The 72,089-nt window shown below is 50.4% G+C and overlaps 2 protein-coding genes, 1 long non-coding RNA gene and 1 pseudogene across 3 annotated transcripts; 3 read left to right on the top strand and 1 right to left on the bottom strand.

Moving 5' to 3' along the window:
• The first annotated feature begins 4,583 nt into the window (after positions 1-4,583).
• Positions 4,584-6,206, top strand: LOC117195164. The gene is made up of 3 exons (XR_004474966.1): positions 4,584-5,028; positions 5,106-5,829; positions 5,897-6,206. It is a non-coding gene; the product is annotated as an uncharacterized LOC117195164 (long non-coding RNA).
• A 31,454-nt stretch (positions 6,207-37,660) lies between these two features.
• LOC117195154 lies at positions 37,661-39,334 on the top strand. The gene is made up of 2 exons (XM_033399798.1): positions 37,661-38,845; positions 38,916-39,334. The coding sequence occupies exons 1-2, from the start codon at positions 37,763-37,765 to the stop codon at positions 38,943-38,945; spliced, it is 1,113 nt and encodes a 370-aa protein (XP_033255689.1). The 5' UTR covers positions 37,661-37,762; the 3' UTR covers positions 38,946-39,334.
• Positions 39,335-45,484: 6,150 nt separating this feature from the next.
• LOC117195140 lies at positions 45,485-47,719 on the top strand (annotated as a pseudogene).
• Positions 47,720-69,064: 21,345 nt separating this feature from the next.
• On the bottom strand, positions 69,065-71,298 carry LOC117195130 (death-associated protein kinase related-like). Its single transcript, XM_033399782.1, has 2 exons — positions 69,192-71,298; positions 69,065-69,090 (listed from the first exon to the last, which is right to left on the bottom strand). Exons 1-2 carry the CDS (start codon positions 71,218-71,220, stop codon positions 69,065-69,067), a joined length of 2,055 nt encoding a protein of 684 aa, XP_033255673.1. The 5' UTR covers positions 71,221-71,298.
• Positions 71,299-72,089: the final 791 nt, after the last annotated feature.

The raw sequence follows: 72,089 nt of genomic DNA, 5'->3' as shown, positions 1-72,089 counted from the left end.
CACGACATGGGATAAGTGCTCCATAACGATCTGTTACATGGACGAGGGCAGTAGGTAGCAACACGTTCTGGCTAGGCTGAGATTTCTGGATCGAGGGGGGAGGGCTAGAACACCCGCTTGCTAGAAGCACAGTCGCGGCCTCTTGCTGGATCGATTCCTCGGCCGGTGAAGAGGAAGATGAAGCACCAGTTCCCGATGGAATGTGGAGTAGCGTGTGATGTTTGGCCTGGCAATGCCTGCAAAGTCCTGACCTGCACCTCTGCAATTCATGGCCTTTGTTGAGGCAGTTCAAACACAAGCGGCTCTTCTTTGCTTCTTTGTATCGTTCAAACGCAGAGAGATTCAGGAATGCCTGACATCTAGATATGTAATGCTCGGAGGAATTGCAATGGTTACATATGGGGTTAGGATGGTCGTTACTGGAGGTGATAAGGGTGACAGGATTGTCTTCTCCCACCTGTTGACTAGGACTTGTTGCCATGGCTGATCCCAAATTCTCCAGCATCCGACATCTCGCTTCCAAAAATGAGGCCATGCTTGACCACCGAGGCAATCCTGACGTCGGCAAGTTCTCTTCCCATTTCTCCTTTGTTTTGTGGTCCAGTTTCGTGCCTATGATGAAGATCAGCAACCCATCCGAAATCTCCTGCGGGGTCGCCAAGGTCTGAAGTGCACGCAAGTGCGAATTGATTTTGTCGCTGAGCGCGCGCAAGCCGATAGCTGAGCCCTTCTCCACCCCTTGCAGCCCGAAAATAGCCTTGACGTGTGCCTGAAAATGTAACAGTTTATTATCGAATCGCAACATTAGCAAAGTCAACGCCTTGTCGTAATTCTCCTCAGAAAGTTCCAAGGAATGAATCGTATCCAGCGCAGCACCATCTAGACATCCACGAAGATATTGGAATTTTTCGATGATTGGTATACGATGGTCTTTGTGCACCATTGTCGAGAACATCGAGTGGAATTCTGGCCAATCCATGTAGTTCCCCCCGAATCGCGGAAGCTGCAACTCGGGCATTCGAGAACGGCCTATACTATTATAGGCGAACAACGACGAATTCCCCTCGAGAGTATGCCGAGCCGTTGAATTGGCAACATTTACCGTGCGAGCAGCCATCAACTCCCGCGACAGCCTGGACCTAACCTTGACATAAACATTCGAAAAGTCCAGCCGGGCATCATGGGCTAACTGCAGGAAATCCAGCCTTTCAAGGCTCGTTTGAGCGGCATCGAAATCCGCATTCATTCGCTCGATTTGCTCTAAGCGAGCTTGAAGTTCTGCCTCATCTAACTCGGCAAGCTCTTCCTTGGTGAGAAAGCGATCCATGGCCTTTAGTTGGCGCGCGATGGACTCGGCCTTGTGCTTGTAGAAATCTACATCACTCGGCATTGCTGCGTTCGCGACATTGGTAGGCTCAGGTGCTGCCATGTTGAGGTTTTAAAAGAGTCACTCAGCACGACCGAAAAAGACACCCTGTATACGTATAAACGTGGGAACCGAAAGCAAAGGGATTACAGCTAATGCCTTTAGCTGTGCGGCTGTGCGAGCTGTCCGATTCCGCTTTGTACTCCGCTTGTGTGTATTAGTGAGTTCGCTGCACTGCCTACCGCACTGCACTGACCGAATTGTCGCGACAGAGAAATTAATAGCCAGCAATGCGTGTATGTAGGTGTATGTAAGTGTGTTTTAGCACCGAATTGTGCTTAACCGCCGAAAATTTGCTAGGGCTAACGATTGTCGATCGCGAATGATTATTAATTGACACTGCAACTCAGAGATCACGTCGGGGTCGCCAAATTTTATGTGGAGATAATGTTTTTTATCCCCAATCGGCCGACTAATTATTTCGAATTAAATAAAACTCGGCGCAGAAATAAAATTACGATATGTTCTTTAATGCGTGACATCCAAATTGCAAGTGTGGCTTGCCTGCCCTTTACATTGCCGCTCCGATCGCTAAGCGCAGCTTCGCTCGGCCGACGTCGGTAGGCAGACGCAAAGCGGAGATAGCGAAGAGCGAGCTGGCAGAGAGCGTTTAGCAGGGCAAGCAAGCGCAAAGCTTTAACAAACAAATGAGTGACATAGACATAAGTAACAAACAAAATAAGCGGCTGAGGGCCAAGAATTAGGTGCTATTTGGCAAGCAGCTAATCGGCTGGGTTCTGCTCCGAACAAAAAGCTTTGTGGGCGGAGCCAGATCGGCAAACGAATGAACCCAGCCAACGATTTAGGTAGTAGTCGTATATGGGGAGGGAGGGAAACTGAGACCTGGTCGCTCGACTCTCCACATATCGCCTAATCGATGGATTATTTAATTGTAATTGGTAATAAGAAAGCCAAATTCAGCTCTCGGTACATGTGTAATGTGGTATGTGAGGACGGAAGCACTCGACGCCAAAAGTCCATGCAAATGAAGCGAGGCTTGGATTACTCCCGAACCCGATTGGGTAAACATGGAACTGGACTCCGTTTACTGCTGTTGCACACTATCTGAGGGGATCGACTGACGGTCAGGCACGATTATTTCGTTTATTTCTTATTTATTTTCTTTTCTTGAAAGAAACAATAGACACTTGAGAAAACGACCCACCTTCGGCGTTTCCTTTTAGGGCATCAAAAAAGTGATCGTGACCATTGCCGGCCCACATTCGAAAATCGTTTTTCAAAAACTCTCGTTCGTTCTGGCGATGATGTCACAGTTTGAGTGTATATATATAAAGTATATATATTCTTGATCAGCATCAATAGCCGAGTCGATTGAGCCCTGTCTGTCTGTCCGTCCGTCCGTCTGTCCGTCCCCTTCAGATACGAGAAAACCAAAAACGCAGAATCGTAGAAGATGACTATATCTTCTAGAGGGCAAATTCGGAACCAGATCGTATTATTATTATAGCCAGAATCAAGAAAACAATTTCATTCTTTCTCGCTCTGTCTCTCTCTAACACACAGGTTTCATGGTCGGTTTTGCCAATTGCAAAATATGAGTTCAAGAGCTAGAGCAACCAAATTTGGTATCCACACTCCTGTGATATCGGACCTTGACCGTTTTGTGTAAAAATTTCGCCACACCCCCTTCCGCCCCCGCAAAGGACGAAAATCTGTGGCATCCAAAAATCTCAGAGACTATTAAGGCTAGAGTAACCAAATTTGGTATCCGCACTTCTGTTAGATCTCACTATAAAACGTTTATCTCAGAATTTCGCCCCACCCCCTTCCGCCCCCACAAAGGACGAAAATCTGTTGCATCCACAATATTGCACATTCGAGAAAACTAAAAACGCAGAATCATAGATAATGACCATATCTATCAGACTGCTGAATCTGGATCAGATCGGATCATTTTTGTAGCCAAAAGCAAGAAATCAATTTTCAGTGGCCACGCAGCGCCCGACGTCACGCTCAGACTGATTTTCTGTCTCTCTCGCACGCACTCTTTGTCGTGTGGTTCAATATTAGTGGCGTCTGCCGGAGGAGAGCCATACTGATTTAGTATCGGGTATAACTGTAGAGTTGCGGTGTCCGCAGCAACTCACAACGTTCCCCCTCGTCTATGATTCTGCGTTTTTAGTTTAGTTTTTTTTTTTAGTTTTGCCGCATGGTTTGCATAAATTTCCATTTGGATTTCCATTGGCATTGCCATTGACTGCTTCGTTAGCTATCCCCTTAGACCCATCAACTTTTGATTGATTTGATCCGATACGCTACGCTCCTCAGCTTAGCTAAAGATTAATTTATAAAACAAAAGATATAAAAAAAGGGTAATAAAAGAGTAACGAACAAGATTAAGAACCATTAACCATAATATGTGCGTAAACAACACACACATTTTGAGCCGAATCATATCAAATGCAAAAAAAAAAACAAAACGAAAACAGAAAACCAATTAAAGATAATAAAACTATTATAACGAAAAGAAAAAGAAATGAAAATTCAAGAATGCATAAATCTAACATTTGCAATTAAAAAATATTTACTCTGGTACAAAATGGTACATATAGTAAAGATATTCGTTTATACAATATTTACTGTCTATATAACCATTATATACTACTTACTTACTGACAACAAATTATTAAGGGTTTTGTTCAATTTCATTATTCGTATGTTAATAAAAACAATTTCAGACTAACTTAAACTTACAGTCTGCTCTAAATACGGGTTAAATGCTAGTTCTGTGCTAGTTGATTATTACTCGTACAATAAATACTATAGCTTAGAGCCATCCTGCGTCCCTGGTCACCGGTGGATCAAGCCTTCAGAACAACAAAATCAATCAAACAACAACAATCAATTCAAAAATCAATCAAACAACAAACAAAAATTGAACACTACAGCTAAAAATCTTGTACAGGCTTCTACAGCTGAAAATCTTGTACAGGCTGAAATATTCTACATTCTACAGCTGAAAATCTTGTACAGGCTGAAAATATTCTACTTTCTACAGCTGAAAATCTTGTACAGGCTTCTACAGCTGAAAATCTTGTACAGGCTGAAATATTCTACATTCTACAGCTGAAAATACATTAATTATGTACAAGGACGAATCTTAGGAAAATTCCATTCTAAAGATATAAAACAATGAGGTTTCAGGCGTGGATCACTCTTTTCATTGTATCACTGCCAAGTGTGATCTTGGTAGGGGGGTGTTGTAGTGGCGCCTGTCCAACCAAAAATATCGGATAACCGTCCCACGGTTTCCCCTTCCCTTAGACATGCACCTTGCACCTTTTGGGCAGTTACGCGCAAGAAAAAAATGACATAAGTTAACAGCGGCTACTGTCAAGGTGTGGTGAGAAAAGGGGAATGAGAGAACCAAGGGCTCAAGCGGAAGGAGAGTGGCTTGGGCATGTTCTTTCCACTTTTACTCGCGATCCCAGACGGACGTCTGAGGAAAATACTCAAGTAGTGCAGTGAAAGGAAAAATTCTAACCTCGACCGTTAATACCGCGTGTCCATCGTGGCTAAGATCTAGTCAAAAGATCAGCCGACCATTCCTACGTTTATTAAGCGAAGGCCGAACCCATCGGGTGAATGAAAATTGTACCCCAACTGCCGGCCAACAGAAAATTAAAGTTCGTTTTTTTTCTTAAAAACCTAACCATAGGTTTGGCCGTACGTAATACCGTACGAAACGACGGTCGTAGTGCCGTAAGCCGTAACCGCTACAGTCTCGTCACCTTACCACACATATAAATACCCAGCGTCCCGATCGACTACAGTATGTGTTAGCCGTCTTCGCCCTCAAATCTTCTTTTGGCGTGGCGTCTGCATACATGTGAGCATCACTGTATTTACCGCAGCGTGTACCGGCGTGGGTCCACACACATACAAGCCTTGCTCGGCCTACACCAGTGAAAAACGGTCGATGGGCTTTTATCTACGCGTGCAGTGACATACATATGTACATATGTGTGAAATTGACTATTCCCTCTTCAGTGACTTTCGTCATTGCTACGTCGCTTACGCCGCCCGCATACGAACAGTAACGCTAAAGGAGAAGACATTTACCGGTGCCGAAATACTGTTTGCGTTGCTGATGAAGTCATTCGGTGTCTCGATCATGATGGCTATGCCCATGCATTTCTTCATATTAGAATAATACTTTTGAACTCCACTATTGTACTGACCCTAGGATTAACATTAAAAGTTAAATTCGTGTGATTCGGTTTGTTTGGCTTATCATAAAGAAATGTGCAGCTAGAAGGAAAGGAACTAAAACTAATACTCGCGCGTATCGCCTATCTACTCTGACACACTGATATTTACAAGTTTTCAGCCACCCTCATCGACCACATGGAAGCGCTTTCATCGTTGGATTTGATCGTAATGTGAGTGATAACCTGTGAACGTCGAAGCAACATTAAAGATTCCATGCCTCGACCGTAAACTTCCCAGCCGTACTGTAACGCTGACCAATCCAATTGTTCACGTGTTTGTTTTGTTCTGCTCTTTCGCAAGCAATGTAACTTTCTGCAATTCCGAATCTATCGACAACCGAACTTATGATTGGGATTACCCCACAAGCAATTGCTGTGCACTTTAAAGATGCACCCATCCGTCCCTTGTTTTTGCATTTCAACTGAAAACCATTCGAATATATTTCTATTTGTGTAACGTAATTACCATTATTCCTGAATATACTCTTTATAATTAGTTGACCCTAGTCTAATAAGATCTTTCATCATGATATTATTTGAACATATTATCCTTATTACTTTAGTTGCCTTTATACATATATATCTACCCTCTTAGCGGCCATGAGAGCTTGTAGGAAAGTTTAATGAATAAACTGTTTGTAATGAATTCCCGTTAACTGTTGCCGTTATTAAGGATCATGTGGCGCCGAAATGACGTAACCTAGCAGAAGTAGAGCGTCTATTTTAGGGATCGTTACCCATTACTCAGCCTATTTGGACCGGTGCGATCAAGGAAGGGTGGGCATACCGAGTTGCAATGACACCGCAAGCAACTCCCGCTCGAATTAGTTCCGCTGACTCATCTCCCTACACTGTCACTTCTCTGTAAAGCTTTTGTTTATTCGTTTTCTACTTTTAGCGGGACACAAGGGCGTAGTCCCAAAAGCGGTGCTAAATCAAAGTGATCTTTAATTAATTTTTTTTTGAAAATCTTGCCATTTTCAGGGCTTTTGCAGGTTCCGGGGAGAATAGTGAAAGTCCCAGTACTGCCGCCTCGTCTGGGCTTAATTAAATTATTCAAAATTATCGAAACGTGCGGGGCACTGACTGACATCCCCCCCAATTCTCCTACTCCACACACACCCCCCTCAAATCTTTTGTTGTGTGTTGTACGAGTACATGATGTAGGCCAGCCAATTGTTTATGTAGTGCACAGCAAGTACGAGTAGTACATATGTATTTACCCAATATAGAGCATGTATATGCGATGCATGTGCCAGCTAAACATTTCTTGTATACAACTATATTTTATTGCTTTTTATCTGCGGATGCCACTCGGAGGCGGTTCAGCATGAATTCATGCTTGGTCTCAGCTCCAGCCCCATCTCCTCACGCATTCATCTTAATTACGAAGTTTTTATGATGACAATTTCGGGGCTGCGTTTCACTACAAGTCAAGTATATATTTCACTGTAAAAAAACTTCATTTGTAGATCAAGATTGTAGTTTTTTTCTGCCACACCCGAGTACTTTTTTCTTCATACTAGAATTTTTGGTTATTTCCCTTTGTTTTTCCAGTTTTAATGCCAAGTGTAAACAAAGCGTCTCGGGCCAGACCATCGCCTGTTGTTCATTAAGTGCAGCAAAACGCTGAGAATGCATAAAAAAAACGAGGGGGAACGTTGTGAGTTGCTGCGGAGACCGCAACTCTACATTTATACCCGATACTGCAAATTGATTTCTTGCTTTTGGCTACAAAAATGATCCGATCTGATCCAGATTCAGCAGTCTGATAGATATGGTCATTATCTATGATTTTGCGTTTTTAGTTTTCTCGAATCTGCAATATTGTGGATGCAACAGATTTTCGTCCTTTGTGTGGGCGGAAAGGGGTGGGGCGAAATTCTGAGATATACGTTTTATAGTGAGATCTAACAGAAGTGCGGATACTAAATTTGGTTACTCTAGCCTTAATAGTCTCTGAGATTTTTGGATGCCACAGATTTTCGTCCTTTGCGGGGGCGGAAGGGGGTGTGGCGAAATTTTGACACAAAACGGTCAAGGTCCGATATCACAGGAGTGTGGATACCAAAATTGGTTGGTCTAGCTCTTGAACTCATATTTTGCAATTGGCAAAACCGACCATGAAACCTGTGTGTTAGAGAGAGACAGAGCGAGAAAGAATGAAATTGTTTTCTTGATTCTGGCTATAATAATTATACGATCTGGTTCAAAACATATAGTCATCTTCTACGATTCTGCGTTTTTGGTTTTCTCGTATCGTCGAAATTGTGGATGCCACAGATTTTCGCCCTTTGTGGGAGCGAAAGTGGGCGAGGCAAAGTTTTGAAATGTTCTTGTAGCAGTGACATATCACAGAAGTCTGGATCCAAAACATCGTCCATAGCTCTTATAGTCTTTGAGCACTAGGCGCTGAAGGGGACGGACAGACGGACAGACGGACGGCCGGACAGACGGACAGACAGACATGGCTCAATCGACTCGGCTATTGATGCTGATCAAGAATATATATACTTTATAGGGTCGGAAACGATTCCTTCTGGACGTTACACACATCCACTTTTACCACAAATCTAATATACCCCAATACTCATTTTGAGTATCGGGTATAAAAAGTGAGATAAAAAGGAAACAAACCGGAGCTTAGGGTGTGCAAAAATAAATACATTATACAATACAAATAAAAATACAAATACAATACAAAATACAAATAAATACAAAAGCTAATCAAGACAATTCAAAAATACAAAAAAAAACCAAAAAAACCAAAGTTTTTAAACAAAACCAACCAAACCAAAGCACAAAGAAAGTGAAACTATCAGCTAAACCAAAGAAGGAAGACCCCCAGAAGACCCAGTTAAACAAAGAAATTTAAGAAGGAAGACCCGTTCGAAGACCTGTCAGCCAAATCAAGAAGGAAGACCCGTTCGAAGATCTGTCAGCCAAACTAAGAAGGACGACCCCTACCGGATAGTTCGTGAGAAAAAGTTGTATTAATAAATATATAAGTTCAATTAGGTTATATTAGATTATAAAAACAAACATATAAGAAAAATTTAAGGTGGATCAACTAACTTTAGATTTTGAAAAACTAAAAATGATTAACTCACAAACAAGGACCGATCTCACTGCAGATCTGGTCAAACAATTGATAGCACTTCAAATTTCACAAGTACAGGAGCAAATTGTAAATTTAAAACAACAAATAGAAACTAAATCCGATCAGGTATCAGATTATCAGGCAGAAACAATAGACGAGACAATAAAAGATGACACCACATTAAAGGTAATAGAATCCCTACCAATTTTCAATGGTGGATTAAACCAATACGTAGGATGGAGGGAAGCTGCAGAAACTGCAGTGAAGTTATATAAGAAAGGAAGTAAGCAATATTATATTGCCTTAACAGTTTTGAGAAACAAAATAACAGGACCAGCACATGACGCACTGACCAACCACGGGACAGTTTTAAATTTTGATGCCATACTTTCACGACTTGACTTTGTTTACAGTAACAAGAGACCAATTTACATAATAGAACAGGAGTTAAGCGTTCTCCGACAAGGGAACCTTTCAATAATAGATTTCTATAACGAGGTTAACAAGAAAATTACCTTGTTAATAAATAAGACAATAATGACTCACGGAAAGGACAGTGAAATCACGAAAGAATCAAATAAGAAAATTAGAGACAATGCCTTACGCATTTTTGTCACTGGCCTAAACGGCGGCCTTGCAGAAATCCTATTTTCATTGAATCCCCCAAATTTACCGAATGCCTTGGCAAAGGTACAGGAATTGCAATCAAATAACATTCGGGCCCAATTTGCCTACCAATTCAGTGGCCCCAGAAATTCAGGGAATAATAACTACAATACATTAAGATTCAACCAACGACAACCAAGGACTAATAGTTCACCATTCGACCAAAAAAGGGATCTTCAGAGGAATAACATGTCATGGGGACAACCCTATTTCTTGGGTAATAGACAACAAAATCAGGCCCCAGAACTAATGGATGTAGACGAATCGATACAAATCAAGAACCGACAGAACAGCAATCAATTCAGGGGAAATAATAATAATAGAAATTATCGGGAGAATACTAACGGTTATTATAGGAGAAATAATAACAATTATAACCAAGCTCAGCATTTTAGGGCAAACGTAGTACCGAATAATCAGTCTAACGAAAATCAGGCGCAGAAACGAAAGCCAAACGAAATGTCGGAAAAACCGGCTAATAAAGCAATGCGGTTAAAAAACATTGAGGAGGACCATTTTTTAGATCAGCCCCCGAAGTAGGTCTGCCCTACTTAAAAAGAGTAGATAAAAAAATAAACAGAGAATTAAAAGTTTTGATAGATACGGGAGCAACTTCCTGTTATATAAAAAAGGGAATTTACGAAAATAAAAAAGAATTATCAATTTATAAGAAAATTGCTACAGTGATTGGGTTTTCAATAATTAAATATTTCCATAATATAACTATTTTCAACACAAAACAAGTGTTTTATGAAATAGATGGAATGGAGGCAGATTTACTAATAGGATTTAACCTATTAAAGAAAATCGGAGCTGTTATTGATACAGGAAAGGGGACTTTAAGTTATAAAGACAATGAGGAGAAACTAATATATGACGAGGTCCTTTCTTTAAACAAATTAACCTTTATAGAAGGAAAAACCATCCTTCCGTTGAAGGAATATATAATAAAAAAATATTTTGAAGAAGAAAAAGAAATGAAAAGTGATTCAGTAAAGGTAGAAGGAAGTTTATATAGCTTGGGATCAAAAAATCCTGAGCACGCCGACGAAGAATTATCCGTCAATAGTTTGGGATTCAAATATCCTGAACCCGCCGTCGTTGAATTATCCGACATCCAAAGTTTTAATAGTTTGGGATTAAAATATCCTGAGCACGCCGTCGTTGAATTATCCGACACTAAAAGTTCGAATAGTTTGGGATTAAAGAATCCTGAACACGCCGTCGTTGAATTATCCGACAATGAACAATTTAAAAGTTTGGGATGCAAAAATCCTGAACGCGCCGTCGTAGAAATATCCGACATTCAAAATTATGCAAATTCTGAATTGAAAAAAATGAAATTGTATAACACAATAACCTACAAAGAGGACAATTTAGAAAATCTCAGAGAGAAAATGGTATCTATCATCGAAGAAGGCCATGCCAATATAAATTTACAGTTACCGTTTAGAACGGATATAAAAGGAGAGATTAACACTGAACATGATAGACCGGTATATGGCAAGCAGTATCCATACGCTTATTCGGTTAACGATTTCGTTAATAACGAAATAAGTAAAATGATAGATGAAGGTATAATCAGACCTAGTAAAAGCCCATATAATTCACCGGTAATAGTAGTACCAAAGAAGGGAGTAAATGAGGACGGAACTCCTAAACATAGATTAGTAATAGACTTTAAGAAACTTAATGAAAACACCATACCGGATAGATACCCTATGCAAGATCCTTCAGTAATCCTTGCCAATTTAGGTAAGGCAAAGTATTTCTCGGCCATTGATTTAGAGTCAGGTTTCTATCAGATTTTAATGAGGGAATCAGATATTGAAAAAACATCTTTTTCCATAAATAACGGCAAATATGAATTTCTAAGAATGCCTATGGGATTGACGAACGCTCCCAGAATTTTCCAAAGGGCAATGGACGATATACTTAGAGAACAAGTTGGGAAAACTTGTCATGTCTATATGGACGATATAATAATATTTTCAAAAACTATAGAACAACATTATAAAGATCTAATTCATATAATACAGATATTGCAATACGCTCACATGAAAATTTCCCTAGAAAAGTCTAAATTCTTTCAATTGGAAACCAAATTTCTGGGATACATTGTTTCCCAAAATATCATTAAAACAGATCCAGTCAAAATCTCCACAATACAAAACTATCCAATTCCTAAAAATATCAGAGAGCTACGTAGCTTCTTAGGACTAACAGGGTATTACAAAAAATTTGTCCGAAATTATGCTACAATTGCCAAACCATTAACAAAATATCTGAGTGGAGTAAATGGGAAAGTTTCACGAAGGGCATCCAAGAAAACATTAATACAGCTGGATGAACCAGCAATGGGAGCATTTAATAATTTAAAGGACAGTTTAATAGCACATATTGAATTAGTACAACCAGATTATAATCAAAAATTCACATTAACCACAGATGCATCGGACATAGCAATAGGTGCAGTTTTGTCGCCAGATGGGAATCCCATAACATTTATTTCTAAAACTTTAAGTAAAACCGAGCAATTATATGCTACTAATAAAAAGGAATTATTAGCTATTGTATGGGCATTAAAAAATTTGCGAAATTATTTATACGGAGTGAGTGGAATTGAAATACATACAGATCACCAACCTTTGTCCTTTGCAATGTCGCAAAAAAATCCAAATGTTGAAATGAAACGTTGGTATTACTTCATAGAAAGTTTCACACCAAAAATCATTTATAAGCCAGGCTCAACTAACGTAGTAGCGGACGCTTTATCTCGGATTAAAATAAATCATATGACAGATAGTGATGTCGACCAGACAGAATCAGAATCAGACATAAATACTCAGCATTCAGCAGAGAGTAGTTTTGAAAACGTCATTCAAGAGACTAGCAAGCCTCTTAACCAATTTAAACAGCAGCTACTATTAGCGCAAGGGAGATTCACAGTTCATGAGTTAGTAAAAGTTTATGAAAATACCCGACATATTATTGAATTTGATACGGTTGACAATCTGCTAATCATTTTAAAGGAATTTATTCAGCCTTACTTAACCACAGGAATACACTGCACTTTAGAAGATTTATACCTTATCCAAAATAAGCTAAAGGAAAACTTCATAAATAAATTTCTCTTCACGAGAAAGTTCCTCCAAGATGTAGTAAATTCAGAAGATAAAGCTATAATTATAGAAGAAACACATTGCAGAGCCCATAGAGGACTAGACGAAAATTACAAACAAATAACTAAGTTGTATTATTGGCCAAACCTGCACAAAAAATTAAAAGAATATATAAAAAATTGTGAGATCTGTAACAAAAACAAATATCACAGACACCCTGTAAAAATTCCAATTGGGGAAGCTCCCATTCCAGCAAAAGAAGGAGATCAATTACATTTAGACATATACTATGCCCAAAACCTAACATTCATAACTTGTATAGATTCTTATTCCAAGTACTTGGTGGTCAAGGAAATTCAATGTAAATTAAACATTGTAAATAAGGTAATGGAAATTTTGCAACACTTTCCGTTAGCAACATCTTTAATGACTGACAACGAACCAAGCTTTACTTCAGCACAATTTAGATCATTCATACAAAGAAGTAACTTAACTATTTATTATGCTGATCCCAGACATAGCACCTCAAATGGTCAGGTAGAAAGGGTACATTCCACACTAACAGAAATAGCGCGGTGCATCAAGGATGAACTAAATCTAACAGATTATTCAGAAATAATAATAAGGACGGCACTGAAATATAACCTGACGATACATTCAACGACCAATCAAATGCCATATGACATATTGTATAACAAAATAGAACACAAGCATAATCCAATATTACTTAAGGAAGCTCAGACCAAAATGCTTAAGCTACATAACAAAGATAGAAGAGAAAAAGATTATAAAATAGGAGAAGTAGTTTATGAAAAGAAATTCGGGGAAAGAAATAAACTTTAATCCCGATACAAAAAGCAGGTAGTTAAGGAAAATCGACCGAATAAAATTATAATCAACAATAGAAACAGAATTATACATAAAGATAACATCAAATATTAAATATTTTCATGACGACTTTTTGAAAATACAAAATTAAGTAAATGAATTAACTGAAAATAATAATAAACAATTTGTAATAAATTCCAAATTTTTCAAAGAAATTGAATTGCTATCAAATTCATTAAAAAATGTCATCTTCAATGAAGAAACGATACTGAGAAAGCATCGTTTAAAATTAATAACTTTTGACCTACTAAATTTAGTTGATACCATAACCCTCTTAAAAGTAAACATTTGCAATACAAAAATTTTAAATTAAAACGAAATAGAGGACATTTATAAGCATGAAAAACATCCTGTTGAACTGTCTGATCTGCTGGACATTGCAACGGTTAAAATAATTCGAAATGCTGATTTAATAATCATTTACATAAAATATCCTCAAATTAAAGATATTTGCAAGTTTTCCATCTCACAAAATGATGGAATGTTAGGTTAGGTTAGGTTAAGGCGGTAGCCGGGAGGGGGGGGGTAAGAGCCTCCCGCCCCCAAGCTCACTTGGACCTATAAAAGGTCCGTTGTGTTGCCGCATGGGCATGTGCCCCTTCGCGTTGCCCGAACCGTGAGAGCATACTACTGCAGGTTAAGGGCAGTCCCATCCGGTGGCTTGGATGTATTTGGACAAGGTCCCTGGTTTGATTACGGACAGGTCCGAAATGTCCGTGAGGAAAGCGGCCCCGAGAATTCGAAGACGACGATTTCCAAGGGCTGGGCAGTGACAGAAGAAGTGGGGGACCGATTCCTCCTCCTCCTCGTCGCGACAACTCCTGCAGAAGTCGTTATGAGGGATTGACAGTCTAGAGGCGTGAGTGCCGATCTGCCAGTGTCCCGTAATGGCTCTAGTAACTGCAGAGCACTGTGCTCTGCTGAGTTTATACAGCTCTGCTGAGCGCTTCTTCGATCGATATGGCCATATCAATCTTGAGACTTTACAGGAAACGATTTGCTGCCATCTCCTATTGGCATTTTGCTCGAACAATTCGTGCGTTAGGAGCCTGCACGTAGCCAAGGGCATCGCTACTTGCTCCCTCTCCGGTAGGAGAGGAATCGTAGTACCCTGCCTGGCTAGCTCGTCGGCGGCGTCATTCCCCTCGATGTCCCTGTGGCCGGGGACCCATATAAGGAAGAGATCTAACTGCTCTGCGATCTCGTGCAGAGACCTGCGGCAGTCATTTACAGTCGCTGAGTTCGACGATATTGAGCCTAGAGCTTTGATAGCTGCTTGGCTGTCCGAGAAGACGCACACTAAGTGCGTATCTAGAAGTAATTTGGAGACGATCGAAATGGCCTCCTTGATGGCTTCAACCTCCGCTTGGAACACACTACAGTGATCCGGGAGCCTGAAGCAATGACTGATGTTCAGCTCGCTGCAGTAGACTCCGCCTCCCACGCGGCCGTCTAGCTTTGAGCCATCAGTGTAGAAGTGGACCGCATTTGCAGGTCCTGGTTCGCCCATCTCCCAGTCCTCCCTAGATGGGATTGATACCTGGAAGGGCGTCGAGAGGTGATCACTGGGGATACAGTAATCTGTCCTCTCTGGTAATTGCGGGAGTCTCATCAGGATTCCCGAGTGCCCAACCGCGGATGCTTTCCACAGTCTGGCTTCTCTCATTCTGAGGGCGGAAAGTGTTGCCACCTTCTTTCCCATGAGATCCACAGGGAGGAGGTCCAGCACAGTATCCAGGGCTTCCCCTGGAGTAGTGCGTAGCCCGCCAGTTATGCATAGCTCTGCCATGCGTTAAACTCTGCTGAGTTTATTGAGGCATGTCCTTCTGTCCAAGGCTGGCCACCATACCACCACTCCATAGAGCATGATTGGTCGTATGATGGCGGTGTAGAGCCACCGAACTATATAGGGGGTCATTCCCCATTTTAGTCCGATGGCTTTCCTGCAAGTATAGAGGGCCACTGTGGCCTTCTTTACTCTATCCTCTATGCTCAATTTCCAATCGAGCTTTCTATCGAGGATTAGGCCAAGATACTTGGCGTCGTTGCTGAAGACTAGCGTTTCCCCACATAGTCTTGGGGAATCAGTACCGGAACTTTGTACTTCCTAGTGAAAAGCACCAGTTCCGTTTTAGACGGGTTGACGCCTAACCCGCATTTGTCTGCCCATTTCGACATTTTCGTGAGAGTACTTGTCATGCACTCACACAATGTCTGCGGAAATTTTCCGGAGAATGCTATGGCAACATCGTCCGCGTACGCCACCACACGGCAGCCACCCCCCTCTATCTCCCGCAGCAGTGTGTTCACTGCCACGTTCCATAGGAGGGGCGAGAGGACTCCGCCCTGCGGTGTGCCTCTGCTGACAAATCTGGTACACGTTGACGTCCCCAGTGATGCCTCAACCGTCCTGCATTGTAGCATCTGATCGATCAGGCTCACCGTCCTGGAGTCAACGCCCAGATCCGTCAGTGCGCCCGTGATGGCGGTCGGAAGGATGTTGTTAAAGGCGCCTTCTATGTCGAGGAAGGCTACTAGGGTGTACTCCTTAAAACTAAGGGATGCTTCGATGATCGATGTGATCGAGTGTAGGGCCGTTTCGGTGGATCTTCCCTTCCGATAGGCATGCTGGGAGTCTGAGATCAGACTGGACGGAATGCACGCCGTTAGATGCAGCCCCAGGAGCCGCTCCATCGCCTTTAGAAGAAAAGACGATAGACTTATGGGTCTGAAATCTTTTGGGGCAGTGTGCGAGGGCTTGCCTGCCTTGGGTATGAATACGACTTTGGTCTGAAGCCAGGTGTCAGGAATGCACCCGTGGGAGAAGATTCCCTCGTAAATTATTTTGAGCCAGTTAATGGCTTTATGTCCCGCGTGAATCAGTTGGGCAGGGAAAATGCCGTCTGGCCCCGCGGACTTGTAGGGTTTAAAGCTTCTGATCGCCCAGGAAATGTTCTCCTGGCTTAGCAGTCCCAAGATGGCATTTGAGGCGACAGAAGGAGGCGCGAGGTAGTTGGGTCTGTTTTCATCGCAGCCAGGGAAGTGGGTATTTAGGAGAAGATTTAGCGACTCCTCGCTGGACGTAGTCCACGACTGGTCGGTGTTCTTCAAGTAGCCCAGGGTGGGTGTTGTCTTCGAGAGAACTCTGCGCAAGCGTGAGGCTTCTGAGTTACTCTCGATTTCGCTGCAGAACTTACGCCAGGAGGCGCGTTTGGCTTTTCTAAGTTCTTTGTTGTAGGTTGACAGACTGGCCTTGTATTCGGCCCAGTTTTGCTCAACGTTTTCAGCCTTAGCTTTATTGAAGAGTCTCCGGGAGGCTTTCCGGAGTTCACCCAGTTTCGGATTCCACCATTCAGGTTTCTTCCGGCCTCTGTTCTTGCCAGAGGGGCATGCTTTGTCGAGCGCCTTATTGCAGGCGTCGGTAAAGATCTTAAGAAGACGAGTCGTGGCCTCCGTGGAGAACTCCTCCTCAGATGGGGGCTCAGGGAGAACACGACAGAGGTAATCAGAGTACCGAGTCCAGTTTGTCCGCCTGATGTTTCGGAATCGGACTGGCTTCGGTACTGAGAAGGAGAAGACAGTTTCCACGTACCTGTGGTCCGAGAAGAGTGCTCTTCCAGGACCCTCCAGGATACAATGTTACGCTGTATCTCATGAGAGGCAATCGTGAGGTCCAGGACCTCCTTGCGGTTTTTAATGATAAAGGTGGGATCACTACCCCGGTTTAGTAAGACCATCTGAGTGGTCAGTAAGTAACTGAAAAGGTACTCACCCCTTTCGTTTGTGTCAGTGCTTCCCCACTGACATGGATGTGCATTGGCATCGCACCCCACAATTAGGCCGATGTCCTTGGCCGAGCAGTCTGCGATTAGAGCCCGGAGAGGCGCGTGTGGAGGGGGGTCTGGTTGTTCATGCCCCATGTATGCGGAGCAGATCCTCAGTGAGCGCATCAGACAGAGGAATGGCCAGACGAGGGTCAACCAGACGCCACAGCGACGGCGGCAGAGCGGCCCGCAGAGGCGCCCTAGCAGCAGCAGCAGCAGCCAACAACACCAACACCAACACCGCCAATAGCAGCAGCAACAGCAGAGCCCTCGGCGCAGGCGGCAACACCAACGCCCCAGCCAATGCAGAGCGCCGACGCCACAGCGACGGTGGCCACACACGCGCATACTGTAGACGAGCTGCTGTCTGCATGAAATGCGCGGGTGGACACCTGACGACGGAGTGCAGCAAGCCGAGGAACGTCGCTCCCAAGTGCGCCAACTGCCAGGGCCAGCACATCAGTGCCTACAAGGGTTGCCCAACCTACAAGGCAGCCAGGCAGAGGCTCGTGGCCCACAGGGTCGCCAGGGAGGAGGAGCGTCGCAGACAGCAGCCACAGCCAAGCCAACAGCGACACCAGCCAATACAACGTCGCCAGCAGCAGCCACATCCACAGCCACTCCATAATCCGCAGCAGCAACGCCAACACCAACCGGATCGGCAGCATCGGCAGCAGCATCGGTATGGCGACCAACATCCCCAGCCATCGACCAGGGGGCGCCAACACCAGAGGGTCCAGCCGATGCAGCCGATCGCGAATGATGCTCCGACGCCACGCCAACACCAGCAGCAGCAGCGGCCAGACGCCCAGTGCGATGGCAGCTGCGCTCAAAACCTGCAATTATACGTACAGCGTATAACAGAGTTGGAAAGGAGGATCGAACAGATGGCAGAGCAACTCACCAAATTGGCTGCAGCAACAGCAGCAGCAGTTCCAATAGCCGCCAATACAGCAACAGCAGTAGCCATATCGGACGGTGAGCCGGATATTGATATGGACGACGACAGCCAATGGACCGATGAAGAGCCTTATGAGGACCTACGTCCTACGACCTATCCAGTGACGACTTCGAAAGCGACGGATTATACGGCGTCTACTGATTGCGACAAATAGCAGAAGTTTAATGCCAATGCCACCTTAAAATAGACAATAATTAAACACAATTAACAACAATCTGTAAATGACCATTAAACATACTCACCTGCTATTAAACTGACAGAGCTGCCCCTCCAGCAGCTGCCTCGCCACTCCTGCAATTCTCTCGAGGCATAATGGGCGAAATTTGGAGGCCTCATCAGCAGCACTACCGCCAATCCAACAAAAGTCCAGAGGCCAGCCACTAAAACACAAAGAAAAACAGTCAATTCACGCCAACACAAAAAAATTGCCAAAACACAAGAAATTCACTCTCACCTGCCAATCACCAGACAGAGCTGACCAACAAGAAGCTGCCTCGCCATCAACATCATCAATTTTCTGCCAAAGGGGCGGAAAAGGAGGCCTCTTCTGATGACGCTGCCGCCTGACCATGGCCGTGACGTCACGCCACTCCGAACCAACAGCTGCCAATTCCAATGACGACGCAGATGCTGGCGCCTGTTGCCGCTCCACTGGGTTACACCCGTCTCTCATGCCAATTATGTGAGGGCGGGATGGCCTGGTGTTGAGCCGCCGGACGCCAGCAAATCCTGCAAAAGGAAGAAGAAACAGGAGGGAGAAACAGACTGCCAAAACACAAAATACTCACCTGCTGTTTTACGCCAACACAAACCAGACAAGGGTCGCCACAAATAACATCCAAGCGCCGACAGTACCTGCAAATAAACAAGAATTAAAATCAAAGCCAAAACAAACACCTCCTCATCTGGGTGGCCGGACCAGCAGCCATTCAAAACGCAACTACAAACCGACGATGAACGTGGCCGAGGAGGCCAGGCCAATACTACTGACAACGCATCCTGGGTGGCCGGACCAGAGCCACGCCACAGCGACGGCGGCAGAGCGGCCCGCAGAGGCGCCCTAGCAGCAGCAGCAGCAGCCAACAACACCAACACCAACACCGCCAATAGCAGCAGCAGCAGCAGAGCCCTCGGCGCAGGCGCCAATACCAACGCCCCAGCCAATGCAGAGCGCCGACGCCACAGCCACCCAGCGAGTGAGTACCCAGCCATTGCCATGGCCGATATATCCACGGCCACAGCCACTCCCCCCTCGAAGCCCCATCACATCAGCAGCAACAGCAGCGCCAATACCAACTGCAAATCCCGCAACCCCGCCAAATCTCAAAATCCCGCCAAACACAAAGGGAAAGGCCGAAAAGACGCCACTTTTCCTGCCTCTCACGCTCTCGGACATACAAAACTGTTCGGGAGTAACGGGAGAGGGAGAAGACGGAGGAGAGCCGGCAAGCCGACGCGCAAGAGCGGAGCTCCAAAACGGACAACGGGCAGCCACACACACACACACGACCGGATCGAACCTGTTGCGAGTCGAACCTGGTTCGAGTTCGAGCAGCGGGTCGATCCGGGCCAATGCTGAGCCTGCACAAATGCCGTCAATCCCACCAACACCAAAACGACGCCGCGCCCTAATCGACAGTGGGAGTGACGATGAGGGTGAGGGTGAGAGAAAGCAGGCCAGACGACGGGGCCGCCATCACCAGCAGCGGCAGCAGCGGCCGCCAATTGGGAAGCCGAAGAAAAAAAGGCAGACAATGGAGGAACTAGAGGCTATTGTCCAGGATCAGCTGAGGCAGCACGAGTTGAGGGAGCAACAGCAGAAGCAGCAGAAACGGACGGCACATGCAGCCAACACCAACACAGTTGCCGATCCTGCCACTCTGCCGCAATCAACACAGCCAACACATGCCCCTGCCCCTACCCTGCCCCTGCCACTAGTATAAATACAAATAGCCAGACCCACAGCCATCACCAACATCAAAAACAGACAATACAAAGACAATCACCAGCCACTCACACAGACAATACCACAATTAACAATAGAGATAATAATGACGCCAATACAAATACAAATACAAATACACCTGCCAATACAAACACCAACACCACCACCGCCATCACCATCACAAACACCCCTGCCACTACCACCGACGATGACATCCGGCACGGCGAATTCGGGCATCAGCCAGCCAGGAACGTGGCTTGAGGATCCTCATCCGAGGACTCTCCCACTCCACGCCGCCGGATTGGATTCGCAGCAGCATGCTGAACGAGGGGTTCACGGTTCGGTTTGTAAGGGCAATCACCGATCGATTTGATCGCAGCCGCCAATTCAACCTCTTCGAGGCTGAGATCGCCCCCAAACCGGACCGTGGCCAATGCGGGGTGTTGAAGCTGCGACGCCTGAGTGGGAGGCCCATCACGGTTGAGAGACTTGGAGTCTCCCGTGACCCTGCCCAGTGCCATCGAAGCCAGGTGATTGGCCACACCCGCGCATACTGTAGACGAGCTGCTGTCTGCATGAAATGCGCGGGTGGACATCTGACGACGGAGTGCAGCAAGCCGAGGAACGTCGCTCCCAAGTGCGCCAACTGCCAGGGCCAGCACATCAGTGCCTACAAGGGTTGCCCATCCTACAAGGCAGCCAGGCAGAGGCTCGTGGCCCACAGGGTCGCTAGGGAGGAGGACCAACATCCCCAGCCATCGACCAGGGGGCGCCAACACCAGAGGGTCCAGCCGATGCAGCCGATCGCGAATGATGCTCCGACGCCACGCCAACACCAGCAGCAGCAGCGGCCAGACGCCCAGTGCGATGGCAGCTGCGCTCAAAACCTGCAATTATACGTACAGCGTATAACAGAGTTGGAAAGGAGATCGAACAGATGGCAGAGCAACTCACCAAATTGGCTGCAGCAACAGCAGCAGCAGTTCCAATAGCCGCCAATACAGCAGCAGCAGTAGCCATATCGGACGGTGAGCCGGATATGGACATGGACGACGACAGCCAATGGACCGATGAAGAGCCTTATGAGGACCTACGTAGGTTCCTAAATGGACAATCCAGTGACGACTTCGAAAGCGACGGATTATACGGCGTCTACTGATTGCGACAAATAGCAGAAGTTTAATGCCAATGCCACCTTAAAACAGACAATAATTAAACACAATTAACAACAATCTGCAAATGACCATTAAACATACTCACCTGCTATTAAACTGACAGAGGTGCCCCTCCAGCAGCTGCCTCGCCACTCCTGCAATTCTCTCGAGGCATAATGGGCGAAATTTGGAGGCCTCATCAGCAGCACTACCGCCAATCCAACAAAAGTCCAGAGGCCAGCCACTAAAACACAAAGAAAAACAGTCAATTCACGCCAACACGAAAAACTGCCAAAACACAAGAAATTCACTCTCACCTGCCAATCACCAGACAGAGCTGACCAACAAGAAGCTGCCTCGCCATCAACATCATCAATTTTCTGCCAAAGGGGCGGAAAAGGAGGCCTCTTCTGATGACGCTGCCGCCTGACCATGGCCGTGACGTCACGCCACTCCGAACCAACAGCTGCCAATTCCAATGACGACGCAGATGCTGGCGCCTGTTGCCGCTCCACTGGGTTACACCCGTCTCTCATGCCAATTATGTGAGGGCGGGATGGCCTGGTGTTGAGCCGCCGGACGCCAGCAAATCCTGCAAAAGGAAGAAGAAACAGGAGGGAGAAACAGACTGCCAAAACACAAAATACTCACCTGCTGTTTTACGCCAACACAAACCAGACAAGGGTCGCCACAAATAACATCCAAACGCCGACAGTACCTGCAAATAAACACGAATTAAAATCAAAGCCAAAACAAACCCCTCCTCATCTGGGTGGCCGGACCAGCAGCCATTCAAAACGCAACTACAAACCGACGATGAACGTGGCCGAGGAGGCCAGGCCAATACTACTGACAACGCATCCTGGGTGGCCGGACCAGAGCCACTCGCGGCCAGACGAGGGTCGAACAGACGCCACAGCGACGGCGGCAGAGCGGCCCGCAGAGGCGCCCTAGCAGCAGTAGCAGCAGCCAACAACACCAACACCAACACCGCCAATAGCAGCAGCAGCAGCAGAGCCCTCGGCGCAGGCGCCAATACCAACGCCCCAGCCAATGCAGAGCGCCGACGCCACAGCCACCCAGCGAGTGAGTACCCAGCCATTGCCATGGCCGATATATCCACGGCCACAGCCACTCCCCCCTCGAGCCCCATCACATCAGCAGCAACAGCAGCGCCAATAGCAACTGCAAATCCCGCAACCCCGCCAAATCCCAAAATCCCGCCAAACACAAAGGGAAAGGCCGAAAAGACGCCACTTTTCCCGCCTCTCACGCTCTCGGACATACAAAACTGTTCGGGAGTAACGGGAGAGGGAGAAGACGGAGGAGAGCCGGCAAGCCGACGCGCAAGAGCGGAGCGCCAAAACGGCCAACGGGCAGCCACACACACACACACGACCGGATCGAACCTGTTGCGAGTCGAACCTGGTTCGAGCTCGAGCAGCGGGTCGATCCGGGCCAATGCTGAGCCTGCACAAATGCCGTCAATCCCACCAACACCAAAACGACGCCGCGCCCTCATCGACAGTGGGAGCGAAGATGAGGATGAGGGTGAGAGGAAGCAGGCCAGAAGACGGGCCATCACCAGCAGCGGCAGCAGCGGCCGCCAATTAGGAAGCCGAAGAAGAAAAGGCAGACAATGGAGGAGCTGGAGGCTATTGTCCAGGAGCAGCTGAGGCAGCACGAGCTGAGGGAGCAACAGCAGAAGCAGCAGAAACGGACGGCACATGCAGCCAACACCAACACAGTTGCCGATCCTGCCACTATGCCGCAATCTGCACAGCCAACACATGCCCCTGCCCCTGCCCCTGCCCCTGCCCCTGCCACTACTATAATTGCCAATAGCCAGACCCACAGCCATCACCAACATCGACAACAGCCAATACATAGACAATCACCAGCCATTCACACAGACAATACCACAATTAACAATAGAGATAATAATGACGCCAATACAAATACAAATACACCCGCCAATACAAACACCAACACCACCACCGCCATCACCATCACAAACACCCCTGCCACTACCACCGACGATGACATCCGGCACGGCGAATTCGGGCATCAGCCCAGCCAGGAACGTGGCTTGAGGATCCTCATCCGAGGACTCTCCCACTCCACGCCGCCGGATTGGACTCGCAGCAGCATGCTGAATGAGGGGTTCACGGTTCGGTTTGCAGCCGCCAATTCAACCTCTTCGAGGCTGATATCGCCCCAAACCGGACCGTGGCCAATGCGGGGTGTTGAAGCTGCGACGCCTGGGTGGGAGGCCCATCACGGTTGAGAGACTTGGATTCTCCCGTGACCCCGCCCAGTGCCATCGATGCCAGGTGTTTGGCCACACCCGCGCATACTGTAGACGAGCTGCTGTCTGCATGAAATGCGCGGGTGGACATCTGACGACGGAGTGCAGCAAGCCAAGGAACGTTGCTCCCAAGTGCGCCAACTGCCAGGGCGCCCACATCAGCGCCTACAAGGGCTGCAGCGCCTACAAGGCAGCCAGGCAGCGGCTCCTGGCCCACAGGCTCGCCAGGGAGGAGCAGCATCGACGGCAGCAGCAGCAGCCAACACCACACCGACAACAGCCAATCCAACGCCGCCAGCAGCAGCCACATCCACAGCCACTCCATAACCCGCAGCAGCAACGCCAACAACAACCGGGTCGGCAGCATCGGCAACAGCATCGGTATGGCGACCATCATCCCCAGCCATCGACCAGGGGGCGCCAACACCAGAGGGTCCAGCCGATGCAACCGATCGCGAATGATGCCCCGACGCCACGCCAACACCAGCAGCAGCAGCGGCCAGCAGCTCAGTGCGATGGCAGCTGTGCCAAACATCTAAAAGAGAGCGCCATTAAACTCAAAATGCTGGAGGAAAGGTTGGCAGCAATGGCCACGCTGATCGCAAACCTGACAGAGGCTAGAGGCGGGGGCTTGGCAGCCATGCCGCCACTACAGACAACACCACCTACACACCCGCCGCCACCACAACCAGCCGCCAATACAGCAGCAGCAGTAGCCATATCGGACAGTGAGCCGGATATGGACATGGACGACGACAGCCAATGGACCGACGAAGAGCCTTACGATGACCTACGTAGGTTCCTAAATGGACAATCCAGTGGCGACTTTGAAAGCGACGGATTATACGGCGTCTACTGATTGCGCCAAATAGCAGAAGTTTAATGGCAATAAAACCTAAAAATAGACAAAATTAAACACAATTAACAACAATCTGCAAATGACCATTAAACATACTCACCTGCTATTAAACTGACAGAGCTGCCCCTCCAGCAGCTGCCTCGCCACTCCTGCAACTCTCTTGAGGCATAATGGGCGAAATTTGGAGACCTCATCAGCAGCACTACCGTCAATTCCAACAGAAGTCCAGAGGCCAGCCACTAAAATACAAAGAAAAACAGCCAATTCACGCCAACACGAAAAAACGCCCAAAACACACAAAAACACACGTACCTGCCAATCACCAGACAGAGCTGCCCCCCCAGCAGCTGCCTCGCCATTAACATCAATTTTCTGCCAAAGGGGCGGAAAAGGAGGCCTTTTTTTGAACCGATGACGAACGTGGCCGAGGAGGCCAGGCCAACTCTGCTGACAACGCATCCTGGTGGCCGGACCAGCAGCCCCTTGGATGCGGCCAATCAACAACAAAAATCGACAACGCATCCTGGTGGCCGGACCAGCAGCCACTTGGATGCGGCCAATTACATGATTCGTTGGCATCACACACACGATCGCATCTCGGGTGGCCGGACCAGTGCCACTCGATTGGATGCGCCATCTCCACCAGACAGATGCAGCGTGGGCGGCCGGACCAGAGCCGCTTGCCATCAACACCATCATTGCCCACGATGCACGCCAATACACACATCCAGCCAATAAACAACACACAGGGGGACAACAGAGCCGGCCGGTATACAGCGTAATGTTCGCATTGCGTTTGTTATGCCGGCCGGTGCTCCGTTGTTGTTTGTCCTCCTGTTAGAAATAAAATAAATATAATTAATATGTTTATATGTTGTAAATGTATGTCAATTATCGTTTATTTTACCTCGTCTGCATCAATGTATTTGTTGTAGATGTCAATCCTGTTGTTTCTGTAGTTTTTGCATGTCCGTAGATAGTTTGTCCATAGTTTTAGTACTTGCCTGTGATATTAGGAATAAGTTTTTGTAAAATAATGTAGTTTTCTGTAGATAATTGTATATTTTTCGTAGTTTTCTAATTAGTTTTACCTTCTTACTCTTCTTCCCAATCTATCTGCCATTCCCATAATTCCCCTTGACACGTGGTATTACCAAAAATACCACGCAAATACCAGACTATGACCGATAACACACCAGAAAGCCATTTCAAATTTAAAATGCATTTATCAATGCCCAGTGTGTTATCGGTCGCAAATTCGGCAATTTATGCCCAGCCAATTCCTCCCCACCCCCTACCCACTTCAAATGCCACTAAATGCCAAATGCGGTTGAGCAGGAGCAAAATTAACACTGCCAACCTCCGCCACTCTGCCAAACGCCCCAATAAAACCATTTCAACCGCCCATATGATGCTATGCGGTCGACTCCTCGGAGCGTCACGCGCCCGGATCGAAAGATCCGGAAGTTTACAGTATCCGGGCGGTTATACGGGAGCAGGCATTTATCCCCCCCCCACCCCATCCTATCCCATCCCCAACAACAGAGCAGCCACTACACACAGCACAAACATAAGACACTGGCCGCTCACCAACGACAACGACAACACACACAGCCACTAAAACAAACGGCTATTCCAATCTTTCATCTCACTCAATATTGGGGTGAGTGAAAGTGGAACCGGGGGTGAGAGCACCGGTAAATGACGATCGGCGATCGGGCCAGTCGAGTTGAGGGGGAGAGTATGGGAGTTGGCGGACATGTGAGAGTACCACCATGAACCTCGTCCGCCACTCTCATCTCGTCCACCCGCTCGAGAGGTCGCGATCGTCGGACGTACGTGCCATAACCGTTTCGTGTCGTTTTTTCGTGTCGCCGTTTTCCGTTGTCTTGCTGTTGTGCTTTGTTTTCTTTTTTGTGGTGTCTGTCGTGTGCCGTGCCGTGCCGTGCCGCCCTTCCTCCACCACACCCATTACTTACCTTGACAAACTTTTCCTCCCGTCCACATCACAAACCAAAAAGAGAATAAAAGTGCCAATAAATTACATTAAACACAAACACACACAAGAGACTTTTCAATTAAAGAACAACAAACAGGCAGCAGATCGCCAACACACAAACCAACAGCCAGCCATGACCAGAGGAATGGCCAGACGAGGGACAACCAGACGACACAGCGACGGCGGCAGAGCGGCCCGCAGAGGCGCCCTAGCAGCAGCAGCAGCAGCCAACAACACCAACACAAACACCGCCAATAGCAGCAGCAGCAGCAGAGCCCTCGGCGCAGGCGCCAACACCAACGCCCCAGCCAATGCAGAGCGCCGACGCCACAGCCTTCCATCGAGTGAGTACCCAGCCATTGCCATGGCCGATATATCCACGGCCACAGCCACTCCCCCCTCGAGACAAATCACAAAAACCGCGCCAAACGCAAAGGGAAGGGCCGATGGGACGCCGCTCTCGCTGCCGCTTTTCCCGCCTCTCACGCTCTCGGACATACAAAACCGTTCGGGAGTAACGGGAGAGGGAGAAGACGGAGGAGAGCCGGCTAGCCGACGCGCAAGAGCGGAGCGCCAAAACGGCCAACGGGCCGCCACACACACACACACGACCGGATCGAACCCGTTGCGTGTCGAACTTGGTTCGAGTTCGAGCAGCGGGTCGATCCGAGCCATAGCCCAGTCAGCACCAATACTACGACAAACAGCAGGAACTACACAACCACAATCACAACCACAATCACAGCCAATCCCACCAACACCAAAACGACGCCGCGCCCTCATCGACAGTGGTAGCGAAGATGAGGATGAGGGTGAGAGGAAGCAGGCCAGAAGACGGGGCCGCCATCACCAGCAGCGGCAGCAGCGGCCGCCAATTAGGAAGCCGAAGAAGAAAAGGCAGACAATGGAGGAGCTGGAGGCTATTGTCCAGGAGCAGCTGAGGCAGCACGAGCTGAGGGAGCAACAGCAGAAGCAGCAGAAACGGACGGCACATGCAGCCAACACCAACACAGTTGCCGATCCTGCCACTATGCCGCAATCTGCACAGCCAACACATGCCCCTGCCCCTGCCCCTGCCACTACTATAATTGCCAATAGCCAGACCCACAGCCATCACCAACATCGACAACAGCCAATACATAGACAATCACCAGTCATTCACACAGACAATACCACAATTAACAATAGAGATAATAATGACGCCAATACAAATACAAATACACCCGCCAATACAAACACCAACACCACCACCGCCATCACCATCACAAACACCCCTGCCACTACCCCCGACGATGACATCCGGCACGGCGAATTCGGGCATCAGCCCAGCCAGGAACGTGGCTTGAGGATCCTCATCCGAGGACTCTCCCACTCCACGCCGCCGGATTGGATTCGCAGCAGCATGCTAAATGAGGGGTTCACGGTTCGGTTTGTAAGGGTGATCACCGATCGATTTGATCGCAGCCGCCAATTCAACCTCTTCGAGGCTGATATCGCCCCCAAACCGGACCGTGGCCAATGCGGGGTGTTAAAGCTGCGACGCCTGGGTGGGAGGCCCGTCACGGTTGAGAGACTTGGAGTCTCCCGTGACCCTGCCCAGTGCCATCGATGTCAGGTGTTTGGCCACACCCGCGCATATTGTAGACGCGCTGCAGTTTGCATGAAATGCGCGGGCGGGCACCTGACGACGGAGTGCAGCAAGCCAAGGGCCGTCAATCCCAAATGCGCCAACTGCCAGGGCCAGCACATCAGCTCATACAAAGGATGCCCATCCTACAAGGCAGCCAGGCAGAGGCTCGTGGCCCACAGGGTCGCCAGGGAGGAGGAGCGTCGCAGACAGCAGCCACAGCCAAGCCAACAGCGACACCAGCCAATACAACGTCGCCAGCAGCAGCCACATCCACAGCCACTCCATAATCCGCAGCAGCAACGCCAACACCAACCGGATCGGCAGCATCGGCAGCAGCATCGGTATGGCGACCAACATCCCCAGCCATCGACCAGGGGGCGCCAACACCAGAGGGTCCAGCCGATGCAGCCGATCGCGAATGATGCTCCGACGCCACGCCAACACCAGCAGCAGCAGCGGCCAGACGCCCAGTGTGATGGCAGCTGCGCTCAAAACCTGCAATTGTACGTACAGCGTATAACAGAGTTGGAAAGGAGGATCGAACGGATGGCAGAGCAGCTCACCAGATTGGCTGAAGCAGCAGCAGCAGCGGTTCCAATAGCCGCCAATACAGCAGCAGCAGTGGCCATATCGGACGGTGAGCCGGATATGGACATGGACGACGACAGCCAATGGACCGATGAAGAGCCTTATGAGGACCTAGGAAGGCTTCTAAATGGAGAATCCAGTGGCGACTCCGAAAGCGACGGATTAAACGGCGTCTACTGATTGCGACAAATAGCAGAAGTTTAATGCCAATAAAACCTAAAAATAGGAAAAAACGAGGGGGAACGTTGTGAGTTGCTGCGGACCCCGCAACTCTACGGTTATACCCGATACTAAGTCAGTATAACTCTCCTCCGGCAGACGCCGCTAATATTAAACGACACGACAAAGAGTGCGTGCGAGAGAGACAGAAAATCAGTCTGAGCGTGACGTCGGGCGCTGCGTAGCCACTGAAAATTGATTTCTTGCTTTTGGCTACAAAAATGATCCGATCTGATCCAGATTCAGCAATCTGATAGATATTATCTATGATTCTGCGTTTTTAGTTTTCTCAAATGTGCAATATTGTGGATGCAACAGATTTTCGTCTTTTGTGGGGGCGAAAAGGGGTGTGGCGAAATTCTGAGATATACGTTTTATAGTCAGATCTAACAGAAGTGCGGATACCAAATTTGGTTACTCTAGCCTTAATAGTCTCTGAGATTTGTGGATGCCCCAGATTTTCGTCCTTTGCGGGGGAGGAAGGGGGTGTGGCGAAATTTGGACACGAAACGGTCACGGTCCGATATCACAGGAGTGTGGATACCAATTTTGGTTGCTCTGGCTCTTATAGGTTCTGAGATCCTTGAACTCATATTTTGCAATTGACAAAACCGACCATGAAACCTGTGTGCTAGAGAGAGACAGAGCGAGAAAGAATGAAATTGTTTTCTTGATTCTGGCTATAATCATTATACGATCTGGTTCAGATTTTGCACTGTAGAAGATATGGTCATCCTCACCGATTCTGCGTTTTTGGTTTTATCGTATCTTAAAAAATGTGGATGCCACAGATTTTCGTCCTTTGTGGGGGCGGAAGTGGGCGGGGCGAAGTTTTGAAATATTTTTGTAGCAGTGACATATCACAGAAGTCTGGATCCAAAACATCGTTGCTCTAGCTCTTATAGCACTAGGCGCTGAAGGGGACGGACGGACGACGGACGGACGGACGGACGGACGGACGGACGGACAGACGGACAGACAGACAGGGCTCAATCGACTCGGCTATTGATGCTGATCAAGAATATATATACTTTATGGGGTCGGTAACGATTCCTTCTGGACGTTACACACATCCACTTTTACCACAAATCTAATATACCCCAATACTCATTTTGAGTATCTGGTATAATTAAACACAATTAACAACAATCTGCAAATGACCAACAAACATACTCACCTGCTATTAAACCGACAGAGCTGCCCCTCCAGCAGCTGCCTCGCCACTCCTGGAACTCTCTTGAGGCATAATGGGCGTAATTTGGAGGCCTCATCAGCAGCACTGCCGTCAATTCCAACAGAAGTCCAGAGGCCAGCCACTAAAATACAAAGGAAAACAGTCAATACACGCCAACACGAAAAAAAAAAAACGCCCAAAACACACAAAAACACACGTACCTGCCAATCACCAGACAGAGCTGCCCCCACAGCAGCTGCCTCGCCATGAACATCATCAATTTTCTGCCAAAGGGGCGAAAAAGGAGGCCTTTTTTGAACCGATGACGAACGTGGCCGAGGAGGCCAGGCCAACTCTGCTGACAACGCATCCTGGTGGCCGGACCAGCAGCCACTCGGATGCGGCCAATCAACAAGTAAATCGACAACGTATCCTGGTGGCCGGACCAGTTGCCACTTGGATGCGGCCAATAATACTGACAGTCTGACATCACACACCGATGTCAACGCCAACACACTGGACAACGCATCTCGGGTGGCCGGACCAGTGCCACTCGGTCTGCTGCATTAAACCAACAGACAGATGCAACGTGGGCGGCCGGACCAGAGCCGCTCGCCATCTCCAACTTTGCCCACGATGCACGCCAACACCAACAATCCAGCCATCGCCACTAAACAAGACACAGGGGGACAACAGAGCCGTCCGGTATACAGCGTAATGTTCGCATTGCGTTTGATATGCCTGCCGGTGCTCCGTTGTTGTTTGTCCTCCTGTTAGAAATAAAATAAATATAATTAATATGTTTATATGTTGTAAATGTACATATGTCAATTATCGTTTATTTTACCTCGTCTGCATCAATGTATTTGTTGTAGATGTCAATCCTGTTGTTTTTTGTAGTTTTTGCATGTCCGTAGATAGTTTTAGTTACTTACCTGTGATATTAGAATTAAGTTTTTGTAAATTAATGTAGTTTTTCTGTAGTTAATTGTATATTTTTCGTAGTTTTCTAATTAGTTTTACCTTCTTACTCTTCTTCCCAACCTATTTGCCATTCCCATAATTCCCCTTGACACGTGGTATTACCAAAAATACCACGCAAATACCAGACTATGACCGATAACACACCAAAAAGCCATTTCAAATTTAAAATGCATTTATCAATGCCCAGTGTGTTATCGGTCGCAAATTCGGCAATTTATGCCCAGCCAATTTCTCCCCACCCCCTATCCACTTCAAATGCCACTAAATGCCAAATGCGGTTGAGCAGGAGCAAAATTAACACTGCCAACCTCCGCCACTCTGCCAAACGCCCCAATAAAGCCATTTCAACCGCCCGGATCGAAAGATCCGGAAGTTTACAGTATCCGGGCGGCTATACGGGAGCAGGCATTTCCCGCTCGAGAGGTCGCGATCGTCGGACTTGCCAGAACCGTTTCGTGTCGTGTCGCTTTTTTCGTTGTTCTGTGCCGTGTCGCCATTGACGTTTTCTTTTTCTGTGTTGCCCTTTTTTCTTTTGTGGTGTCTGTTGTGTGCCGTGCCGTGCCGTGCCGCCCTTCCTCCACCACATCCATTAATTACCTTGACAAACTTTTGTTCCCGTCCATATTATAAAACAAAAAAGAATAAAAGTGCCAATAAATACTTTAAACACAAACACACACACACAAGAGACTTTTCAATTAAAAACAACAAACAGGCAGCAGTTCGCCAACACACAAACCAGCAGCCAGCCATGACCAGAGGAATGGCCAGACGAGGGTCAACCAGACGCCACAGCGACGGCGGCAGAGCGGCCCGCAGAGGCGCCCTAGCAGCAGCAGCAGCAGCCAACAACACCAACACAAACACCGCCAATAGCAGCAGCAGCAGCAGAGCCCTCGGCGCAGGCGCCACCACCAACGCCCCAGCCAATGCACAGCGCCGACGCCACAGCCATCCATCGAGTGAGTACCCAGCCATTGCCATGGCCGATATAGCCACGGCCACAGCCACTCCCCCCTCGAGCCCCATCACAAAAACCGCGCCAACCACAAAGGGAAAGGCCGAAAAGACGCCGCTCTCACTGCCACTTTTCCCGCCTCTCACGCTCTTGGACGCACAAAACTGTTCAGGAGTAACGGGAGAGGGAGAAGACGGAGGAGAGCCGGCAAGCCGACGCGCAAGAGCGGAGCGCCAAAACGGCCAACGGGCCGCCACACACACACACACGACCGGATCGAACCTGTTGCGAGTCGAACCTGGTTCGAGCTCGAGCAGCGGGTCGATCCGAGCCATAGCCCAGCCTACACAAATGCCACTAATCCCACCAACACCAAAACGACGCCGCGCCCTCATCGACAGTGGGAGCGAAGATGAGGATGAGGGAGAGAGGAAGCAGGCCAGGCATGAGAGACGGGTGTGACCCAGTGGAGCGGCAACAGGCGACAGCATCTGTGTCGTCGTTGGAAATGGCAGCTGTTGGCTCGGATTGGCGTGACGTCACGGCCATGGTCAGGCGGCAGCGTCATCAAAGAAGGCCTCCTTTTCCATCCCTTTGGCAGGAAATTGTCATTGTTGATGGCTAGGCAGCTTCTTGATGGTCAGCTCTGTCTGGTAATTGGCAGGTACGTGTGATTTTTGTGTGTTTTGGCTGTTTTTCGTTGTTGTCCGTATTGACGTCTCTTTCCTTTGTTGCAGTGGCTGTCTCTGGGTCGACGATTGGGCACATCAATAGGCGCCGCCCGATCGCATGCTTTCGCGTGCGCTGGCGATTTGGGCCCTCCACACTTGGCCCAGACCCTCCAGATCGTCGAATGGATCGTGGTCGGTCCACTCGTCGTCATCATCGTCATTAATTGCTTCGCAGTCCATATCGGGTTCGGATTCCGATATGGCTGCGGCGTCAAAGTGCGTATTTGGTGCTGGTCGTGGTGATGGCTGTGTGGATGCTGCTGTTGTTGTCCGTTGTGGCGGCACTCCTCCCGTGGCTCTCGTCCCTTGCCTGCAGCAGGTTTGTCAGTTTCGTTGAAATTGCTGCCAGTTTTTCTTCCAGCTCTCTAATTTTACCGGCATATCTTTTCAGATTATGGGCACAGCTCCCATCGCACTGGGCGCCTGGCTGCTGCTGTAGCTGGGGTTGGCGTGGCGTCGGAGCACGATTTGGGATCGGCTGCATCGGCTGGACCCTTTGGTATTGGCGCCCCTCGGCCAGTGGCTGGGGATGTTGGTCGCGATGCTGTAGCTGTTGCCGATGCTGCCGACCCGGACCGCGTTGGCGTTGCTGCTGCGGCTGTGAGTGGAGTGGCTGTGTGGGTGGCTGCTGCTGCAACTGTCGCTGTAGTGGCTGCTGGTGGCGTTGTGGTGGCTGCTGGATACGATGTGCTGGCTGTTGCTGCTGTATTGGCTGCTGCATTGGCTGTGGCTGTTGCCGTATTGGCTGAGCCCTTGTAGGCGCTGCAGCCCTTGTAGGCGCTGATGTGCTGGCCCTGGCAGTTGGCGCACTTGGGAGCAACGTTCCTTGGCTTGCTGCACTCCGTCGTCAGGTGTCCACCCGCGCATTTCATGCAAACTGCAGCGCGTCTACAATATGCGCGGGTGTGGCCAAACACCTGACATCGATGGCACTGGGCAGGGTCACGGGAGACTCCAAGTCTCTCAACCGTGACGGGCCTCCCACCCAGGCGTCGCAGCTTCAACACCTCGCATTGGCCACGGTCCGGTTTGGGGGCGATCTCAGCCTCAAAGAGATTGAATTGGCGGCTGTGATCGAATCGATCGGTGATTGCCCTTACAAACCGAACCGTGAACCCCTCGTTCAGCATACTGCTGCGAATCCAATCCGGCGGCATGGAGTGGGAGAGTCCTCGGATGAGGATCCTCAAGCCACGTTCCTGGCTGGGCTGATGCCCGAATTCGCCGTGCCGGATGTCATCGTCGGTGGTAGTGGCAGGGGTGTTTGTGATGGTGATGGTGATGGCGGTGGTGGTGTTGGTATTGATCTTGGCAGGTGTATGTGTAATTGTAATTGCGTTGGCGTCATTATTTGTATTGATATTGTCAGTATTGTCTATGTGAATGGCTGGTGATTTTCTATGTATTGGCCTTTGTCGATGTTGGTGATGGCTGTGGGTCGGGCTATTGGCATTTTTAGTAGTGGCAGGGGCATGGGCAGGGGCAGGGGCATGTGTTCGCTGTGCAGATTGCGGCATAGTGGCAGGAGCGGCAACTGTGTTGGTGTTGGCTGTATTTGTTGTCCGTTTCTGCTGCCTCTGTTGTTGCTGCCGCAGCTCGTGCTGCCTCAACTGCTCCCGGACAATAGCCTCTAGCTCCTCCAGTGTCTGCCTTTTCTTCTTCGGCTTCCGAATTGGCGGCTGCTGCTGCCGCTGCTGTTGATGGCGGCCCCGTCGTCTGGCCTGCTTCCTCTCACCCTCACCCTCATCGTCACTCCCACTGTCGATGAGGGCGCGGCGTCGTTTTGGTGTTGGTGGGATTTGTGGCATTGGAGCAGGCTGGGCTATGGCTCGGATCGACCCGCTGCTCGAGCTCGAACCAGGTTCGACACGCAACAGGTTCGATCCGGTCGTGTGTGTGTGTGTGGCTGCCCGTTGGCCGTTTTGGCGCTCCGCTCTTGCGCGTCGGCTTGCCGGCTCTCCTCCGTCTTCTCCCTCTCCCGTTACTCCCGAACAGTTTTGTATGTCCGAGAGCGTGAGAGGCGGGAAAAGTGGCGTCTTTTCGGCCTTTCCCTTTGTGTTTGGCGGGATTTTGGGATTTGGCGGGGTTGCGGGATTTGCAGTTGGTATTGGCGCTGCTGTTGCTGCTGATGTGATGGGGCTCGAGGGGGAGTGGCTGTGGCCGTGGATATATCGGCCATGGCAATGGCTGGGTACTCACTCGATGGAAGGCTGTGGCGTCGGCGCTCTGCATTGGCTGGGGCGTTGGTGTTGGCGCCTGCGCCGAGGGCTCTGCTGTTGCTGCTGCTATTGGCGGTGTTTGTGTTGGTGTTGTTGGCTGCTGCTGCTGCTGCTAGGGCGCCTCTGCGGGCCGCTCTGCCGCCGTCGCTGTGTCGTCTGGTTGTCCCTCGTCTGGCCATTCCTCTGGTCATGGCTGGCTGTTGGTTTGTGTGTTGGCGATCTGCTGCCTGTTTGTTGTTCTTTAATTGAAAAGTCTCTTGTTTGTGTTTGTATTTAATGTATTTATTGGCACCTTAGTTCTCTTTTTTTCTTGTCTATCACAGTTATCTCTTTTAGTTTGTGATGTTTGTGATGTTTGTAGTGGCACAGGAACTAAAGCTTGTCGGAGATAGTAGTGGGTGGGGTGAAGGAAGGGCTGGAGCGTGGTGGATTGGCGAGGAGCACTTTTCCGCGTTTGGAATGGTCATGTGCAGCGGCGAATGGTGAGGGGGGGGGGGGGGCGACACAAAATGGCTGCTGCCTGGCTTGGCTTGGCGTCGTCTGGCCTTCACTGTCTTTATTTTTTGGCACCAGAGCACAAATGACACGATAAACGATAAACGACAAAACAGTCAAAACGACAAACGATACGGGCAACACTGATGGCAACGAACAAACAAACTTGCGATTTTATTTTATTTTAATGGCGGCGGCGATGGTTCAATTTATATACGTCCGACGATCGCGACCTCTCGAGCGGGTGGACGAGATGAGAGTGGCGGACGAGGTTCATGGTGGAACTCTCACATGTCCGCCAACTCCCCCACTCCCACGCCGGTCGTCACTTACCGGTGCTCTCACCCCCGGTTCCACTTTCACTCACCCCAATATTGAGTGAGATGAAAGTAGTCCGAGGGCAGCAGCACCGATAAGTAGGCAATGGAAGATTTGAACGGCCTTCTGTTTCAGTGGCTGTGTGTGTTGTTGTTGGGCAATGGCCCGTGTCTAATGTTTCTCTGTGCTGTGTGAATTGGCTGCTCTGTTGTCAAGGATGGGATGGGATGGGAAGGGGAAAGTTTGCCTGCTCCCGTATAACCGCCCGGATACTTTCAACTTCCGGATCTTACGATCCGGGCGCGAGACGCTCCGAAGAGTCGACCGCATAGCATCTTGTGGGCGGTTGTATTGGCACTGTTGGGGCATTTGGCTGAGTGGCGAAGGATGGCAGTGTTCATTTTATTCCTGCTCAGCCTCATTTGGCATTTAGTGGCATTTGAAGTGGGTGGGGGGTGGGTGAGGAATTGGCTGGGCATAATTGCCGAAGTTGCGACCGATAACACACTGGGCATTGAGAAATGCAATTTGAATTTGTATTGGCTTTTTTGGTGTGTTATCGGTCAAGTCTGGTATTTGCGTGGTATTTTTAGTAATACCACATGTCAGGGGAAATATGGGAATGGCAGATAGGTGGGGAAGAAGAGGAAAAAGGTAATAAAACTAATCAGAAAACTACTAATAATATACAATTAACTACAGAAAAACTACATTAATTTACAAAAACTTATTCCTAATATCACAGGCTAGTAACTAAAACTATGGACAAACTATCTACGGACATGCAAAAACTACAAAAAACAACAGGATTGACATCTACAACAAGAACATTGATGCAGACAAGGTAAAATAAACGATAATTGACATACATTTACACACATATAAACATATTAATTATATTTATTTTATTTCTAACAGGAGGACAACTACAACGAAGCACCGGCCGGCATAACAAACGCAATGCGAACATTACGCTGTATACCGGCCGGCTCTGTTGTCCCCCTGTGTGTTGTTTATTGGCTGGTTGTGAGTATTGGCGTGCATCGTGGGCAATGATGGTCTTGATGGCAAGCGGCTCTGGTCCGGCCGCCCACGTTGCATCTGTCTGTTGGTTAGTGTTGGCTGCTGCACTCGAGGGGCACTGGTCCGGCCACCCAACTGCATTGTCATCGTGTTGGCATTGGCATCGGTGTGTGATGGCAATGGTCGGAGTTATTGGCCGCATCCAAGTGGCGAACTGGTCCGGCCACCAGGATGCGTTGTCGATTTTAATTGTTGATTGGCCGCATCCAAGTGGCTGCTGGTCCGGCCACCCAGGATGCGCTGTCAGGTGGATTGGCCTGGCCTCCTCGGCCACGTTCTTCGTCAATTTGTAGTTGCGTTTTGAATGGCTGCTGGTCCGGCCACTCAGGTGAGGAGGTGTTTGTTTTGGCTTTTTGATTTTAATTTGCGTTTATTTGCAGGTGCCTTTCGTTGATTTGGATGTTGTTGCTGGCGACCCTTGTCTGATTTGTGTTGGCGTAAGAGACGTTTGCGGGTGAGTATTCGTGTTTATCGGCAGCCTCTCTCCTGTTTGTAGCAAGGTAATAATTAGTGAGGCATTCAACTAGTATTTAAAATAGCATACAGCGCGCATTGGTATTTACCGCACCATCGATACACTCGGTGGGAAATACCAATAGGGAGATATCGGATAAGAAACATCGAGAAGAGAGTGAGTGCACTTTGTAAATGGCGATTGTGAGAGACGGACGCGCAGCTAATAAAAAAGAGTTACATTAAATCACCGGGTTTGTGTTTTTATACCTATACAGTTCACTCACGCACCGATATTGGTCACTACAATTCCCTTCCTAGACGGCCTACAATTTCAGAAGTGGGATACGATCAATCGCCGCCAGTGAAAAATAGCGAAAATTTTTATTATCTCGTCCGTCGAAGACGCCATCGCTGAAAAAAAACATGTCGGACTTGGTCGGCACGGAGGAGTTCTCGGCCGCCCAGCTGCGCGAATGGCTGGAGTCCCTCAATCTACCAAAAGGTGGAAGCAAAGCTGCCATGGCAGCGAGACTTAACGAAATACCAGTAGAGCTGCGGGGACAGGGACCACCGGCAGCCGAAACATGCGAGAACGAGAGGGAAGATGAGGCGGCCGCAGATCAAGACTCGACGAAGAGCGAACGCAAAGAGAAGAACGAAAAAGCACCGCAAGCGCCTGGGCACAACAACAACCATGGCGAATATCGAGCAGAGGTTGAAATGTTAAAACTGCAAATCGAGCTGCTGAAGCTGCAGAGCGAGAGGGAGAAGGAAGGGAGAGGAGAGAACACAACACCAGCCGCCAGCAATGACGCTGGCGTCATGTTGCTAAATGCCGCCAAAGACATGTTGCCAACATATCATGGCAACATTTCTGGAAACAACGATGACGTCACAACTTGGATCGCGCAGTTTAAGGCCGTCGCAAAAGTGAACAAACTGAAGGATGAGAAGCTACTAATGCTGCTAATGTCGAAGCTTAAGGACAAAGCATTGGTGTGGCTGCATTCGAGTCCGGAGCACATGTCGCTGCCAATCGATCAATTGTTGAACGTCATGGAAGACACTTGCCATCACAAGGAAAGCAAACTGTTGCTCCGTCGCAAGTTCGAGTCCCGTTCATGGGCACGTGGCGAGGAGTTCTCGATGTACTTCAACGCCAAAGTGTCGCTGGCATCCCGCATAGTCATTGACGACGAGGAGTTTATTGACGGAGTCATCGAAGGTATCCCAGATGTAGGCCTGCGTAGGCAAGCCCACATGCAGTGCTTTGGCGCTCCATATCAACTACTCAAGGCGTTCGAGAAGATCATGCTGCCAAAGAAGTACGGTTCAACTGAAGGGGCAAACACTGGAGCCTCGCCAACACCCATTCGCTGCTACAACTGCAACTCTTTGGGCCACGTGGCAGGGGAGTGCCGCAAGCCCAAGCGCGAAAGAGGAGCGTGCTACGGATGCGGCAGCATGAGTCACCAGGTGTCACACTGTGACGAAAAGAAGTACAAGGTACATAACGATTATATATACAAATTTAATATATACATTAGCAATTACAATAACAAATGCTTGTCCTTAAATTGCCTCATCGACTCAGGGAGCCCAATAAGTTTTATGAAGTTATCGTGTCTAGAGCACCAGTCGGAAAATAACCTAAATAAAGTGGAAGAGCGCTCACGATTAAGTTCGAACGAAATCAAAGAAGATGATTTAAGTTTAACAAAGACAAGAAAAACAGAGAAATTGAATTTATTTTGAATAAAAATGCGGATTACGCTTATGTTGGACTAAATAATAGCAAACTTAACATCTTTGGTAAAATACCCAGTTTTGTAATTATTAACAAAAATCGAATCAACTTTGAATTACTAGTAGTGGCAGACGAGTCGATGGGCTATGAGGCTGTGTTAGGTAGGGATTTTATGAATTTATGCAAATTTAAAATTGTAAGTGACATTTGCAAGGAGAAGGAGAGTGAGACAAAAAACGAGTGTGAAACAAAAAATGAGTGTTTAGAAAAAAATGAGTGTTTAGGAGAAAATGAGTGTTTAGAAAAAAATGAGTGTTTAGAAGAAAATGAGTGTTTAGGAGAAAATGAGTGTTTAGAAGAAAATGAGTGTTTAGGAGAAAATGAGTGTTTAGAAAAAAATGAGTGGAAAATAGAGAATGAGTGTTTAGGAGAATATGAATGTGAAGTTAAAGATGAGGGTGATAAAGAGAATAAGCATGAAGTAGAAAGTGGAGGCAAGGTAGAAAATGAGTGTTCTGCAATGGTTGAGTGTCTGGAAGACAGCGATACCTGCGAGAGCGTAAAAACCAATTTCAACGAACTACCAAGCCAGTATCCAGACAAAGAAAACGACTGGGAGTTGAAAGTAGGGACAGATTGTAGCCAAGAACTCGCAGGACGACTTAAATACATGTTTAGGACAGCGTATGTAAACGCAGAAAGACCAAACTTACCACAAACCAAGTGGGAAATGAAGTTGAATTTCGAACACGAAAAACCGTTTCATTGCCCACCTAGAAGACTGTCGTATAGCGAAAAAGCCCAAGTACAGAAAATGATAGACGAATACACAGAAAAAGGTTACATCAGAACCAGTGAGTCAGAATACGTTTCGCCTATAGTACTGGTAAAAAAGAATTCGGGAGAGTTGAGACTGTGCGTCGATTATCGCACACTTAATAAAGGTATGATAAAGGACAATTACCCAACACCTCTGATAGACGACCTACTAGATAAACTGTCAGGGAAAAGACTTTTCACCAAGTTAGACCTGAAGAATGGATACTTCCACGTATTTATGCATAAAGATTCAGTTAAATACACATCGTTCACGACCCCCATGGGACAATACGAATGGTTGAGGATGCCGTTCGGGTTACGAAATGCATCGGCGGTGTTTCAAAGATTCACAAACAACATTTTTGCAGATATGGTAAAGGAAGACAAAGTTATAATATACATGGACGATATTATGGTAGCAACAAAAGATAGTGATAGTCACATGGAAATTTTACAAGAAGTGATGAGACGATTGGTAGAGAATAAACTTGAATTAAGGATTGATAAATGCGAATTCTTACAGTCAGAAGTTAAGTACCTGGGCTATTCCATATCGGGTAACGGAATTAAACCAGATACGAAGGGATTACAGGCAGTAAAAGGGTTCCCAGTCCCCACGAAAACGAACGAAGTGCAGAGTTTCTTAGGGTTATGTTCTTACTTTAGACGGTTCGTAAAAGATTTTTCTACGAAAGCTAAGCCCCTTTATGATTTGGTCAAAAAAGACAGGAAGTTTGAATTCGGTATCGTAGAACTAGAATGTTTCGAACAACTCAAAAGTAATTTGTTGGAAGCACCGATCTTGGCACTTTACAATCCCAGAGATCCGACAGAATTACATTGCGATGCAAGTTCGTTAGGTTTCGGGTCAATTCTAATGCAGAAGAAGGGTGATGGCAGAATGCACCCGGTGTTTTATTTCTCCAAGCGGACAACAATTACCGAAGCAAAATACCACAGCTTTGAACTGGAGACACTAGCGATAATTTATGCACTACAACGGTTTAGAGTATACGTGCAAGGCATACCCTTCAAAATAGTGACAGACTGCAACGCGCTAACTATGACTCTAAACAAAAAAGAACTCAATCCACGCATTGCCCGCTGGGCGTTAGAGTTACAAAATTATGACTACAAGTTAGAACACAGGTCAGGAAGTAGAATGCAACACGTAGATGCGCTAAGCAGAGCCGTTCAGATACTCACGGTAGACACAAACACCTTTGAAGAAAATTTAATTATATGCCAAAACAGAGATAACAAACTGATGGAGCTGAGAGAAACGTTACAGAAATCAGAACACAAACATTATGAGATGAGAAACGGAATAATATACAGGAAAAAAGATAACAATACTATCCTATTCTGCGTACCCGAGGAAATGGAAGGCCACGTACTCTATAAGTACCACGATGAACTAGGGCACGTCGGTATAGACAAGATGACCGACGCTATATCGAAAAGCTACTGGATCTCAAACGTAAGGTATAAAGCCAAGCGACACATTGAAAACTGTCTAAAATGCATAGCGTACTCAGCAAAACACGGAAAAGAGGAAGGGTTTTTACACAACATACCAAAAGGGTCAGGACCATTCGAGGTAGTACATATCGACCATTTCGGGCCAGTCGACAAAGGCAGGGCCAACAAACATGTTTTAGTAGTAATAGACGCGTTCACCAAATTCGTAAGACTTTATACGACCAAAACCACTAGCACAAAGGAAGCAGTAATTGCAATGAAAGATTATTTCCGAGCTTACAGTAGACCCAGATGCATTGTGTCAGACAGAGGAAGCTGTTTCACGTCAAAAGAGTTTGAAGAATTCTTAGAACAGAGCAATGTTAAACACGTAAAGATAGCAACAGGGTCGCCACAGGCCAACGGGCAGGTAGAAAGGGTGAACAGAAGTTTGGGACCCATGATTGCAAAGCTTGTTGACCCGGAAAAAGGATTACATTGGGATATGGTAGTGGAAACAGTAGAACACGCGATGAACAACACAATTCAAAGAACAATTAATGAACACCCGAGCAGAATGTTGTTTGGGGTCGTACAAAAAGGAAAGGTTTCAGATTTACTAAAAGATCATCTAGACGAACTAACCGAACAGCGGGCAACAAGGGATATAGAAAAGATTAGAGCAGTAGCAGGCACTCATCAGGAAAAAATACAGTCTTATAACAAACAAGCAACAAATTCAAAGCGAAGGGAGCCACACGTGTACGTAGATAATGATCTAGTTATGGTGAGAAATTTCGACACTCATACAGGGGTGTCTAAAAAGCTTATCCCGAAGTTCAAAGGACCTTATAAGATATCAAAGGTGTTAAAAAATGATAGGTATTTGCTAGAAGATGTAGAGGGGTTTCAACAATCAAGGATCCCGTATAAAGGAGTTTGGGCGGTGGCAAATATGAAGCCGTGGATTGAAAATGGTAATAATGCAAATGTCACAGGGAATCAAAATGAAGAAAATGATTGTAACACGTAAACTTAGAATATTAAGAGTAAACCACACCCAACTGTAATAAATCAACCTATCTAGAAACTAAATTAAATGTAAGGAGTTCAGGAGCACTCCGGTCAGGATGGCCGAATTGTAGCAAGGTAATAATTAGTGAGGCATTCAACTAGTATTTAAAATAGCATACAGCGCGCATTGGTATTTACCGCACCATCGATACACTCGGTGGGAAATACCAATAGGGAGATATCGGATAAGAAACATCGAGAAGAGAGTGAGTGCACTTTGTAAATGGCGATTGTGAGAGACGGACGCGCAGCTAATAAAAAAGAGTTACATTAAATCACCGGGTTTGTGTTTTTATACCTATACAGTTCACTCACGCACCGATATTGGTCACTACAATTCCCGGGTTAGACGGCCTACATGTTTCACCTTCTTTTGCAGGATTTGCTGGCGTCCGGCGGCATGAGAGACGGGTGCGACCCAGCGGAGCGGCAACAGACGCCAGCATCTGCGTCGTCGTTGGAATGGCTGTTGTCTGATTGGAGTGGCGTGACGTCATTGTGATGGTCGGTGGCAGCGTCATCAGAAAGGGGCCTCATATTCCTCCCATTTGGCAGGAAATTGTTGATGTTGATGGCGAGGCAGCTTCTTGTTGGTCAGCTCTGTCTGGTGATTGGCAGGTAAGTGTGGATTTTGTGTGTTTTGGCCGTTTTTCGTTGTTGTCCGTATTGACGTCTTTTTTCCTTTGTTGCAGTGGCTGTCTCTGGATCAACGATTGGGCGCATTAACAGGCACCGCCCGATCGCATGCTTTCGCGTGCGCTGGCGATTTGGGCCATCCACACTTGGCCCAGACCCTCCAGATCGTCGAATGGATCGTGGTCGGTCCATTCGTCGTCATGTTCGTCGTCAATTGCTTCGCAGTCCATATCGGATTCGGAGTCCGATATGGCTGCGGCGTCATGGTGCGTATTTGCAGTTGGTCGTGGTGATGGCTGTGTGGATGCTGCTGCTGCTGTTTTTGTCTGAAGTGGCGGCACTCCTCCCGTGCTCTCGTCCCTTGCCTGCAGCAGGTTTGTCAGTTTCGTCAAAATTGCTGCCAGCTTATCCTCCAGCTCTTTAATTTTTACGGCATATCTTTTCAGGATATGGGCACAGCTCCCATCGCACTGGGCGCCTGGCTGCTGCTGTAGCTGGGGTTGGCGTGGCGTCGGAGCACGATTTGGGATCGGCTGCATCGGCTGGACCCTTTGGTATTGGCGCCCCTCGGCCAGTGGCTGGGGATGTTGGTTGCGATGCTGTAGCTGTTGCTGATGCTGCCGACCCGGACCGCGTTGGCGTTGCTGCTGCGGCTGTGGGTGGAGTGGCTGTATGGGTGGCTGCTGCTGCAACTGTCGTTGTAGTGGCTGCTGGTGACGTTGTGATGGCTGCTGGAGACGATGTGCTGGCTGTTGCTGCTGTATTGGCTGCTGCATTTGCTGTGGCTGTTGCCGTAGTGGCTGAGGCTGCTGCTGCTGCCGTCGATGCTCCTGGACAGCGACCCTGTGGGCCAGGAGCCGCTGCCTGGCTGCCTTGTAGGCGCTGCAGCCCTTGTAGGCGCTGATGTGGGCGCCTTGGCAGTTGGCGCATTTGGGATTGACGGCCCTTGGCTTGCTGCACTCCGTCGTCTGATGTCCACCCGCGCATTTCATGCAGACAGCAGCTCGTCTACAATATGCGCGGGTGTGGCCAAACACCTGACATCGATGGCACTGGGCAGGGTCACGGGAGACTCCAAGTCTCTCAACCGTGACGGGCCTCCCACCCAGGCGTCGCAGCTTCAACACATCGAATTGACCACGGTCCGGTTTGGGGGCGATCTCAGCCTCGAAGAGGTTGTATTGGCGGCTGCCGGCTAAACCGGACCGTGTACCCCTCGGCCTGCATACAGTCCCGGAACCAGTCAGAGGGCGTGGAATGGGGAAGACCCCGGATGAGGATCCTCAAGCCTCTGTCCTCCACAGGCTGATGCCCGAACTCGCCGTGCCGGATGTCATTGGCAATGGCAAGGGTGTGTGTATTGGGAGTGGCAGTAGTTGTGTTGGTGTTGGTATTGGCGATGGTGCTGGTGTGAGTGGCGGTGACGGTGTTGGTGTTTGTATTTGTGTTTTGTGTTTGCTGCCGCTGCTGGTGATGGCGGCCCCGTCGTCTAGCCTGCTTCCTCTCACCCTCACCCTCATCGTCACTCCCACTGTCGATGAGGGCGCGGCGTCGTTTTGGTGTTGGTGGGATTTGTGGCATTGGAGCAGGCTGGGCTATGGCTCGGATCGACCCGCTGCTCGAGCTCGAACCAGGTTCGACACGCAACAGGTTCGATCCGGTCGTGTGTGTGTGTGTGGCTGCCCGTTGGCCGTTTTGGCGCTCCGCTCTTGCGCGTCGGCTTGCCGGCTCTCCTCCGTCTTCTCCCTCTCCCGTTACTCCTGAACAGTTTTGTGCGTCCAAGAGCGTGAGAGGCGGGAAAAGTGGCAGTGAGAGCGGCGTCTTTTCGGCCTTTCCCTTTGTGGTTGGCGCGGTTTTTGTGACGGGTCTCGAGGGGGGAGTGGCTGTGGCCGTGGATATATCGGCCATGGCAATGGCTGGGTACTCACTCGATGGAAGGCTGTGGCGTCGGCGCTCTGCATTGGCTGGGGCGTTGGTGTTGGCGCCTGCGCCGAGGGCTCTGCTGCTGCTGCTGCTATTGGCGGTGTTGGTGTTGGTGTTGTTGGCTGCTGCTGCTGCTGCTAGGGCGCCTCTGCGGGCCGCTCTGCCGCCGTCGCTGTGTCTTCTGGTTGACCCTCGTCTGGCCATTCCTCTGGTCATGGCTGGCTGTTGGTTTGTGTGTTGGCGATCTGCTGCCTGTTTGTTGTTTTTTAATTGAAAAGTCTCTTGTGTGTGTGTGTTTGTGTTTAATGTATTTATTGGCACTTTTATTCTCTTTTTGGTTTGTGATGTGGACGGGAGCAAAAGTTTGTCAAGGTAAGTAATGGGTGTGGTGGAGGAAGGGCGGCACGGCACGGCACGGCACACGACAGACACCACAAAAAGAAAACAGGGCAACACAGAAAAAAAAACGTCAATGGCGACACGGCACAGATCGATAGATCATGTTCACCGAAAAGGGAATCTTTCCCATAGGCGATGGCCTTTTTGATGTAGATGCCGAACGCTTTAACGGATTGCTCGTGTCGCATGACATCAACGAGATCTACGAGGTGGAACAGACGCCGTTTGCCAGGGGCAAATTCGCCGCCGTTCGCCGTGCCATTCACAAGAACACGGGCTCCCATTTCGCGGCAAAGTTCTTGAAGCGACGCCGACGCGCACAGAGCAGCGACAAGGAGATCAAACACGAGATCGCCGTCCTAATACTCTGCGAGGGCGAGGAGAACATTGTCAATCTGAATGCGGTGCACGAGACCCGTTCGGACACAGCCCTGCTGCTGGAACTGGCCACTGGTGGCGAGCTGCAGACCATACTGGACAACGAGGAGTGCCTGACAGAGGCCCAGGCCCGCCACTGCATGCGAGAGGTGCTGAAGGCTCTCAAGTTTCTCCACGACCGATCCATTGCCCACCTGGACCTCAAGCCACAGAACATTTTGCTCGCCGGCGAGCGTATAGAAGATGGCCTCAAGCTCTGTGACTTTGGGATCTCGCGCGTTGTGTGCGAGGGCATCAATGTCCGCGAGATGGCCGGCCCACCCGACTACGTGGCCCCCGAGGTGCTCCAGTACGAGCCACTCTCCCTGCTGACGGACATCTGGTCCGTGGGCGTTCTCACCTATGTCTTGCTCTCCGGCTTCTCGCCCTTTGGCGGGAACACCAAGCAGGAGACCTTCCTCAATATCTCGCAGTGTGCGCTCACCTTTCCGGACAACCTATTCTGTGGCGTCTCGCCAGTGGCCATCGATTTCATACGCCGCGCATTGCGAATTAAGCCAAACGATCGCATGAGTGCCGCTGGATGCCTGGAACATGTCTGGCTGAAGGATGAGAGCTCGATGGATAGACAAATGTATCTGCAGGCTCAGAGCGATGCTGAAGAGGAAGAGGAAGAGGAGGAGGAAGAAGACGACCTTGAGGATGAGGAAGTGGAGGAGCCAGTGGCCGAGGAGAAGGCAGAGGAGCAGGAACAGCAACAGCAGTCACAGGAACAACAAAAGCAACAGAAGCCAAGCAGTGGCAGCAACAAACCCACGCACAATGGCCACCATCGGGCCCACAGCAATGGGAGCAGTAGCAGCATCTCAAAAATACCCATTGCCACCGGGAAGCTCCTGGGAAGCCCCATAAGCAGCACCAGCACCAGCACCAGCACAGAGACAACGACAGCCATACACACGCTGACCAGCAATTGACACGGACAGAGCAACACGGTCTGCCTGTCCGCCAAGCCCACTCAGATCGTGACACCCACACGTCGAGCCTCCGACTCGGACAAGGAGAACACATACACGGCGACATTTGTGAAGAAGCCCCCGGTGCAGGCCACCATCCAGCTGGGCAGCAACGGCCTCGACGAGTTCGCCACAGTGGTGGCCACCCTGACACTCTTTCCCGATGCGCCCACCACACCGAAAGTGATCCGCAAGGCACCCACGGGAGAGTCCCATGGATCGGCCACCTCGGTGAAGGCTCTGGTCAAGAAGTTTCAGCTGGAGGAGACGCTAGTCTGCCCCGGACACAGCAGCACCAGCAGCCACAACGGCCACAGTCCCGTCAACGGGTGCGGCGGCAGTAGCGGGAGCAGCAACGGCAACAATATGCGACGCAGTGCAGGGGGAAACAGCAGCAACATCAGCTACTCGGCAGCAGCCGCGACAGCAGCACGAATGAACAGCATTCGCCGCGCCTCCGACCCGCTGATGGCCGTCTATAAGAACCAGCCACAGAACAGCGGCGCCAACAGCAATAGTTCCAGCAGCAACAGCAACAATCCCAGCCCAGGCAGCAGTCCCAGCTCGGGCAGCACGGCCACCCTGCTCCTGAATAGCCATCGCCTGGCGTCCGCGTCCGCGTCCGGGCCAGCCAGAACGGTCACCAGCACCGCTGTAGCCTCAAGCAGCAGCACCAAAGCTACTGCCACTGCCCACCATCTGCACCACCACCACATGCACCACGACAACACGAAAAGCGGCCAAAACACATGAAATCCACACTTACCTGCCAATCACCAGACAGAGCTGCCCCCACAGCAGCTGCCTCGCCATGAACATCATCAATTTTCTGCCAAAGGGGCGAAAAAGGAGGCCTTTTTTGAACCGATGACGAACGTGGCCGAGGAGGCCAGGCCAACTCTGCTGACAACGCATCCTGGTGGCCGGACCAGCAGCCACTCGGATGCGGCCAATCAACAAGTAAATCGACAACGTATCCTGGTGGCCGGACCAGTTGCCACTTGGATGCGGCCAATAATACTGACAGTCTGACATCACACACCGATGTCAACGCCAACACACTGGACAACGCATCTCGGGTGGCCGGACCAGTGCCACTCGGTCTGCTGCATTAAACCAACAGACAGATGCAACGTGGGCGGCCGGACTAGAGCCGCTCGCCATCTCCAACTTTGCCCACGATGCACGCCAACACCAACAATCCAGCCATCGCCACTAAACAAGACACAGGGGGACAACAGAGCCGTCCGGTATACAGCGTAATGTTCGCATTGCGTTTGATATGCCTGCCGGTGCTCCGTTGTTGTTTGTCCTCCTGTTAGAAATAAAATAAATATAATTAATATGTTTATATGTTGTAAATGTACATATGTCAATTATCGTTTATTTTACCTCGTCTGCATCAATGTATTTGTTGTAGATGTCAATCCTGTTGTTTTTTGTAGTTTTTGCATGTCCGTAGATAGTTTTAGTTACTTACCTGTGATATTAGAATTAAGTTTTTGTAAATTAATGTAGTTTTTCTATAGTTAATTGTATATTTTTCGTAGTTTTCTAATTAGTTTTACCTTCTTACTCTTCTTCCCAACCTATTTGCCATTCCCATAATTCCCCTTGACACGTGGTATTACCAAAAATACCACGCAAATACCAGACTATGACCGATAGCACACCAAAAAGCCATTTCAAATTTAAAATGCATTTATCAATGCCCAGTGTGTTATCGGTCGCAAATTCGGCAATTTATGCCCAGCCAATTCCTCCCACCCCCTACCCACTTCAAATGCCATTAAATGCCAAATGCGGTTGAGCAGGAGCAAAATTAACACTGCCAACCTCCGCCACTCTGCCAAAAGCCCCAATAAAGCCATTTCAACCGCCCGGATCGAAAGATCCGGAAGTTTACAGTATCCGGGCGGTTATACGGGAGCAGGCATTTATCCCCCCCCCCCCCATCCTATCCCATCCCCCAGCAACAGAGCAGCCACTACACACAGCACAAACATAAGACACTGGCCGCTAACCAACGACAACGACAACACACACAGCCACTAAAACAAACGGCTATTCCAATTCTCCATTGCCTACTTATCGGTGCTGCTGCCCTCGGACCACTTTCATCTCACTCAATATTGGGGTGAGTGAAAGTGGAACCGGGGGTGAGAGCACCGGTAAATGACGATCGGCGATCGGGCCATTCGAGTGTGGAGGAGAGAGTATGGGAGTTGGCGGACATGTGAGAGTTCCACCATGAACCTCGTCCACCCGCTCGAGAGGTCGCGATCGTCGGACGTGCCAGAACCGTTTCGTGTCGTTTGTTCGTGTCGCCGTTTTCCGTTGTCTTGCTGTTGTGCTTTGTTTTCTTTTTTGTGGTGTCTGTCGTGTGCCGTGCCGTGCCGTGCCGTGCCCCCGCTCCCACCACTCGACAAACTTTCTGCTCCCCAATAAATGTGATTAATTTTAAACGCCAATAAATAACATTAAGTTATAAAAACACAAACCTAACGAGAGACAAACTGTGTAAAGAGACAGAAAGTGCCAATAAATACATTAAACACAAACACACACACACAAGAGACTTTTCAGTAAGGGAAAACAACAAACAGACAGCAAATCGCCAATACACAAACTAACAACAACTATGACGAGAGGAATGGCCAGACGAGGGTCAACCAGACGCCACAGCGACGGCGGCAGAGCGGCCCGCAGAGGCGCCCTAGCAGCAGCAGCAGCAGCCAACAACACAAACACCAACACCGCCAATAGCAGCAGCAACAGCAGAGCCCTCGGCGCAGGCGCCAACACCAACGCCCCAGCCAATGCAGAGCGCCGACGCCACAGCGACGGTGGCTGCATCAGCAGCAGCAATAACAACGCCAACACAGACTGCACCGATCGTGAGTACGCAGACGCCGCCAATACACACACAGACACAGCCATTCCCGCCACTTGCATTGCCCTTCCCCCCCCCCTCCCCCCACCCTGCAAATAATACCCAAAGAAAGGCGCCAAACACAAAAGAAAGGCCCACCAAGACACCACTTTTCCCGCCTCTCACGCTCTTTTGGCCATACAAAATAGTTCGAGAGTAACGGGATAGGGAGAGGACGGAGGAGAGTCGGCAAGCCGCCGAGAAGGAGCGGGCCAACGGGCCGCCACACACACACACACACACGACCGGATCGAACCTGTTGCGAGTCGAACCTGGTTCGAGCTGGTTCGAGCAGCGGGTCGATCCGGGCCAATGCTGAGCCGGCACCAATACCACAAATCCCACCAACACCAAAACGACGCCGCGCCCTCATCGACAGTGGGAGTGAAGATGAGGATGAGGGTGAGAGGAAGCAGGCCAGACGACGGGGCCGCCATCACTAGAAAAGGCAAACTCTGGAGGAGCTGGAGGCTATTGTTCAGGAGCAGCTGAGGCAGCACGAGCTGAGGGAGCAACAGCAGAAGCAGCAGAAACGGACGGCACATGCAGCCAACACCAACACAGTTGCCGATCCTGCCACTATGCCGCAATCTGCACAGCCAACACATGCCCCTGCCCCTGCCCCTGCCCCTGCCACTACTATAATTGCCAATAGCCAGACCCACAGCCATCACCAACATCGACAACAGCCAATACATAGACAATCACCAGCCATTCACACAGACAATACCACAATTAACAAAAGAGATAATAATGACGCCAATACAAATACAAATACACCCGCCAATACAAACACCAACACCACCACCGCCATCACCATCACAAACACCCCTGCCACTACCACCGACGATGACATCCGGCACGGCGAATTCGGGCATCAGCCCAGCCAGGAACGTGGCTTGAGGATCCTCATCCGAGGACTCTCCCACTCCACGCCGCCGGATTGGATTCGCAGCAGCATGCTGAATGAGGGGTTCACGGTTCGGTTTGTAAGGGTGATCACCGATCGATTTGATCGCAGCCGCCAATTCAACCTCTTCGACGCTGAGATCGCCCCCAAACCGGACCGTGGCCAATGCGGGGTGTTAAAGCTGCGACGCCTGGGTGGGAGGCCCGTCACGGTTGAGAGACTTGGAGTCTCCCGTGACCCTGCCCAGTGCCATCGATGTCAGGTGTTTGGCCACACCCGCGCATATTGTAGACGCGCTGCAGTTTGCAAAAAAAAAAAGAGAACTAAGGTGCCAATAAATACATTAAACACAAACACACACACACAAGAGACTTTTCAATTAAAAAACAACAAACAGGCAGCAGATCGCCAACACACAAACCAACAGCCAGCCATGACCAGAGGAATGGCCAGACGAGGGTCAACCAGACGACACAGCGACGGCGGCAGAGCGGCCCGCAGAGGCGCCCTAGCAGCAGCAGCCAACAACACCAACACCAACACCGCCAATAGCAGCAGCAGCAGCAGAGCCCTCGGCGCAGGCGCCAACACCAACGCCCCAGCCAATGCAGAGCGCCGACGCCACAGCCACCCATCGAGTGAGTACCCAGCCATTGCCATGGCCGATATATCCACGGCCACAGCCACTCCCCCCTCGAGACCCGTCACAAAAACCGCGCCAACCACAAAGGGAAAGGCCGAAAAGACGCCGCTCTCACTGCCACTTTTCCCGCCTCTCACGCTCTTGGACGCACAAAACTGTTCAGGAGTAACGGGAGAGGGAGAAGACGGAGGAGAGCCGGCAAGCCGACGCGCAAGAGCGGAGCGGTAAAACGGCCAACGGGCAGCCACACACACACACACGACCGGATCGAACCTGTTGCGTGTCGAACCTGGTTCGAGCTCGAGCAGCGGGTCGATCCGAGCCATAGCCCAGCCTGCTCCAATGCCACAAATCCCACCAACACCAAAACGACGCCGCGCCCTCATCGACAGTGGGAGTGATGATGAGGGTGAGGGTGAGAGGAAGCAGGCTAGACGACGGGGCCGCCATCACCAGCAGCGGCAGCAAACACAAAACACAAATACAAACACCAACACCGTCACCGCCACTCACACCAGCACCATCGCCAATACCAACACCAACACAACTACTGCCACTCCCAATACAGACACCCTTGCCATTGCCAATGACATCCGGCACGGCGAGTTCGGGCATCAGCCTGTGGAGGACAGAGGCTTGAGGATCCTCATCCGAGGTCTTCCCCATTCCACGCCCTCTAAATGGTTCCGGGACTGTATGCAGGCCGAGGGGTACACGGTCCGGTTTACTCGGGCGATCACCGATCGATTCGATCGCAGCCGCCAATACAACCTCTTCGAGGCTGAGATCGCCCCCAAACCGGACCGTGGTCAATTCGATGTGTTGAAGCTGCGACGCCTGGGTGGGAGGCCCGTCACGGTTGAGAGACTTGGAGTCTCCCGTGACCCTGCCCAGTGCCATCGATGTCAGGTGTTTGGCCACACCCGCGCATATTGTAGACGAGCTGCTGTCTGCATGAAATGCGCGGGTGGACATCAGACGACGGAGTGCAGCAAGCCAAGGGCCGTCAATCCCAAATGCTCCAACTGCCAAGGCGCCCACATCAGCGCCTACAAGGGCTGCAGCGCCTACAAGGCAGCCAGGCAGCGGCTCCTGGCCCACAGGGTCGCTGTCCAGGAGCATCGACGGCAGCAGCAGCAGCCTCAGCCACTACGGCAACAGCCACAGCAAATGCAGCAGCCAATACAGCAGCAACAGCCAGCACATCGTCTCCAGCAGCCATCACAACGTCACCAGCAGCCACTACAGCGACAGTTGCAGCAGCAGCCACCCATACAGCCACTCCACCCACAGCCGCAGCAGCAACGCCAACGCGGTCCGGGTCGGCAGCATCGGCAACAGCTACAGCATCGCGACCAACATCCCCAGCCACTGGCCGAGGGGCGCCAATACCAAAGGGTCCAGCCGATGCAGCCGATCCCAAATCGTGCTCCGACGCCACGCCAACCCCAGCTACAGCAGCAGCCAGGCGCCCAGTTCAATGGGAGCTGTGCCCATATCCTGAAAAGATATGCCGTAAAAATTAAAGAGCTGGAGGATAAGCTGGCAGCAATTTTGACGAAACTGACAAACCTGCTGCAGGCAAGGGACGAGAGCACGGGAGGAGTGCCGCCACTTCAGACAAAAACAGCAGCAGCAGCATCCACACAGCCATCACCACGACCAACTGCAAATACGCACCATGACGCCGCAGCCATATCGGACTCCGAATCCGATATGGACTGCGAAGCAATTGACGACGAACATGACGACGAATGGACCGACCACGATCCATTCGACGATCTGGAGGGTCTGGGCCAAGTGTGGAGGGCCCAAATCGAATACTCACCCGCAAACGTCTCTTACGCCAACACAAATCAGACAAGGGTCGCCAGCAACAACATCCAAATCAACGAAAGGCACCTGCAAATAAACGCAAATTAAAATCAAAAAGCCAAAACAAACACCTCCTCACCTGAGTGGCCGGACCAGCAGCCATTCAAAACGCAACTACAAATTGACGACGAACGTGGCCGAGGAGGCCAGGCCAATCCACCTGACAGCGCATCCTGGGTGGCCGGACCAGCAGCCACTTGGATGCGGCCAATCAACAATTAAAATCGACAACGCATCCTGGTGGCCGGACCAGTTCGCCACTTGGATGCGGCCAATAACTCCGACCATTGCCATCACACACCGATGCCAATGCCAACACGATGACAATGCAGTTGGGTGGCCGGACCAGTGCCCCTCGAGTGCAGCAGCCAACACTAACCAACAGACAGATGCAACGTGGGCGGCCGGACCAGAGCCGCTTGCCATCAAGACCATCATTGCCCACGATGCACGCCAATACTCACAACCAGCCAATAAACAACACACAGGGGGACAACAGAGCCGGCCGGTATACAGCGTAATGTTCGCATTGCGTTTGTTATGCCGGCCGGTGCTTCGTTGTAGTTGTCCTCCTGTTAGAAATAAAATAAATATAATTAATATGTTTATATGTTGTAAATGTATGTCAATTATCGTTTATTTTACCTTGTCTGCATCAATGTTCTTGTTGTAGATGTCAATCCTGTTGTTTTTTGTAGTTTTTGCATGTCCGTAGATAGTTTGTCCATAGTTTTAGTTACTAGCCTGTGATATTAGGAATAAGTTTTTGTAAATTAATGTAGTTTTTCTGTAGTTAATTGTATATTATTAGTAGTTTTCTGATTAGTTTTATTACCTTTTTCCTCTTCTTCCCCACCTATCTGCCATTCCCATATTTCCCCTGACATGTGGTATTACTAAAAATACCACGCAAATACCAGACTTGACCGATAACACACCAAAAAAGCCAATACAAATTCAAATTGCATTTCTCAATGCCCAGTGTGTTATCGGTCGCAACTTCGGCAATTATGCCCAGCCAATTCCTCACCCACCCCCACCCACTTCAAATGCCACTAAATGCCAAATGAGGCTGAGCAGGAATAAAATGAACACTGCCATCCTTCGCCACTCAGCCAAATGCCCCAACAATGCCAATACAACCGCCCACAAGATGCTATGCGGTCGACTCTTCGGAGCGTCTCGCGCCCGGATCGTAAGATCCGGAAGTTGAAAGTATCCGGGCGGTTATACGGGAGCAGGCAAACTTTCCCCTTCCCATCCCATCCCATCCTTGACAACAGAGCAGCCAATTCACACAGCACAGAGAAACATTAGACACGGGCCATTGCCCAACAACAACACACACAGCCACTGAAACAGAAGGCCGTTCAAATCTTCCATTGCCTACTTATCGGTGCTGCTGCCCTCGGACTACTTTCATCTCACTGAATATTGGGGTGAGTGAAAGTGGAACCGGGGGTGAGAGCACCGGTAAGTGACGACCGGCGTGGGAGTGGGGGAGTTGGCGGACATGTGAGAGTTCCACCATGAACCTCGTCCGCCACTCTCATCTCGTCCACCCGCTCGAGAGGTCGCGATCGTCGGACGTATATAAATTGAACCATCGCCGCCGCCATTAAAATAAAATAAAATCGCAAGTTTGTTTGTTCGTTGCCATCAGTGTTGCCCGTGTCGTTTGTCGTTTTGACTGTTTTGTCGTTTATCGTTTGGCGTGTCATTTGTGCTCTGGTGCCAAAAAATAAAGACAGTGAAGGCCAGACGACGCCAAGCCAAGCCAGGCAGCAGCCATTTTGTGTCGCCCCCCCCCCCCCCCCCACCCCTCACCATTCGCCGCTGCACATGACCATTCCAAACGCGGAAAAGTGTTCCTCGCCAATCCACCACGCTCCAGCCCTTCCTTCACCCCACCCACTACTATCTCCGACAAGCTTTAGTTCCTGTGCCACTACAAACATCACAAACATCACAAACTAAAAGAGATAACTGTGATAGACAAGAAAAAAAGAGAACTAAGGTGCCAATAAATACATTAAATACAAACACACACAAGAGACTTTTCAATTAAAGAACAACAAACAGGCAGCAGATCGCCAACACACAAACCAACAGCCAGCCATGACCAGAGGAATGGCCAGACGAGGGACAACCAGACGACACAGCGACGGCGGCAGGGCGGCCCGCAGAGGCGCCCTAGCAGCAGCAGCAGCAGCCAACAACACCAACACAAACACCGCCAATAGCAGCAGCAGCAGCATAGCCCTCGGCGCAGGCGCCAAAACCAACGCCCCAGCCAATGCAGAGCGCCGACGCCACAGCCATCCATCGAGTGAGTACCCAGCCATTCCCATGGCCGACATATCCACGGCCACAGCCACTCACCCCTCGAGCCCCATCACATCAGCAGCAACAGCAGCGCCAATACCAACCGAAAATCCCGCAACCCTGCCAAATCACAAAATCCCGCCAAACACAAAGGGAAAGGCCGAAAAGACGCCACTTTTCCCGCCTCTCACGCTCTCGGACATACAAAACTGTTCAGGAGTAACGGGAGAGGGAGAAGACGGAGGAGAGCCGGCAAACCGACGCGCAAGAGCGGAGCGCCAAAACGGCCAACGGGCATCCACACACACACACACGACCGGATCGAACCTGTTGCGGGTCGAACCTGGTTCGAGTTCGAGCAGCGGGTCGATCCGTGCCAATGCCCAGCCTGCACAAATACCACCAATCCCACCAACACCAAAACGACGCCGCGCCCTCATCGACAGTGGGAGTGACGATGAGGGTGAGGGTGAGAGGAAGCAGGCCAGACGACGGGGCCGCCATCACCAGCAGCGGCAGCAGCGGCCGCCAATTGGGAAGCCGAAGAAGAAAAGGCAGACACTGGAGGAGCTAGAGGCTATTGTCCGGGAGCAGTTGAGGCAGCACGAGCTGCGGCAGCAACAACAGAGGCAGCAGAAACGGACAACGAATACAGCCAACACCAACACAGTTGCCGCTCCTGCCACTATGCCGCAATCTGCACAGCGAACACATGCCCCTGCCCCTGCCCATGCCCCTGCCACTACTATAAATGCCAATAGCCAGACCCACAGCCATCACCAACATCGACAAAGGCCAATACATAGACAATCACCAGCCATTCACATAGACAATACTGACAATATCAATACAAATAATGACGCCAACGCAATTACAATTACAAATACACCTGCCAAGACCAATACCAACACCACCACCGCCATCACCATCAAACACAAACACCCCTGCCACTACCACCGACGATGACATCCGGCACGGCGAATTCGGGCATCAGCCCAGCCAGGAACGTGGCTTGAGGATCCTCATCCGAGGACTCTCCCACTCCATGCCGCCGGATGGGATTCGCAGCAGTATGCTGAACGAGGGGTTCACGGTTCGGTTTGTAAGGGCAATCACCGATCGATTCGATCACAGCCGCCAATTCAATCTCTTTGAGGCTGAGATCGCCCCCAAACCGGACCGTGGCCAATGCGGGGTGTTGAAGCTGCGACGCCTGGGTGGGAGGCCCGTCACGGTTGAGAGACTTGGAGTCTCCCGTGACCCTGCCCAGTGCCATCAATGTCAGGTGTTTGGCCACACCCGCGCATATTGTAGACGCGCTGCAGTTTGCATGAAATGCGCGGGTGGACACCTGACGACGGAGTGCAGCAAGCCAAGGAACGTTGCTCCCAAGTGCGCCAACTGCCAGGGCCAGCACATCAGCGCCTACAAGGGCTGCAGCGCCTACAAGGCAGCCAGGCAGCGGCTCCTGGCCCACAGGGTCGCTGTCCAGGAGCATCGACGGCAGCAGCAGCAGCCTCAGCCAATACGGCAACAGCCACAGCCAATGCAGCAGCCAATACAGCAGCAACAGCCAGCACATCGTATCCAGCAGCCACCACAACGTCACCAGCAGCCACTACAGCGACAGTTGCAGCAGCAGCCACCCACACAGCCACTCCACTCACAGCCGCAGCAGCAACGCCAACGCGGTCCGGGTCGGCAGCATCGGCAACAGCTACAGCATCGCGACCAACATCCCCAGCCACTGGCCGAGGGGCGCCAATACCAAAGGGTCCAGCCGATGCAGCCGATCCCAAATCGTGCTCCGACGCCACGCCAACCCCAGCTACAGCAGCAGCCAGGCGCCCAGTGCGATGGGAGCTGTGCCCATAATCTGAAAAGATATGCCGGTAAAATTAGAGAGCTGGAAGAAAAACTGGCAGCAATTTCAACGAAACTGACAAACCTGCTGCAGGCAAGGGACGAGAGCACGGGAGGAGCCACAACGGACAACAACAGCAGCAGCAGCATCCACACAGCCATCACCACGACCAGCACCAAATACGCACTTTGACGCCGCAGCCATATCGGAATCCGAACCCGATATGGACTGCGAAGCAATTAATGACGATGATGACCACGAGTGGACCGACCACGATCCATTCGACGATCTGGAGGGTCTGGGCCAAGTGTGGAGGGCCCAAATCGACAGCGCACGCGGAAGCATGCGATCGGGCGGCGCCTATTGATGTGCCCAATCGTCGATCCAGAGACAGCCACTGCAACAAAGGAAAGAGACGTCAATACGGACAACAACGAAAAACGGCCAAAACACACAAAAATCACACGTACCTGCCAATCACCAGACAGAGCTGACCATCAAGAAGCTGCCTCGCCATCAACAATGACAATTTCCTGCCAAAGGGATGGAAAAGGAGGCCTTCTTTGATGACGCTGCCGCCTGACCATGGCCGTGACGTCACGGCAATCCGAACCAACAGCTGCCATTTCCAACGACGACACAGATGCTGGCGCCTGTTGCCGCTCCACTGGGTCACACCCGTCTCTCATGCCTGGCCTGCTTCCTCTCTCCCTCATCCTCATCTTCGCTCCCACTGTCGATGAGGGCGCGGCGTCGTTTTGGTGTTGGTGGGATTGGTGGCATTTGTGTAGGCTGGGCTATGGCTCGCTCCGCTCTTGCGCGTCGGCTTGCCGGCTCTCCTCCGTCTTCTCCCTCTCCCGTTACTCCTGAACAGTTTTGTGCGTCCAAGAGCGTGAGAGGCGGGAAAAGTGGCAGTGAGAGCGGCGTCTTTTCGGCCTTTCCCTTTGTGGTTGGCGCGGTTTTTGTGATGGGGCTCGAGGGGGGAGTGGCTGTGGCCGTGGCTATATCGGCCATGGCAATGGCTGGGTACTCACTCGATGGATGGCTGTGGCGTCGGCGCTGTGCATTGGCTGGGGCGTTGGTGGTGGCGCCTGCGCCGAGGGCTCTGCTGCTGCTGCTGCTATTGGCGGTGTTTGTGTTGGTGTTGTTGGCTGCTACTGCTGCTGCTAGGGCGTCTCTGCGGGCCGCTCTGCCGCCGTCGCTGTGGCGTCTGGTTGACCCTCGTCTGGCCATTCCTCTGGTCATGGCTGGCTGTTGGTTTGTGTGTTGGCGATCTGCTGCCCGTTTGTTGTTTTTAATTGAAAAGTCTCTTGTGTGTGTGTGTTTGTGTTTAAAGTATTTATTGGCACTTTTATTCTTTTTTGTTTTATGATGTGGACGGGAACAAAAGTTTGTCAAGGTAATTAATGGGTGTGGTGGAGGAAGGGCGGCACGGCACGGCACGGCACACAACAGACACCACAAAAGAAAACAGGGCAACACAGAAAAAGAAAACGTCAATGGCGACACGGCACAGAACAACGAAAAAAGCGACACGACACGAAACGGTTTTGGCACGTCCGACGATCGCGACCTCTCGAGCGGGTGGACGAGATGAGAGTGGCGGACGAGGTTCATGGCGGTACTCTCACATGTCCGCCAACTCCCATACTCTCTCCTCCACACTCGAATGGCCCGATCGCCGATCGTCATTTACCGGTGCTCTCACCCCCGGTTCCACTTTCACTCACCCCAATATTGAGTGAGATGAAAGTGGTCCGAGGGCAGCAGCACCGATAAGTAGGCAATGGAGAATTGGAATAGCCGTTTGTTTTAGTGGCTGTGTGTGTTGTCGTTGTCGTTGGTTAGCGGCCAGTGTCTTATGTTTGTGCTGTGTGTAGTGGCTGCTCTGTTGTTGGGGGATGTTATAGGATGGGGGGGATAAATGCCTGCTCCCGTATAACCGCCCGGATACTGTAAACTTCCGGATCTTTCGATCCGGGCGCGTGACGCTCCGATGAGTCGCCCGCATAGCATCATATGGGCGGTTGAAATGGCTTTATTGGGGCGTTTGGCAGAGTGGCGGAGGTTGGCAGTGTTAATTTTGCTCCTGCTCAACCGCATTTGGCATTTAGTGGCAGTTGAAGTGGGTAGGGGGTGGGGAGAAATTGGCTGGGCATAAATTGCCGAATTTGCGACCGATAACACACTGGGCATTGATAAATGCATTTTAAATTTGAAATGGCTTTTTGGTGTGTTATCGGTCATAGTCTGGTATTTGCGTGGTATTTTTGGTAATACCACGTGTCAAGGGGAATTATGGGAATGGCAGATAGGTTGGGAAGAAGAGTAAGAAGGTAAAACTAATTAGAAAACTACGAAAAATATACAATTAACTACAGAAAAACTACATTAATTTACAAAAACTTAATTCTAATATCACAGGTAAGTAACTAAAACTATCTACGGACATGCAAAAACTACAAAAAACAACAGGATTGACATCTACAACAAATACATTGATGCAGACGAGGTAAAATAAACGATAATTGACATACATTTACAACATATAAACATATTAATTATATTTATTTTATTTCTAACAGGAGGACAAACAACAACGGAGCACCGGCAGGCATATCAAACGCAATGCGAACATTACGCTGTATACCGGCCGGCTCTGTTGTCCCCCTGTGTCTTGTTTAGTGGCGATGGCTGGATTGATGGTGTTGGCGTGCATCGTGGGCAAAGTTGGAGATGGCGAGCGGCTCTAGTCCGGCCGCCCACGTTGCATCTGTCTGTTGGTTTAATGCAGCAGACCGAGTGGCACTGGTCCGGCCACCCGAGATGCGTTGTCCAGTGTGTTGGCGTTGACATCGGTGTGTGATGTCAGACTGTCAGTATTATTGGCCGCATCCAAGTGGCAACTGGTCCGGCCACCAGGATACGTTGTCGATTTACTTGTTGATTGGCCGCATCCGAGTGGCTGCTGGTCCGGCCACCAGGATGCGTTGTCAGCAGAGTTGGCCTGGCCTCCTCGGCCACGTTCGTCATCGGTTCAAAAAAGGCCTCCTTTTCCGCCCCTTTGGCAGAAAATTGATGATGTTCATGGCGAGGCAGCTGCTGTGGGGGCAGCTCTGTCTGGTGATTGGCAGGTACGTGTGTTTTTGTGTTTTGGGCGTTTTTTTTTTTTTCGTGTTGGCGTGTATTGACTGTTTTCCTTTGTATTTTAGTGGCTGGCCTCTGGACTTCTGTTGGAATTGACGGCAGTGCTGCTGATGAGGCCTCCAAATTACGCCCATTATGCCTCAAGAGAGTTCCAGGAGTGGCGAGGCAGCTGCTGGAGGGGCAGCTCTGTCGGTTTAATAGCAGGTGAGTATGTTTGTTGGTCATTTGCAGATTGTTGTTAATTGTGTTTAATTATACCCGATACTCAAAATGAGAATTGGGGTATATTAGATTTGTGGTAAAAGTGGATGTGTGTAACGTCCAGAAGGAATCATTACCGACCCCATAAAGTATATATATTCTTGATCAGCATCAATAGCCGAGTCGATTGAGCCCTGTCTGTCTGTCCGTCTGTCCGTCCGTCCGTCCCCTTCAGCGCCTAGTGCTCAAGGACTATAAGAGCTAGAGCAACGATGTTTTGGATCCAGACTTCTGTGATATGTCACTGCTACAAAAATATTTCAAAACTTCGCCCCGCCCACTTCCGCCCCCACAAAGGACGAAATGCTGTGGCATCCACATTTTTAAAGATACGATAAAACCAAAAACGCAGAATCGGTGAGGATGACCATATCTTCTACAGTGCAAAATCTGAACCAGATCGTATAATGATTATAGCCAGAATCAAGAAAACAATTTCATTCTTTCTCGCTCTGTCTCTCTCTAGCACACAGGTTTCATGGTCGGTTTTGTCAATTGCAAAATATGAGTTCAAGGATCTCAGAACCTATAAGAGCCAGAGCAACCAAATTTGGTATCCACACTCCTGTGATATCGGACCTTGACCGTTTCGTGTCCAAATTTCGCCACACCCCCTTCCTCCCCCGCAAAGGACGAAAATCTGGGGCATCCACAAATCTCAGAGACTATTAAGGCTAGAGTAACCAAATTTGGTATCCGCACTTCTGTTAGATCTCACTATAAAACGTATATCTCAGAATTTCGCCCCACCCCTTTTCGCCCCCACAAAAGACGAAAATCTGTTGCATCCACAATATTGCACATTCGAGAAAACTAAAAACGCAGAATCATAGATAATGACCATATCTATCAGATTGCTGAATCTGGATCAGATCGGATCATTTTTGTAGCCAAAAGCAAGAAATCAATTTTCAGTGGCTACGCAGCGCCCGACGTCACGCTCAGACTGATTTTCTGTCTCTCTCGCACGCACTCTTTGTCGTGTCGTTTAATATTAGCGGCGTCTGCCGGAGGAGAGTTATACTGACTTAGTATCGGGTATAACCGTAGAGTTGCGGTGTCCGCAGCAACTCACAACGTTCCCCCTCGTTTTTTTCTATTTTTAGGTTTTATTGGCATTAAACTTCTGCTATTTGTCGCAATCAGTAGACGCCGTTTAATCCGTCGCTTTCGGAGTCGCCACTGGATTCTCCATTTAGAAACCTACCTAGGTCCTCATAAGGCTCTTCATCGGTCCATTGGCTTTCGTCGTCCATGTCCATATCCGGCTCACCGTCCGATATGGCCACTGCTGCTGCTGTATTGGCGGCTATTGGAACCGCTGCTGCTGCTGCTGCAGCCAATCTGATGAGCTGCTCTGCCATCCGTTCGATCCTCCTTTCCAACTCTGTTATACGCTGTACGTACAATTGCATGTTTTGAGCGCAGCTGCCATCACACTGGGCGTCTGGCCGCTGCTGCTGCTGGTGTTGGCGTGGCGTCGGAGCATCATTCGCGATCGGCTGCATCGGCTGGACCCTCTGGTGTTGGCGCCCCCTGGTCGATGGCTGGGGATGTTGGTCGCCATACCGATGCTGCTGCCGATGCTGCCGATCCGGTTGGTGTTGGCGTTGCTGCTGCGGATTATGGAGTGGCTGTGGATGTGGCTGCTGCTGGCGACGTTGTATTGGCTGGTGTCGCTGTTGGCTTGGCTGTGGCTGCTGTCTGCGACGCTCCTCCTCCCTGGCGACCCTGTGGGCCACGAGCCTCTGCCTGGCTGCCTTGTAGGATGGGCATCCTTTGTATGAGCTGATGTGCTGGCCCTGGCAGTTGGCGCATTTGGGATTGACGGCCCTTGGCTTGCTGCACTCCGTCGTCAGGTGCCCGCCCGCGCATTTCATGCAAACTGCAGCGCGTCTACAATATGCGCGGGTGTGGCCAAACACCTGACATCGATGGCACTGGGCAGGGTCACGGGAGACTCCAAGTCTCTCAACCGTGACGGGCCTCCCACCCAGGCGTCGCAGCTTTAACACCCCGCATTGGCCACGGTCCGGTTTGGGGGCGATATCAGCCTCGAAGAGGTTGAATTGGCGGCTGCGATCAAATCGATCGGTGATCACCCTTACAAACCGAACCGTGAACCCCTCATTCAGCATGCTGCTGCGAATCCAATCCGGCGGCGTGGAGTGGGAGAGTCCTCGGATGAGGATCCTCAAGCCACGTTCCTGGCTGGGCTGATGCCCGAATTCGCCGTGCCGGATGTCATCGTCGGTGGTAGTGGCAGGGGTGTTTGTGATGGTGATGGCGGTGGTGGTGTTGTTGATTGTATTGGCAGGTGTATTTGTATTTGTATTGGCGTCATTATTATCTCTATTGTTAATTGTGGTATTGTCTGTGTGAATGTCTGGTGATTGTCTATGTATTGGCTGTTTTCGATGTTGGTGATGGCTGTGGGTCTGGCTATTGGCAATTATAGTAGTGGCATGGGCAGGGGCAGGGGCAGGGGCATGTGTTGGCTGTGCAGATTGCGGCATAGTGGCAGGATCGGCAACTGTGTTGGTGTTGGCTGCATGTGCCGTCCGTTTCTGCTGCTTCTGCTGTTGCTCCCTCAGCTCGTGCTGCCTCAGCTGCTCCTGGACAATAGCCTCCAGCTCCTCCATTGTCTGCCTTTTCTTCTTCGGCTTCCTAATTGGCGGCCGCTGCTGCCGCTGCTGGTGATGGCAGCCCAGTCTTCTGGCCTGCTTCCTCTCACCCTCATCCTCATCTTCGCTCCCACTGTCGATGAGGGCGCGGCGTCGTTTTGGTGTTGGTGGGATTGGCTGTGATTGTGGTTGTGATTGTGGTTGTGTAGTTGCTGCTGTTTGTCGTAGGATTGGTGCTGACTGGGCTATGGCTCGGATCGACCCGCTGCTCGAACTCGAACCAAGTTCGACACGCAACGGGTTCGATCCGGTCGTGTGTGTGTGTGTGGCGTCCCGTTGGCCGTTTTGGCGCTCCGCTCTTGCGCGTCGGCTAGCCGGCTCTCCTCCGTCTTCTCCCTCTCCCGTTACTCCCGAACGGTTTTGTATGTCCGAGAGCGTGAGAGGCGGGAAAAGCGGCAGCGAGAGCGGCGTCCCATCGGCCCTTCCCTTTGCGCTTGGCGCGGTTTTTGTGATGTGTCTCGAGGGGGGAGTGGGTGTGGGCGTGGATATATCGGCCATGGCAATGGCTGGGTACTCACTCGATGGAAGGCTGTGGCGTCGGCGCTCTGCATTGGCTGGGGCGTTGGTTTTGGCGCCTGCGCCGAGGGCTCTGCTGCTGCTGCTGCTATTGGCGGTGTTTGTGTTGGTGTTGTTGGCTGCTGCTGCTGCTGCTAGGGCGCCTCTGCGGGCCGCTCTGCCGCCGTCGCTGTGTCGTCTGGTTGTCCCTCGTCTGGCCATTCCTCTGGTCATGGCTGGCTGTTGGTTTGTGTGTTGGCGATCTGCTGCCTGTTTGTTGTTCTTTAATTGAAAAGTCTCTTGTGTGTGTTTGTATTTAATGTATTTATTGGCACCTTAGTTCCCTTTTTTTCTTGTCTATCACAGTTATCTCTTTTAGTTTGTGATGTTTGTAGTGGCACAGGAACTAAAGCTTGTCGGAGATAGTAGTGGGTGGGGTGAAGGAAGGGCTGGAGCGTGGTGGATTGGCGAGGAGCACTTTTCCGCGTTTGGAATGGTCATGTGCAGCGGTGAATGGTGAGGGGGGGGGGGGGGGCGACACAAAATGGCTGCTGCCTGGCTTGGCTTGGCGTCGTCTTACCTTCACTGTCTTTATTTTTTGGCACCAGAGCACAAATGACACGGCAAACGATAAACGACAAAACAGTCAAAACGACAAACGACACGGGCAACACTGATGGCAACGAACAAACAAACTTGCGATTTTATTTTATTTTAATGGCGGCGGCGATGGTTCAATTTATATACGTCCGACGATCGCGACCTCTCGAGCGGGTGGACGAGATGAGAGTGGCGGACGAGGTTCATGGTGGAACTCTCACATGTCCGCCAACTCCGCCACTCCCACGCCGGTCGTCACTTACCGGTGCTCTCACCCCCGGTTCCACTTTCACTCACCCCAATATTCAGTGAGATGAAAGTAGTCCGAGGGCAGAAGCACCGATAAGTAGGCAATGGAAGATTTGAACGGCCTTCTGTTTCAGTGGCTGTGTGTGTTGTTGTTGGGCAATGGCCCGTGTCTAATGTTTCTCTGTGCTGTCTGAATTGGCTGCTCTGTTGTCAAGGATGGGATGGGATGGGAAGGGGAAAGTTTGCCTGCTCCCGTATAACCGCCCGGATACTTTCAACTTCCGGATCTTACGATCCGGGCGCGAGACGCTCCGAAGAGTCGACCGCATAGCATCTTGTGGGCGGTTGTATTGGCATTGTTGGGGCATTTGGCTGAGTGGCGAAGGATGGCAGTGTTCATTTTATTCCTGCTCAGCCTCATTTGTCATTTAGTGGCATTTGAGGTGGGTGGGGGGTGGGTGAGGAATTGGCTGGGCATAATTGCCGAAGTTGCGACCGATAACACACTGGGCATTGAGAAATGCAATTTGAATTTGTATTGGCTTTTTTGGTGTGTTATCGGTCAAGTCTGGTATTTGCGTGGTATTTTTAGTAATACCAAATGTCAGGGGAAATATGGGAATGGCAGATAGGTGGGGAAGAAGAGGAAAAAGGTAATAAAACTAATCAGAAAACTACTAATAATATACAATTAACCACAGAAAAACTACATTAATTTACAAAAACTTGTTCCTAACTAAAACTATGGACAAACTATCTACGGACATGCAAAAACTGCAGAAACAACAGGATTGACATCTACAACAAATACATTGATGCAGACGAGGTAAAATAAACGATAATTGACATACTTTTACAACATATAAACATATTAATTATATTTATTTTATTTCTAACAGGAGGACAAACTACAACGAAGCACCGGCCGGCATAACAAACGCAATGCGAACATTACGCTGTATACCGGCCGGCTCTGTTGTCCCCCTGTGTGTTGTTTATTGGCTGGATGTGTGTATTCGCGTGCATCGTGGGCAATGATGGTGTTGATGGCAAGCGGCTCTGGTCCGGCCGCCCACGCTGCATCTGTCTGGTGGAGATGGCGCATCCAATCGAGTGGCACTGGTCCGGCCACCCGAGATGCGAACGTGGGATGGAGTGGCATTGACATCGGTGTGTGATGCCAACGAATCATGTAATTGGCCGCATCCAAGTGGCTGCTGGTCCGGCCACCAGTATGCGTTGTCAGCAGAGTTGGCCTGGCCTCCTCGGCCACGTTCGTCATCGGTTCAAAAAAAGGCCTCCTTTTCCGCCCCTTTGGCAGAAAATTGATGTTAATGGCGAGGCAGCTGCTGGGGGGCAGCTCTGTCTGGTGATTGGCAGGTACGTGTGTTTTTGTGTGTTTTGGGCGTTTTTTTGTGTTGGCGTGAATTGGCTGTTTTTCTTTGTATTTTAGTGGCTGGCCTCTGGACTTCTGTTGGAATTGACGGTAGTGCTGCTGATGAGGTCTCCAAATTTCGCCCATTATGCCTCAAGAGAGTTGCAGGAGTGGCGAGGCAGCTGCTGGAGGGGCAGCTCTGTCAGTTTAATAGCAGGTGAGTATGTTTAATGGTCATTTGCAGATTGTTGTTAATTGTGTTTAATTTTGTCTATTTTTAGGTTTTATTGCCATTAAACTTCTGCTATTTGGCGCAATCAGTAGACGCCGTATAATCCGTCGCTTTCAAAGTCGCCACTGGATTGTCCATTTAGGAACCTACGTAGGTCATCGAAAGGCTCTTCGTCGGTCCATTGGCTGTCGTCGTCCATGTCCATATCCGGCTCACTGTCCGATATGGCTACTGCTGCTGCTGTATTGGCGGCTGGTTGTGATGGCGGCGGGTGTGTAGGTGGTGTTGTCTGTAGTGGCGGCATGGCTGCCAAGCCCCCGCCTCTAGCCTCTGTCAGGTTTGCGATCAGCGTGGCCATTGCTGCCAACCTTTCCTCCAGCATTTTGAGTTTAATGGCGCTCTCTTTTAGATGTTTGGCACAGCTGCCATCGCACTGAGCTGCTGGCCGCTGCTGCTGCTGGTGTTGGCGTGGCGTCGGGGCATCATTCGCGATCGGTTGCATCGGCTGGACCCTCTGGTGTTGGCGCCCCCTGGTCGATGGCTGGGGATGATGGTCGCCATACTGATGCTGTTGCCGATGCTGCCGACCCGGTTGTTGTTGGCGTTGCTGCTGCGGGTTATGGAGTGGCTGTGGATGTGGCTGCTGCTGGCGGCGTTGGATTGGCTGTTGTCGGTGTGGTGTTGGCTGCTGCTGCTGCCGTCGATGCTCCTCCTCCCTGGCGAGCCTGTGGGCCGGGAGCCGCTGCCTGGCTGCCTTGTAGGCGCTGCAGCCCTTGTAGGCGCTGATGTGGGCGCCCTGGCAGTTGGCGCACTTGGGAGCAACGTTCCTTGGCTTGCTGCACTCCGTCGTCAGATGTCCACCCGCGCATTTCATGCAGACAGCAGCTCGTCTACAGTATGCGCGGGTGTGGCCAAACACCTGGCATCGATGGCACTGGGCGGGGTCACGGGAGACTCCAAGTCTCTCAACCGTGATGGGCCTCCCACCCAGGCGTCGCAGCTTCAACACCCCGCATTGGCCACGGGCCGGGTTGGGGGGGATATCAGCCCCGAAGAGGGTGAATTGGCGGCTGCGATCAAATCGATCGGTGATCACCCTTACAAACCGAACCGTGAACCCCTCATTCAGCATGCTGCTGCGAATCCAATCCGGCGGCGTGGAGTGGGAGAGTCCTCGGATGAGGATCCTCAAGCCACGTTCCTGGCTGGGCTGATGCCCGAATTCGCCGTGCCGGATGTCATCGTCGGTGGTAGTGGCAGGGGTGTTTGTGATGGTGATGGCGGTGGTGGTGTTGGTGTTTGTATTGGCAGGTGTATTTGTATTTTTATTGGCGTCATTATTATCTCTAATGTTAATTGTGGTATTGTCTGTGTGAATGGCTGGTGATTGTCTATGTATTGGCTGTTGTCGATGTTGGTGATGGCTTTGGGTCTGGCTATTGGCAATTATAGTAGTGGCAGGGGCAGGGGCAGGGGCATGTGTTGGCTGTGCAGATTGCGGCATAGTGGCAGGATCGGCAACTGTGTTGGTGTTGGCTGCATTTGCCGTCCGTTTCTGCTGCTTCTGCTGTTGCTCCCTCAGCTCGTGCTGCCTCAGCTGCTCCTGGACAATAGCCTCCAGCTCCTCCATTGTCTGCCTTTTCTTCTTCGGCTTCCTAATTGGCGGCCGCTGCTGCCGCTGCTGGTGATGGCGGCCCCGTCTTCTGGCCTGCTTCCTCTCAACCTCATCCTCATCCTCGCTCCCACTGTCGATGAGGGCGCGGCGTCGTTTTGGTGTTGGTGGGATTGACGGCATTTGTGCAGGCTCAGCATTGGCCCGGATCGACCCACTGCTCGAGCTCGAACCAGGTTCGACTCGCAACAGGTTCGACCCGGTCGTGTGTGTGTGTGTGGCTGCCCGTTGGCCGTTTTGGCGCTCCGCTCTTGCGCGTCGGCTTGCCGGCTCTCCTCCGTCTTCTCCCTCTACCGTTACTCCCGAACAGTTTTGTATGTCCGAGAGCGTGAGAGGCGGGAAAAGTGGCGTCTTTTCGGCCTTTCCCTTTGTGTTTGGCGGGATTTTGGGATTTGGCGGGGTTGCGGGATTTGCAGTTGGTATTGGCGCTGCTGTTGCTGCTGATGTGATGGGGCTCGAGGGGGAGTGGCTGTGGCCGTGGATATATCGGCCATGGCAATGGCTGGGTACTCACTCGCTGGGTGGCTGTGGCGTCGGCGCTCTGCATTGGCTGGGGCGTTGGTATTGGCGCCTGCGCCGAGGGCTCTGCTGCTGCTGCTGCTATTGGCGGTGTTGGTGTTGGTGTTGTTGAATGCTGCTGGTCCGGCCACCCAGATGAGGAGGTGTTTGTTTTGGCTTTGATTTTAATTCGTGTTTATTTGCAGGTACTGTCGGCGTTTGGATGTTATTTGTGGCGACCCTTGTCTGGTTTGTGTTGGCGTAAAACAGCAGGTGAGTATTTTGTGTTTTGGCAGTCTGTTTCTCCCTCCTGTTTCTTCTTCCTTTTGCAGGATTTGCTGGCGTCCGGCGGCTCAACACCAGGACATCCCGCCCTCACATAATTGGCATGAGAGACGGGTGCGACCCAGTGGAGCGGCAACAGGCGCCAGCATCTGCGTCGTCGTTGGAAATGGCAGCTGTATGTTTGGAGTGGCGTGACGTCACGGCCATGGTCAGGCGGCAGCGTCATCAGAAAGGGGCCTCCTTTTCCTTCCCTTTGGCAGGAATTGTCAGTGTTGATGGCGAGGCAGCTTCCTGCTGGGCAGCTCTGTCTGGTGATTGGCAGGTAAGTGTGGATTTCATGTGTTTTGGCCGTTTTTCGTGTTGTCGTGGTGCATGTGGTGGTGGTGCAGATGGTGGGCAGTGGCAGTAGCTTTGGTGCTGCTGCTTGAGGCTACAGCGGTGCTGGCGACCGTGCTGGCTGGCCCGGACGCGGACGCGGACGCCAGGCGATGGCTATTCAGGAGCAGGGTGGCCGTGCTGCCCGAGCTGGGACTGCTGCCGGGGCTGGGATTGTTGCTGTTGCTGCTGGAACTATTGCTGTTGGCGCCGCTGTTCTGTGGCTGCTTCTTATAGACGGCCATCAGCGGGTCGGAGGCGCGGCGAATGCTGTTCATTCGTGCTGCTGTCGCGGCTGCTGCCGAGTAGCTGATGTTGCTGCTGTTTCCCCCTGCACTGCGTCGCATATTGTTGCCGTTGCTGCTCCCGCTACTGCCGCCGCACCTGTTGACGGAACTGTGGCCGTTGTGGCTGCTGGTGCTGCTGTGTCCGGGGCAGACTAGCGTCTCCTCCAGCTGAAACTTCTTGACCAGAGCCTTCACCGAGGTGGCCGATCCATGGGACTCTCCCGTGGGTGCCTTGCGGATCACTTTCGGTGTGGTGGGCGCATCGGGAAAGAGTGTCAGGGTGGCCACCACTGTGGCGAACTCGTCGAGGCCGTTGCTGCCCAGCTGGATGGTGGCCTGCACCGGGGGCTTCTTCACAAATGTCGCCGTGTATGTGTTATCCTTGTCCGAGTCGGAGGCTCGACGTGTGGGTGTCACGATCTGAGTGGGCTTGGCGGACAGGCAGACCGTGTTGCTCTGTCCGTGTCCATTGCTGGTCAGCGTGTGTATGGCTGTCGTTGTCTCTGTGCTGGTGCTGGTGCTGGTGCTGCTTATGGGGCTTCCCAGGAGCTTCCCGGTGGCAATGAGTATTTTTGAGATGCTGCTACTGCTCCCATTGCTGTGGGCCCGATGGTGGCCATTGTGCGTGGGTTTGTTGCTGCCACTGCTTGGCTTCTGTTGCTTTTGTTGTTCCTGTGACTGCTGTTGCTGTTCCTGCTCCTCTGCCTTCTCCTCGGCCACTGGCTCCTCCACTTCCTCATCCTCAAGGTCGTCTTCTTCCTCCTCCTCTTCCTCTTCCTCTTCAGCATCGCTCTGAGCCTGCAGATACATTTGTCTATCCATCGAGCTCTCATCCTTCAGCCAGACATGTTCCAGGCATTCAGCGGCACTCATGCGATCGTTTGGCTTAATTCGCAATGCGCGGCGTATGAAATCGATGGCCACTGGCGAGACGCCACAGAATAGGTTGTCCGGAAAGGTGAGCGCACACTGCGAGATATTGAGGAAGGTCTCCTGCTTGGTGTTCCCGCCAAAGGGCGAGAAGCCGGAGAGCAAGACATAGGTGAGAACGCCCACGGACCAGATGTCCGTCAGCAGGGAGAGTGGCTCGTACTGGAGCACCTCGGGGGCCACGTAGTCGGGTGTGCCGGCCATCTCGCGGACATTGATGCCCTCGCACACAACGCGCGAGATCCCAAAGTCACAGAGCTTGAGGCCATCTTCTATACGCTCGCCGGCGAGCAAAATGTTCTGTGGCTTGAGGTCCAGGTGGGCAATGGATCGGTCGTGGAGAAACTTGAGAGCCTTCAGCACCTCTCGCATGCAGTGGCGGGCCTGGGCCTCTGTCAGGCACTCCTCGTTGTCCAGTATAGTCTGCAGCTCGCCACCAGTGGCCAGTTCCAGCAGCAGGGCTGTGTCCGAACGGGTCTCGTGGACCGCATTCAGATTGACAATGTTCTCCTCGCCCTCGCAGAGTATTAGGACGGCGATCTCGTGTTTGATCTCCTTGTCGCTGCTCTGTGCGCGTCGGCGTCGCTTCAAGAACTTTGCCGCGAAATGGGAGCCCGTGTTCTTGTGAATGGCACGGCGAACGGCGGCGAATTTGCCTCTGGCAAACGGCGTCTGTTCCACCTCGTAGATCTCGTTGATGTCATGCGACACGAGCAATCCGTTAAAGCGTTCGGCATCTACATCCAAAAGGCCATCGCCTATGGGAAAGATTCCCTTTTCGGTGAACATGATCTATCGATCTGTGCCGTGTCGCCATTGACGTTTTTTTTCTGTGTTGCCCTGTTTTCTTTTTGTGGTGTCTGTCGTGTGCCGTGCCGTGCCGTGCCGCCCTTCCTCCACCACACCCATTACTTACCTTGACAAACTTTTGCTCCCGTCCACATCACAAACCAAAAAGAGAATAAAAGTGCCAATAAATACATTAAACACAAGCACACACACACAAGAGACTTTTCAATTAAAAAACAACAAACAGGCAGCAGATCGCCAACACACAAACCAACAGCCAGCCATGACCAGAGGAATGGCCAGACGAGGGTCAACCAGACGACACAGCGACGGCGGCAGAGCGGCCCGCAGAGGCGCCCTAGCAGCAGCAGCAGCAGCCAACAACACCAACACCAACACCGCCAATAGCAGCAGCAGCAGCAGAGCCCTCGGCGCAGGCGCCAACACCAACGCCCCAGCCAATGCAGAGCGCCGACGCCACAGCCTTCCATCGAGTGAGTACCCAGCCATTGCCATGGCCGATATATCCACGGCCACAGCCACTCCCCCCTCGAGACCCGTCACAAAAACCGCGCCAACCACAAAGGGAAAGGCCGAAAAGACGCCGCTCTCACTGCCACTTTTCCCGCCTCTCACGCTCTTGGACGCACAAAACTGTTCAGGAGTAACGGGAAAGGGAGAAGACGGAGGAGAGCCGGCAAGCCGACGCGCAAGAGCGGAGCGGTAAAACGGCCAACGGGCAGCCACACACACACACACGACCGGATCGAACCTGTTGCGTGTCGAACCTGGTTCGAGCTCGAGCAGAGGGTCGATCCGAGCCATAGCCCAGCCTGCTCCAATGCCACAAATCCCACCAACACCAAAAC

The sequence above is a fragment of the Drosophila miranda genome (genome assembly GCF_003369915.1).
Source record: "Drosophila miranda strain MSH22 chromosome Y unlocalized genomic scaffold, D.miranda_PacBio2.1 Contig_Y6_pilon, whole genome shotgun sequence".
NCBI classification, from domain to species: Eukaryota; Metazoa; Arthropoda; class Insecta; order Diptera; family Drosophilidae; genus Drosophila; species Drosophila miranda.
The sequence above is the reverse complement of the archived record's forward strand: the minus strand, read 5'-3'. Positions and strand labels throughout refer to the sequence as shown.

Coding starts and splice junctions, on each gene's coding strand:
- LOC117195154 (XM_033399798.1), top strand. CDS start 37,763: ATGTCGGACTTGGTCGGCACGGAGGAGTTCTCGGCCGCCCAGCTGCGC. Junction 38,846..38,915: donor GTGACGAAAAGAAGTACAAG/GTACATAACGAT, acceptor GCTTGTCCTTAA/ATTGCCTCATCGACTCAGGG.
- LOC117195130 (XM_033399782.1), bottom strand. CDS start 71,220: ATGTTCACCGAAAAGGGAATCTTTCCCATAGGCGATGGCCTTTTGGAT. Junction 69,091..69,191: donor GCACCACGACAACACGAAAA/ACGGCCAAAACA, acceptor TTCCTGCCAAAG/GGAAGGAAAAGGAGGCCCCT.